This window comes from Copadichromis virginalis, linkage group LG2 (genome assembly GCF_057382275.1).
Source record: "Copadichromis virginalis isolate Kocher_CV1m ecotype Utaka linkage group LG2, C_Virginalis_male_GT1.1, whole genome shotgun sequence".
Lineage (NCBI taxonomy): Eukaryota > Metazoa > Chordata > Actinopteri > Cichliformes > Cichlidae > Copadichromis > Copadichromis virginalis.
In genome coordinates this window covers 17,988,178-18,059,945 of record NC_140619.1, presented here as the reverse complement: position 1 = coordinate 18,059,945, position 71,768 = coordinate 17,988,178, and the positions used below count along the sequence as shown (strand labels likewise).

The 71,768-nt window shown below is 43.2% G+C and overlaps 3 protein-coding genes across 4 annotated transcripts; 2 read left to right on the top strand and 1 right to left on the bottom strand.

Annotated features, from left to right (window-relative positions):
* The first annotated feature begins 4,293 nt into the window (after window positions 1–4,293).
* Window positions 4,294–12,779, top strand: igfbp7 (insulin-like growth factor binding protein 7). Its single transcript, XM_085472172.1, has 5 exons — window positions 4,294–4,763; window positions 5,161–5,270; window positions 8,121–8,225; window positions 8,300–8,426; window positions 12,468–12,779. The coding sequence occupies exons 1-5, from the start codon at window positions 4,343–4,345 to the stop codon at window positions 12,488–12,490; spliced, it is 786 nt and encodes a 261-aa protein (XP_085328298.1). The 5' UTR covers window positions 4,294–4,342; the 3' UTR covers window positions 12,491–12,779.
* A 3,753-nt stretch (window positions 12,780–16,532) lies between these two features.
* polr2b (RNA polymerase II subunit B) lies at window positions 16,533–47,649 on the bottom strand. 2 transcript variants are annotated; one of them, XM_085472159.1, is made up of 25 exons: window positions 47,523–47,649; window positions 45,614–45,686; window positions 37,408–37,558; window positions 36,894–37,006; window positions 36,591–36,810; window positions 36,235–36,393; window positions 35,891–36,055; window positions 35,616–35,812; window positions 35,409–35,528; window positions 35,055–35,241; window positions 34,811–34,954; window positions 34,586–34,725; window positions 34,394–34,505; window positions 33,049–33,203; window positions 32,754–32,952; window positions 32,493–32,661; window positions 32,321–32,417; window positions 32,154–32,248; window positions 30,183–30,433; window positions 30,020–30,109; window positions 29,730–29,837; window positions 27,137–27,250; window positions 26,898–27,058; window positions 26,597–26,792; window positions 16,533–16,753 (listed from the first exon to the last, which is right to left on the bottom strand). In XM_085472159.1, the coding sequence occupies exons 1-25, from the start codon at window positions 47,539–47,541 to the stop codon at window positions 16,664–16,666; spliced, it is 3,525 nt and encodes a 1,174-aa protein (XP_085328285.1). In that variant the 5' UTR covers window positions 47,542–47,649; the 3' UTR covers window positions 16,533–16,663. The 2 variants fall into 2 exon arrangements, with proteins under 2 accessions (XP_085328285.1, XP_085328288.1); XM_085472162.1 differs by having other exon boundaries at window positions 16,686–17,403.
* A 5,233-nt stretch (window positions 47,650–52,882) lies between these two features.
* Window positions 52,883–69,525, top strand: LOC146717142 (uncharacterized). Its single transcript, XM_085472152.1, has 4 exons — window positions 52,883–53,023; window positions 68,487–68,659; window positions 68,824–69,001; window positions 69,378–69,525. Exons 2-4 carry the CDS (start codon window positions 68,492–68,494, stop codon window positions 69,512–69,514), a joined length of 483 nt encoding a protein of 160 aa, XP_085328278.1. The 5' UTR covers window positions 52,883–53,023; window positions 68,487–68,491; the 3' UTR covers window positions 69,515–69,525.
* Window positions 69,526–71,768: the final 2,243 nt, after the last annotated feature.

Genomic DNA, 71,768 nt, shown 5'->3' with positions numbered 1-71,768 from the left:
AATATTTTTTGTGTTTACACTCACTCTTTCAAGTAAAACACAGCAGAAAATAAATAAAGTCAAAGACTCAGCGGTCCTGTTGCTCCATTTTCACCTGTAAAGCAGGACTGCGGTAGGCGGAGGTTTACCCTGGTGCAGGTGTGCCGCGGTCAGTTGAAGAATCCGTGAGTTTCTCTGTGAGGTTCAAGGTTCAAGGTTCTTTATTATTTGTCACATGCATAGTTATACAAGTATAACACACAGTGAAATGTAGCCTGACACGCTCCTCGACATGTGCAAAAAATTGGGGGGGGTGTAGAGGAAGAACATTATATATATATATATATATATATATATATATATATATATATATATATATATATATATATATATATATATATATATACATACACATATAGTATATACACTGGGTGAATGTGCAGTAGTAGCAGCAAGCAGGTGAATTCTGTACATTAATATGAATAGATATCTGACTATTTTACAGGATAGACAATATAAACATATTTAAAATTAAAGGAATTTGAAATGTACATTGTGCCTTGGTTTAGTGTCTGGAAGAGTCCTGTCTCAGTCAATTATAGATGATGTGAGAGGGCGGGTGTGTGTGTTTAGGGCACGGATGGCTTGGGGATAGAAGCTCCTCTTGAGTCTCTCTGTCCTTGCCCGGAAGATGCGGAACCTTCTACCAGATTGCAGAAGTTGGAACAGTTTGTTGCCAGGATGGGACGGGTCCTTCAGTATCTGCGCTGCTCTAGTCCGGCATCTCCTGGTGTAGGTGTCCTGAAGCAGCGTTCTGCTGTACGGATCACTCTCTGGAGAGCTTTTTGGTCCTTCACACAGCTGTTCCCGAACCACGATGTCATGTTCTGTGTGAGGATGCTCTCCACAGCGCCTGTATAGAAAATCCTGATGATCTTTGGAGAGACCCTGAACTTCCTCAGTTGTCGTAGGTGATACAGGCGCTGCCTAGCCTTTTTGGTCTGGACCTGAATTCCCCATTACGTCGTTGCGCACTCGGTGCTTGCTTGGAAGTTTAGGGGTTTTTTTCGCTGTAAAGTTTTCTTCCCACGCACAATGGACGCTAATGTTTTTGTCACTTTTCATGGAATCAAACTCAAAGTAAGGTCAGTACTTCCACGCTTTAAACGCTGCACGCTCATACTCTCTCCCATAATCAATATGTGATCCATTGTTGATCTGCACAAGGCTGTTGTCACTAACGGTGCACTCGCTTACGTCACTGTCGTGAGACATTCTCCCAAAAAAATCACGGTTTTAGTAACGCAGTAACGCAGCGTTCCTACGGGAAAGTAACGGTAATCTAATTACCGTTTTTGCAATAGTAATCCCTTACTTTACTCGTTACTTGAAAAAAGTAATCAGATGGTAAATGGTAAATGGCCTGCATTTGTATAGCGCTTTTCTAGTCCCTAAGGACCCCAAAGCGCTTCACACTACATTCAGTCATTCACCCATTCACACACTGGCGATGGCAAGCTACATTGTAGCCACAGCTGCCCTGGGGCGCACTGACAGAGGCGAGGCTGCCGGACACTGGCGCCACCGGGCCCTCTGACCACCACCACCATCAGATTACAGTAACGCGTTACTGCCCATCTCTGGTGGCGGAAAACTAACACTGCACATCACTCTAAACACACCATCCCCACTGTCAAATATGGTGTTGGCAGCACCATGCTCTGGGGGTGCTTCTCTTCAGCAGGGACGGGGAAGCTGGTCAGAGTTGATGGGAAGATGGATGGAGCCAAATACAGAGCAATCTTGGAAGAAAACCTCTTGGAGTCTGCAAAAGACTTGAGACTGGGGCGGAGGCTCACCTTCCAGCAGGACAACGACCCTAAACATAAAGCCAGGGCAACAATGGAATGGTTTAAAACAAAACATATCCATGTGTTAGAATGACCCAGTCAAAGTCCAGATCTAAATCCAATCAAGACTCTGTGGTAAGATCTGAAAACTGCTGTTCACAAACGCTGTCCGTCTAATCTGACTGAGCTGGAGCTGCTTTGCAAAGAAGAATGGGCAAAGATTTCAGTCTGTAGATGTGCAAAGCTGGTAGAGACGTACCCTAAAAGACTGGCAGCTGTAATTGCAGCAAAAGGTGGTTCTACAAAGACTCAGGGGGCTGAATAATTACGCACACCGACTTTGCAGTTATTTATTTGTAAAAAATGTTTGGAATCATGTATGATCTTCGTTCCACTTCTCACGTGTACACCACTTTGTGTTGGTCTTTCACGTGGAATTCCAATAAAATTGATTCATGTTTGTGGCTGTAATGTGACAAAATGTGGGAAAGTTCAAGGGGGCCGAATACTTTTGCGCTTTGTTGGATGGTGGAGGCTGTCATCTGGTGGTTAAATACTGGAGGTGATCAATCAATTATCTAATTATCAGAGACTCCACCCAACAACTCAGCAGACACACCCAGGTATCCACCCCCTAAGAAAGAAAAGGGGAAAAAAAACCCACAGCTATCCTCTGGTGGGAGGAGTCACACATAAAACAAACACTGACAACATTGGATCATAACACAGTTAAAAGTTGAAATGTAAATGGTTGTTTTTTTATTATATAATTGATTTGTTTACATTTTATGTGGAGTGAATAAATAAAAGCATATTTATATATAAACATATAAATAAAAACATGTTGTTGTTGTTTTACATTAGTAATTCATTTTGTGCATAATTTTATATTACTGTTGATAATAAATTAATTAAACCAACAACTTGAAGAGCTGGTTGGGAGCCGGAATTCCCATCACTAGAGAAGGCGAACTCCCGGCACACCGTTTTCAGACCCCCCGCGATCTTTGGCTACTCAGGTTAAACATGATATATAAGTCACTCAGATAACTTAAAAATGTTATTGTTTGTTTTTTTCACTGTTTTATTTGTTCCTGAGTAAATCGGTTTGGCTGAAATTAAAATTCTAGTTTTCGCACAGCTGAATAAACGTCAAACAGAAAACTGATTAAACAGAAGTGTGAGATGATCGAGAGTTTGCTCCAGTGTCCTGTTATATTTTAGATAGCGAGGAGCAGACGGCTGAGTGTATTAAACCCCACCGAGACAGCGGTGACGCAAATCTGACAGCCAATTTCACAGCCACTCACTTCAGGCCTACCCGGTCTTTGGAGGACACGGCCCACGTAGACTACGAAGGACAGGTCCTCCAAAGGATGCAGCCTAGGAATTGGGACACAGCTATAGTCAGTCTCTGCTTGATTAAGGTGAAGGAGGAGAGGTAAGCTGTGTTACCGATTCCATGTGCGTTTGTTAAGTTTCACAAATAATGGAGGTCACTGTAAGTAAATTGCCCGTCTCTGGGAACCCAAAATGTCTGCTTACCTTACCCCCTTCCTTGATACTCGAGTGAGACTGCTTCCCACAGTAATACTATAACACAGAGTACAGCACAGTTGTAATAATCAGAATACTTTAATGATCCCTGAGGAAAGTATGTGGTGTCAGTTGTACAAAGTCAATAAGAACAGTAACAGACCAAACTAAATAATAATACACTATAATGCAAAGTTTACAAAATAAGAACTAGCTCTAATATATAAAAATAACTCAATTATAAATATCTAGAATAATACGTGATATATACGATTCACATTTTACTTTAAAATGTAAAACTTTGTTATTTACTGCAGAGCGTGTGCAAAGAGTATAACTACTGCACTGTGTGCTGATGGAGCTGTACAGAGATGGCCTCCATTCCCACAACATTACTGGCCTTGTGACCAGTTTATTTACCCTCACCCTGCTGTCCCAGCATGCAACAGCACAGAGGATAGCACTGACCACAGCAGGCTGATAGAAAAATCCTGAACATTGTCTGACAGATGTTGAAGGACCTCAGAGACTCTGGCCGTTCCTGTAGAGTGCAGTGGCATTTTTAACCCAGTCCAGCCTATTATCAGTGTGTCCTCTGAGGTATTTATGCTCCTCCACAATGTCCACATTGACCACCTGGATTGAAACGGGGGTCACGAGTTTCCTGGTCTTCCTAAAGTCCACAATCAGTTCTTTGGTCTTTGTCACGTTGAGCTGCAGATGATTCTGCTCGCATCACGTGACAAAGGAGTCATCAGAAATTTTCTGAAGGTGGCAGGTCTCTGTGCATGTAATACTGTATGGAAATAGTGTAAAGTACAGTAGTACACAGTACAGTAATGCAGTATTACTTTACAGGGTCGTATTATCTTCTAGGCTGAGGGTGGGATCAGCTGTGGGTGGAGGCGGAGTCCCACCCTTGGAGCAGCTGTGTTTCAGCCCCTCAGTTTCAGACTGACTCAGAGCTGCTCGCAAACATGAAGTCTTTCTGCCTCCTCTCTCTGATCCTCCCGGTCCTCTCAGTCCAGGACTCTGCCCCTTTGGGATGTGGATCTTGTGATCTGGCTCAGTGTGCTCCTCTCCCAGCGGAGGGCTGTGCTGCTGGCTCTCTGGTGGACTCCTGTGGCTGCTGCTCTGTCTGCGCTGCCGCAGAGGGTGAGCTGTGCGGAGGTCGCCGGTCGGCAGCTCGCCGCTGTGGCTCCGGTCTGGAGTGCGTGAGAAGCGGCGAGAACAAGAAGAACAAGATGGGAGTCTGTGTCTGTAAGAGCAAATACGAGGTCTGCGGGACAAACGGAGTGACCTACACGAACACCTGTGCACTGAAAACTGCAGGCCTGCGAGCCCAGAGTGAGGGAAAAGAATCTGTCAACATGCAGAACAAAGGTCGCTGTGGTTCAGGTGAGGTCGCAGGTCATGGTATCAATCTATGTAGCCTACAGCCTGCAGAAGGGGGTCACTTATTCTGATATGTGGCTTGATACAGTTGGAGAAATAACCTGCAGCTGACGTACATATATACGTATGTATTTATACGTTGCTGTGATGTAAATGTAGAGCAGTTAAAAAAACCTAAACGTCTCTTTCCCCTTCTGTGGTCCAGCGGACTATGAGGCAGTCTGTCAGTTACAGACTGATGTCGCCTCTGATAATCCTCCTCCATCCCAAACATCACATTCCTTTCTACATGAAAACACCCACTGAGTGTGCTCAGAGCAAACTGAATTCCTGTGAGGTCACTGAGGACTTCCTGTCTGGACCTGTTTCACCCACATTCATCTTTTCTTTCTGTCTGCAGCTCCACTCATTGTTACTCCTCCAGGTGAGGTGTACAACGTGAGTGGCTCTCAGGTGTACCTGAGTTGTGAGGTGGTGGGCGTGCCCACACCAGTGCTAACCTGGAAGAAGGTGAGTTTGTGTGCCATCATTCAGCAGTTTGTCACACATTTAAGATGTATTTTGTTTTTCTCCATAAAAAGAAACACTCAAAGGTTCAGGCGTGACTCCACAGAAGTGTTTGCCTTCCTCTTTGCTGCTGACTTCCTGTTTCCTGCCGCTGCCAATAGAAACAATCAAAGTTCTCCACCTGGAAACATAAAACAGGAAATTATCCTGATTTAAACATTTCCCTAAACAGCAGCTTACATCACTACTTAACAACAATAGTCACCTTGAGGTACTTTAACATGCAAGGAACAGACCCCGCAGTATTAGAGGGACGCCAAGCAAAAATTAAATTATATCAACAGTCTTTGACTTGAAGAAATTGCTTAACACTTAAACCTATGTTCCGCATATTCCAGCATATAAAATAAAATCATATTTTGTGTTTACACTCTTTGAAATAGATGCAAGTAAAATGGCAGAAAATAAATAGAATCAAAGACTCAGCAGCTCTTAAATCTATTGTCAGCTGTTTATCAGGAGTGGGGCGGGTGGAGGTTTGCCCACAGCAGTCATGTCAGTGAGGGGATCTGGGGGTTTCTCTGTGAATGTCACATTCCCGTGGCAGCATGCTCGCTCAGAAGTTTAGGGTTTTTTTCAACTGTAGAAAGAAGTTTTCTTCCCACGCAGAGTGAACAGCAGACGCTAATGTTTTTGTCACTTTTTATGAAAAAATGTTTACGCTTTAAACGCTGCATGGTCGTACTCTCTCCGTACGCACTCCATATTATCCATTGTTGATCGCCACACGTCTGTTACCACACGCTTACATCATTGTCATGAGACACTCTCACAAACAAAATTACAGGTTAGTACCACAGCAATGCAGCATGCTTAGGGGAAAGCAACAGTAATCTAATTACTTTTTTGCAATAGTAATCCCTTGCTTTACTCGTTACTTGCGAAAAGTAATCAGATTGCAGTAATGCATTACTGAAAATCTCTGGTGAGGATGTAACAGTATTAAAAGACAACCAACCTCTGTGGGAGTGGATGATATGCTTCTTCAATAACATGAGAGAATAACACGGATGAATTCTATCCTTAAACTTTGTTACTGCACCTTCAGAAGGACATGTAATGCAGTGTATTACCCACTGCTGTGTAATCTGTTACTGTAAACTTAAATGTTATTAAAAATGATCACGAAAGACAGTTTTCAAGAAATACAGTTAAATGTTCACTTTCTGTGGGATATGTCAGAACAAGGGTGTGAACTCAATTGAGTCTAATAATAGATTAAATTCCATGTTGAGGCTGTTATTTTCAGTAAAAGAGAAATGGTAGAGAAAGTCTGAGTATGGGTCAGCTGCATGATAGATAACAACAATTCAGTTTTTTGGTTAGCGTGTTATGAGGCTCAGAGTCGGCCTTTCAAAACTTAAATTGTTTTTGGCTCTATTGTTGATTGATAAGCTAGAGATGAAGATCGTCTTGGCCTGTGTCTCCAACATATCATTATGATAATCGTTGTTATCGTTGGAATCCGGTCTTTAAGTTATGACATGATGCTTCCGGGCCCAAACTACCCTGCGTTTAATAAGGCTTTTTGTGTTTTTAACATGTTTTAATGCTTTGTATCTTGTTGTATTTAATCTCAAAAAACCCTAAAAACAGTCTGTGATCACTGTCGGCCTCTCTTGGTTTTTATTACCGCTGTTCATTTTAAAACTCAGTTTTTAAACCCTTACGATGTAACTACAGCCCAGCCCAAGCAGCAGTAGAATGACTAACCTCATATTGTGGATGGATTATCTCAGTTGTTCTCCTGACTGAAGTTTGGTCCGTTTATAGCATCCTGCCATGCAATTGTATTTGTCTCTAACCATTGGGAACCCTCACGTTAACTTTTATGGAGTGGAAAAAAGTTAGTATTCATCCTCCAGCTTCACTGTGTTTATGCTATGCTAACATAGCTGTGTCGCTAGCGATCACGTAGCACAACATTATATACCAGCTAGCCCAACTTCAGTAACCCTTCAAACGTCACTGCTGTTTAGTTTTCTGTCTTCATTTATGTTGGAAGTGACAGCAGAGCTGTACGTTTGAATTTTTCAGAAATCTCTGTCAGAACATGCTATATCATGTTTAGGTGGAAACTAGTGAGCTAACTCCCTGCTAACTTCTAACTCTGTTAAATATCATAAATCCTGTTTTCATGGATGCCTGGATGTTAAACTTCATAGTTACACCTGGTAAAGCAGCAACGCTGATCATTTTATTACAGATGAAAGAATTTAGACAGTTTAAACTCTCAGTGATGCTGCAGTGTTTGTTTGGGACCTGCAGCGGAATTTGGGCCCAGACATGGCTAATAACGTCAGACTTAAAGACCGGATTGGCTATGTGAGGAGTTCAATTTAACTTCACAACAGCTGCTGCCTCAAGGCAGTAATATAATAAATAGGTTAATTTACAGCATTCAGAGATATCAGCATGTTTCATGAACTTTCTTTTTTTTTTTTTAATCAGGGCTTAAAAACTGATTCTGACGGCTTGTACACTAAGGGCTCAGGTATGTTCAGGTGTGTCTATCAGGGTGGCAAGTAACGGCCTGTTTGAAGAGAATTTACAGACCTTAAGCCCTAAGACCTGCTCAGAGCTGTGGTGAAGCAGGATGTCCAATCATCAGTCTCAGCTTCAGGTGGGGATGTCAGGTGGTTCCTCCACCACAGTCAGAGTATGAGTGAGAAACCCGTTAGAAGACCACAGGGGTTAGACAACTCTGTGATGACATCACAGAGTCAATAAGGTATTTGAAGTTGGATCTCTAAGATTAGAGTGATGATGATAATGATGGGTTTCTTCTTTCAGATCCTCAGTGGGAAGAAGATGGAGCTTCTTCCTGGAGACCGTGACAATCTGGCGATCCAGACTCGAGGAGGACCGGAGAAGCATGAAGTGACCGGCTGGGTGCTGGTCAGTACAAACACTATGTTATGTCACTGCTGCAGTGGGACCAATCAAAATAGACCATGGTGTTTGTGTTTCAGATCTCGCCTCTGACCAAAGAAGAAGAAGGATCGTACGAGTGTCACGCCACAAACACCAAAGGAGAAGCTTCAGCAGTTGGAGCAATTCATGTGGTTGAGTCCATCGATGAGCTCACTGCCAGGAAAGGTAACATCTAAAATTACCTTATGAAACATCCCCCATGGTCATCACTGACCTTGGTCTCTGGAGGATTTACCTCAGCCTTTGTCAGCCTTTCAAAAACACCATCAGACTCAGCTCAGTTTTTCAGGCGTAGATTCTTCCACTTCTTCCATAACTATAAACTGTTAAATGAAGAAAAATGTTTCTAGTCCAAGAAGCAGACTTATCCATGTCAGTGAAACACGCTTTAGGGCGGCAGTGGAATCAGAGCTCCTGTTACTGAAACTTTTAAAATGATAAATAAAACATTTGCAGAGGCATTATCCAGCTTTTATTACCTGAGGCCTGTTCTCTTCTTATCCCATTACAAAGTAAGCAGAAAAATGATCCAGAGATGATTCTAAGCATGCCCAGATCATCCAGTTACAGACTGCTGGGCTCCTGCCAATTTATTCTGATAATCAGTCTTTTTTTCTTCACTAATCACAGATATATCATACAGGAATGTGGGGTCTAGATGGAGAGCACTGCAACCTTACTGACAAAATAAAGCATAGCCATCAGAATCCAGCATTGCCAAAAGTCTCTAACATAAACGAATAATGAAGCAGCCCAGGCTGCTTCATTATTCTTCTAAATTCTTCATTCCAGATTTAGAAGTGACTGGTGATGGTTAAGTTACATACAAGTAACATGTGTTGTACATGACACGTCAAACAAATGCAAACAGAGAACGTAACATCACATTCACAAGGAGATGATGAAATGAACTGAATATACAGGAAAATCAAAAGATTGGGACCCTTTTAAAAAACAGAAATGTTAATAAACACTGTATGTGGGATGACGTGTATATGTCTATGTATGAAAGTATTACATTTATACATACATACATGTATATATGCCACCCAAGTGTTTGTGATCATTGCTAATGAGTCTTTTACACACTGTGGAGGAATTTTGGTCCACTCATCATATGAGAATTGTTCTTATCAGCATCACCCGCATTTTTGAGGTCATGCCACAGCATCTCATTCAGATTCAGGTCAGGACTTTGGCTACGTTCACACTGCAGGTCTTAATGCTCAATTCCGATTTTTTGTTCAAATCCGATTTTTTTGTCTGCTTGTTCACACTACGAATAAAATGCGACAGTAAACGCGCTCTAGTGTGAACACTCAAAGCGGCCCGCATGCACAAAAGAAGACGTCACACACAACGCGCTCTGTTTAGACCCAGAGCAAACAGTATTGTTTGACTGATGGCCCTTAATATAGAGACTTCGGACTTTACGTTTCCCAATTTTTGCTTTAAGTTATTTTGTTATTCACAGAATAATGTAGATAACCTAATAATGATCCTTATAGCTGTTTTAGAGGAGCGGTGCTTCAAAGGATAGTTGCAGATTTGTCAGAATCTGCAGATTATACAGTACAAATAAAATGTTCACGTTTCTCCAACGTTGTCTTCCCAACAGTTTCACTGACATCTACACGGGATGGCCAGGAAGCGTTCGCGATGTCTTCTCGGGCGCTGATAATTGGCGTCTGTCTTGTGTCAGTGACGTAAAAGACGGATTTAATGCGACATGACCGTTCAAACAGCAGTCGCTTTCTAAAACATCGGATATGTATCGGATTCAGTACCACATACAAAAGTGACCCAGATCGGATTTGAAAATATCGGATTTGTGCCGTTCACACTGTCATACCATGATCGGATATGGGTCACATAGTGTCAAAAAAATCGGATTTGATGCGCTTTTGCCTGCAGTGTGAACGTAGCCTTTGACTAGGCCACTCCAAATTAAAGATGGACTTGCTGGTGTGCTTTGGATCATCATCCTGCTGCAGAACACAAGTGCACTTCAAGATGTTTTGGTAGAATTCACGACTCCATTAACAACAGCAAGACATACAGCTGCCAAAAAGTTTTGTCTTGCCAGAGCACAGAGTATGTTGGGGATCAAGATGTTTTCTTAGAAAACCGAGACAAGCCTTTCTGTTCCTTTTGCTAAGCAGTGGTTTTTGTCTTGGAACTCTGCCATGCAGGCCATTGTTGCCCAGTCTCTTTCTTATGGTGGAGTCATGAGCACTGGCCTTAACTAAGGCAAGTGAGGTGTGCAGTGTTTTGGATCTTGCTCTGGGGTCTTTTGTGACCTTTTGGATGTGCCGTTGCTCCACTCTTAGGGTAATTTATGTTATAAATTGGAGTGGGGCGATCACCTTTTTCACACATGGGTTTGGATTTTTTTCCCCAAAGATGAACAAACACCTTTATTTAGAATATGCATGATGTTTTTAATTTTTTACTTGTGTTATCTTTCATGATCTGACATGAGCAGACCCACGAGCAAACATGTTTTCACACCACTGTATATAAACAATATATCAAAAGATTGGGGGCCTGTTCTTCGTACCGCGCTAAGTGAGTTAGCTGGATGAGATTGTTGACGATTTCACGTGATCCTGGATCGTTCGGTTCCCTGAAGCCCATCCGGGACTTGCTGTCATAGCAACAGAGCCGTAAGCGTAAACCTGCTGGGGAGCAGGTTTACTTTATGTAAACAGGATTAGATCGCGGCCACGCAGGTATGTCCGCGTCATTCATACGAAAGCAACAGCGATATTCCACCACTGTTTCACCATAAATAAATAACATCAATGTAACTAAAGATAATGCAGCACTTGATCCTTTTATTGATTTCACACAGATACATACAGGTCATTCCCTAAAAAAGGGAAATGTACTATTAACATTCTATTACATGTATGTGATTATTACAGATGTAATTCATATTTCAGAGTAGTAATTGTAAATTACTTCGTGTAATCAAGATGAGGGACCACGGCTATAAAAGCGAAGGTGGATTTGGGAAGTCTGTCGCAGTCATATCCTGTCCGTTTACGCGAGCAACCCATTGCGGAAGGTGCAAGATTGATAAGGAGAGTCCTCAGAATTCAGCGTATATTGCGGGACAGACAGGATCCTTTAGCTCAGCGCGACAGTGTGCTCATAGAGAGATATCGATTTTCCCGTGAGGGTATTATTCACTTAACCAACTTGTTGACGAGGGGGTGCAGGACCACCACCTGTCTTTTTTTTTGCTCTGCCCTTTTCTTGGTTGCTGTTATGAACAAACAAACAGAGTATTCCAGGGTCTCTTTCCAAGAGACGACAAGCAATATAAGTGATAAATATTACCATTCTGTAGAATATTCTTATATTTCACTTTTACTTGTTCCCATGTTCTAGTGGGTCCTGTTGTGGCTCTAATGTGAAAGGGGATATAATATAACATATTATAATATAATATAATGTAATATAATATTGGATAATATGGTGTGATATGATAAATCTACCCTACCGCCTACTGGTGTTGGCCAGAGGGGCCGATGGCGCAATATGGCAGCCTGGCTTCTGTCAGTCTGCCCCAGGGCAGCTGTGGCTACAACCGTAGCTGCCTCCACCAGTGTGTGAATGTGAGAGTGAATGAATAGTGGCATTGTAAAGCGCTTTGGGTGCCTTGAAAAGCGCTATATAAATCCACTCCATTATTATTGTTATTATTGAATTACTTACGAGTTTGATTTGTCAGCAACTTTCTGCCAGCCCTCTCTCCTTGCTTTTGCAGCCTTTGCAGTGTTCCCTTGCGTTTTAATTAAACTCTGAAACTCCTGAAATCCCTCACTCAAGAGTTCTTGCTCTGCTGCCGAAAAATACCGAGCGCGCTCCTTCGACATTTTCGCCGACCAATCAAAGGGTTGCCGATCAATGTTTCTACTATCGATGCGTAGCCCCTGTTGGGCCACCCAGTGATCTCACATTACTTCATCCAGCTATACTAATCGTCAACAACAGGTGTGTTCGGGGAACCGGAATAGCGAGCTCAGAGTTAGCGCGATGATTTGGTCTTGGATGTTTCATTTGATCTTGGATGTAGTAAGCGACGTACGAAGCACAGGGCCTGGGACACCGCCTTTACATTATTGACATTTTAAAATGATAATTTGTTGAACAAGAAAAGAAACATATCTGAAAGTAAATATGTCGTGTTTCTTTCAGTGACAAAGGAAGTCAACCTGTGATCAGCTGATCGTCTCAGGAATCCCAGACTTTTAACTTCCACTAAAACCTGAATTTGTTTCCTTTCAGTCGTTTTTAGTTTTAATCCAGCCTTTTTCAAACTTCAGTCTTTTGTTCTACATGTTATATCTTTTGTTATATTTGTAACTTTTAAAGTATTTTTCCTCCTCTGGGCACCAGCGGAAGTTTGAAATGGTGAAACAGGTGTATTTGTTTGTTGCAGTCTACACATTAAATATGAACCTTAAACTGCATGTTTTTCTTCTCAATTTAATAAACCATAATAATGTTTGTGTGTTGTTTGAATCTAATCAATATTTCAACTCTTTCAGTTAAATAATCAATGTTTTTACTGTGAAGGTCCCAGAAAAACATTATATTTTCAAAAATAAAAAGAGAAAAATGGAAAGATCAACTAATTCCTTGTGATCAATGTGAACTTTCATTAAATACAAACATGCATTCATCCATTTGCTTTTGCTTATCTGCGGCTGGGTCGTGGTGGCCGCAGGCTAAGCAGAGAAGCCCAGACCTCCCTCTCCCCAGCTGATCCAGTGGAACATCAAGCTGTTCCTAGGTCAGCTGAGAGGAGGCCCTGGGGCAGATCCTTTCACCTAGTCAACGGCGTACAAAGATCCTGCGCGATGAACCGTAGATTTCAAAGTTTGATTCCTCAGTCCATAAAACCTTCCAGTCTTCAGTAGTGCAATGGTGGCGTTTCATGGTCCAGACAAGCCTCGTTGGCTGTGTCCCAATTCAGGGTCTGCACGCTTGAAGTACGCGCACTACGCATACTACGTACGGTGCGTACTATAAGTACGAGAAGTGCGGAAGTGAGAGGCTTGTGAAATGGGACGGTATACGCTTTGTCGCGCTGTTCAGGTTGCCTAGCAACCATGATACTAACCGCGAGACACGTTACATACAGCTTTGTTTGACAGAAACGAAGGAGAAAAATGTTTTGTCAGTCATTCATTTTTGTCATGACATCACTTTGATTAGTTGAGTATCTGAGGCTGAGACCACGGGACTGTAAAACATGATTGTTGGGCTTCATTTCTGTGCTGAGTCATTTAAGATTAGTTAGTAAATAACAATTAGTTAATGTTGTTCATGAGACTAAAGTCATCTCACTGTGGTAATGTAAATATAATATGGCCAATATTATAGTATTGTCAGATTATTATGATATTGATTATGATATATATATATATATATATATATATATATATATATATATATATATACACACACACATATACATATATCACTGACTTTCAGCTTGTTGTGTTTGTGGATATATGACTGACTTTAATTATTAAACATTCGCACATAAATAAGTGACGTCATATTCAGTACTTTTAACAGTTCACTCTTCGGCCGCTCCATCTTATTAGGGAAATTCCACATACATAAATGTAAATTTCAAAACTCAACCCCATCATTTAATTTGTTTTTGATTGAAATTGAATATTACTTAAACTCTCTTAAATTAACTTCCAATAAAAAAGGTTTATCATTGATTGAAATTCATTCAGAAATGTTTAACGAATGAGCTGTCACAACTTTCAAATACAAAGTTGTTATGAAGTCTGTCACATTCCCCCCCCCTTTTTTTTCTTTTGTTTTTTTCCTTTATTTATTTATCCTTCTTATTTCATTGTACTGTATATTGTTACTCTTATTTGCCTTGTATGTCTGCTGTACAAACTGAACTGGAATGACTGACTTTTCGCTTTATAATTTCAATAAAGTTTGGGGAAAAAAAACCCCTCTTCGGCCGCTCCGTTCTGCCGTATTTTGCGGCAAAATTCTCCACATCCACCGCCGCGCTATGACTTGTGGGATATATGGGACCACGAAGCGTGCACTGGACCACGCTTGATATTTGGGGAAATCGACGGCGCATTTGGAGTATGCATTTGAAGTACACTTCGAATTGGGACAGCCGTCGTCGCGTGGCGGTGATGTAACTGCACTTAAAATGCGTACTTCAAGCATGCAGACCCTGAATTGGGACACAGCCTTTGTCTTATTCTGACGTCTGGCTTTCTTGCTGCAGCTCGTCCTGTCAAACCTGCAGCTCAAAGCCTTCTCTTCACACCTGAAACTGAGACTTGCTCACTACAACCACTATTAAGCTGTGTGGACGTAGCCTGATTCAGTCGTGTCTTTGGGTCTGCAGACCTCTTCCTGTCAGTTTGTTTCTGAGCCTTTGGATGCTAAAGGAAACTGGACTCACTGACATCTTGACTTTGTTTGCAGTTTCTCTGTCGGACAGACCGACATTTATGTGTTATGATGGTCTGTCTCTTTTCCACTGTTATTCTCGCCATGTTTGTATCAACACACTACAGTACAGTACTGTTCAGCTGATGCCCACGAGGGTATGGTACCACAGTGTGCTCCAACACTGCTTCATGCAGACAGAGGGGGACGTAATCCAGAACAGTTAGAACACCTGTAGGAATTAGTAGCACCAACTTTCAAGGCTGATCAATCTCCAATACTGCAGAACAGCTTTAACCTCCTAGGACCTGGCGACATCACATTTTGGGTATTTAGACCAAAACACTCAATTTCGCTCTACAAGGGCCAAATATCCACTTAGGAGGATATTATACTTGTAACAAGTGTCACCTGGCAGTTTGTTGCTCTCTACCAGGTGATTGGCTGAAGAGCTGTGAAAAGGTAGTGGGTTTGTGGGGTGAAGTCAGCGCTCTTCTGTGGAAAAAAACAGAGGCAATTAATTCACTCGAGTGCGAGTGGGTATACTGTCGGTAAGAGACTTTTGCCATTTTTGTTTGGATCATTTGCTATTGTATGTGCCTATTTTTAATGTGTTGTTGGACTTTTTTAGTGTGACCACGAATTTTAATAGAAGAATTGATCAAGCCCTAGATCGACGGCGCGCAGGGAAACTGATCAATATTGTAGGTATATTGAGTGTTTGTTTTGAATGGTTTCATAAAACTGATATTTTATTGGGTAATATTTTAATCGATAATCTCGATAGTCTCTGCTGTCCTTTCTTTGTTCTTTTGATTGATTTGTAATTTTGTTTTGGTTAGTTGTCCAGCCGTAAAGGCGGGTATTGATTGAGAGTGAGTTGTGTAAGGGCGGACTAACCTCCCTTTTTGTTTTTTGTTTAATTGTTTGTGCCACTTCCCTTTATCTCCCAGATCGCAGGTCATGCATAGCACTGATTCCCAGCTGCGCTGAGACCCGAATTGTTTGCAGTGCGTGCCACGATTGCAGTGTCGCTAAGCAGGGTGTGACGGGTTGCAGTGTTATTTTCGCACCGTTGGTGTGGTAAGTCTCATGTGCAGCTGGGATATCAGCAGAATGTGTTGTAAGTCCTGTCTAATTGATGTAATAAATAAATGATCAATTTATTTCTTTGCCCCATTTACTCATACCTTGTCCTCGGTTACATACTGCTACTGTTCTATCGAAATTTTAAACGAATATCCTCATATGTGGATCTCATTTTTCTTAGAAACAAAAATCAGGTTAAAAATGGTTTTTACATTCATCAGGTCCCAATATGCCCAAATATCAAAGAGAAATTAAAAATGCGTGCCATGGAAGACTTTGGGTCTTAGGAGGTTAAATTGTTAACTCATGTTGTGTTCCCTGAAAAAGGTCTTTTTATATAATTCTGACATGTACGTGTTTTTCCAGTTTTGGGTAACCTTACCGTTTTTAACCTTTGGCAGTTCACCACTTACCTTTGTACCATTTCAAGCTGTTCACTGGACTTACACAATTTGAATTGCAACAAATAACTGGAAAAACTGGGTGTTCTAAAACTTAACTGGTAGTGTATATATTAATATTCTTATATGCAGGTAACATGACCCTTCAAATGCCTGTAACGTGAGCGTGCTCAGAGTGAGAGAGGATTCAGTTAACTTGATCATCTGAGTTTTTAAATCGATCACCTGACTCAAAAACATCTCTGATCAATACTGGAGACTCACCAGTTGTACCTTAAAGTCATAACCCGTCAGGATAGTCACATGAAGAACAAAACACAGATCATCACATGATCAGGAACTGATTTATTGACTTTTACAAAAAGCAAGACAAAAAAAACTAAAAAAAACAACAACTAAACTTCGACTTTCACTTTCTTGTGACGTCACAATGTTCTCTGCATCCGGTTGATTACTTTATGATGTCATCATACGAGGAGCAATGCTCATTGACATCAACTCCTGGAACAGAAGCTTACAGGCGTATGGCATCCGCACCAGAGAGATCTGACAACAACAAACAAAGTGAGGTAAACAACACATAAGAACAAAGACAACCAAAGCATCTCTTCAGCTGGTTTTCTGAAACATGCTTGGACCCTGACATAAAACTCTGGCTTTTCTGTTCTTGAAAAACAGTAAGCCTAGGGACTTCTGCTTCAGCCAATGGAGTAACCGGTCACGTTGAGGAGTTGCTCTCCCACCTTACCTTTAGTTATTCCTTCTAATCTCGTTATCTTGGATTGTTTTCTACTCACTCAACATCGAAAGGGTTATAACCCCTAAAATGCCTTAAGGGAGTGGGAGAATATGCCGAAACAACAAGATAGAAGCGCTTCGACCGCTAAAGCTAACTCTCAGCCGGACCAAGCTAATGCTAGCAGCAACGCAGCCGCTAGCAAAGACTCGGAGATACTCAAAGCTATAGTAAAGCCAAAAGCGGAGATTCGAGAGGACAGCAGACAAAATATGGGCAAACTGAGCCATGAAATTAATGCAAGCTGGATAACATTGCCTGGGACATACAGTGCCTATCAGAGCGGGTGGATGAGGCGGAGTCCAGGATCACCCAGCTGGAGAGCTGGGCTGAAGAGGTGACCATGGCCATGTGCACGAGTCTGGAGGAGCGGAAAAGTCTTCAGCAAAAGATTACTGATCTGGAATCAAGGTCACAGAGAAACAATATTCGTCTATTCGGTTTGTTGGAGGGGGGAGAAAAGAACCCGGTTCCATAATTCATGGACCCACCTGCAAATACCGGAGGATTTTGACATGAAAATTTAACGCGCACATCGCTCGCTGGCAAGTAAACCCCTACCAGGGGCACCTCCGGGACCTGTCATCAACTTTCAGGAATATTCAACAACATGGTCCTGAGAGCATGGAAAAAAAAAAAAAAAAAATCAAAGTAGGTGCCAGCTTCATCTATTTCGACCATGATTATCCATGTGAAATTGTCAAAAAAACGCAAAGAATACAGCCATAAAGAAGCTGCTCAAAGAGAAAAACATTTGGTTTCAGAGGAGGAAGATCAGCCGAATGCAGTGTCGCAACTTCGAGAGCTTCTGGGCTGGCAATCAGCAAAAGGCAACGGCCTAGCCACGGCAATGAGAGCAAAGGATAAGCTACAGGGTTTCCAAAGAGATCCAGTGGTTTAGTTTTAATGAGGAAGCTCCTTTCCGCTCCCTTTTGGCCTCACTTCATTCACCAGCCAGGTGGGAGAGTTGGTTCTCCGTTTACGTTCTTATACGTTGGGACTTTTAGGATGGTGGTGTTTATGTCTATAGACAGTTACTTTCCTTTCCAGGCCCTCTCACTTTGAGAGGCTTCCCCCCGACCCACCAACGGGGTCTTAGTTGGGGAGCAAGAGTCTCCTCTAGAAGTCAGTTCTTCATTGTTTCCCCTATATCTGTTTTGCTATGGTTTCGGGGGCCACTGTTCCAGTTTCACTTATTTTTACTGTCTTGTTCAATGTTGGATAGTTTTAAAATAGCCTCCCTGAATGTTAATGGTTTGGGCAATCCACTTAAAAGGAAAAAAAGGGTTCTGGAGAAATTGAAGAAAGGATGGCTCACACGTGGCTTTTCTAAAAGAGACACATTTGTCAAAAAAAGGAACACGCTAAATTTTAATTTCCCAGATATTCCACTTTTTTATAGCACCTGTAGCAATAGCAGACAAAGAGGAGTAACAACTCTTATTTCTAATCTATTAAACTTTGATTTCCTTGATGAGGTTGGTGACAAGGTGGGCAGATATCTATCAAAGGGAGAGTTAATAATATTGTTATCACACTAGCTAATGTGTATATTCCTCTCGAATGTGATAGAAAATTATTTAAGTCATTTTTTTTTATGCTTTAATTAGAGTGGGCGAAGGGATTTTATTCTGTGGTGGAGACTGGAATACAATTCTTAACGTCTCCCTGGATATGACAAGTTGTAAGAGACAAAAAACATAGTTCAAAGGATCTTAATATCTTGATGAAAGAAACTGGTCTGTTCGATGTTTGAAGAGCCCTCCATCCTAAAAACAGGGATTACACCCACTGCTCATTCTCGCACCAAATTCATTCCAGACTTGATTTCTTCCTAATGAACGTTGTTGACTGACATAGAGGAAAGGAGTGGTCGATCGGTACTTCAGATTTATCAGATCATAATATGATTTATTTATCTGTTCAATTATCAAGTTTTGCCAAATCTACAATATGGAACTTAGGTATCCTCAATAAAGAGTCTGCTATAAAGGAGTTAAAGGGGGAAATAACCAGTTGCACAGGAGATAATAACGATGGTCAGGTTAAGGCGATTGTGGTGTGGGACACGGTTAAGGCAGTGAGAGGGGTAGACTGATTTCAAGGGTGGCTCATCTAAAAAAAAAAAAAAAAAAAAAAAAAAAGGTAAAAGGGCAGCATATGATGATCTCGAAAAAGATCTGAGAAACGTAGAAATCAAACTACAACAAAACGGCAAAGATCAAAGCTTGGTCAACCAAATTAGAGTAACTAAAAACAAGATAAAAGTGTTAGTGCAAGACGAATTGGAAAAGAGATTAAGATTCTGCAAGCAATCCCTTTACGAATCATCCCCGAAAGCAACAAATTCTAGCTAGGCGGCTCCGGAAGCAGGAACAAAAGCATGCTGTCCTTCGGATCAGGGACCCCTCTAACGCTAACTTGATTTATGATCTGGTAGAAATTCACACAATTTTTAATGACTACTACCAATCGTTATATTCGTGTCTAGCTCCAATAGCAGAAATATTTATCCTCTTTAGCTCTTCCTTCTCTTGGATTATTACAGAATGAAGCTTTATGCACACATAACTAGAGAACAATTAGATACTGCAATCAGTAACTTTAAAGCAAATAAGTGCCCTGGTAGTGATGGATTTCCAAATGAGTGGTACAAAATATTTAAAGAGGAACTTGCCCCTACTTTACTCGAATCCTTTAACTTGACCCTCGACAATGCTAAAATATCTCCATCCTGGCGTGAGGCAGTAATATCTGTCCTACCTAAAGAGGGTAAAGATAAAGAATACTGTGAATCTTACCGCCCCATTTCTATTTTGAATGTAGACTATAAATTATTTACGTCAATAATTTCTAGACTAGAAGTCCATTTGCTGGATTTAATACACGAAGATCAGATAGGCTTCATAAAAGGGCGTCAAACACATGACAGTATCAGAAGAACGCTTCATATTATAGAAGAAGCAAAGAATCAGAAACTGAATATGGCACTAGTAAGCCTAGACGCAGAAAAAGCTTTTGACCTGGTCAGCTGGCCCTTTCTTTATAAGGTACTAGAGTGTCTAGGATTCAACAAGATCATTAAATGTATACAATCATTATACAGTAGCCCAGTGGCCAGGTTAAAGATCAATGGACATCTATCCTCTAGTTTTCAATTGAATAGAGACACCCGGCAAGGATGCTCAGCCCCTCGCTCTTCGCTTTGTTTATTGAGCCTGAATCCTGATATGTCACCCCCTGAGCTCATGTCAACTCTGAAAGAGTTTGGGGCCCTGTCTGGTTATAAATTAAATATTACTAAAACACAAGTCCTGAACTTTGATAATCTGCTGAACTCAATTCAGGAGGACACAACTCGCTGGTCTTCACTGACTCCGGACTTTAGTACAAGAATAGAGATTGTGAAGATGAATCTGTTGTCCAGATTCTTATATCTCTTTATGGCTCTTCCCATTAAAATCCCAGATGTTCAATTCAAATCCTGAGACAAGTTAATATCACACTTTATATGCGCAGGAGCTGGACCAAGGATACAATTTAAAACCCTTCAAATTGATAGAGATCATGGCGGACTGGCCCTCCCCAACTTATTACTTGGCAGCAACATTGTTTGTTGATGTTCCCCGGCAGTGGGGACCCAATGGAAACAAATTGAGTTTAGCATGTCTCCTCCCCAAACACGGTTGGTAGAAAAATCAAGGATAAGTAACTTAGATAACCATATAGTGGAAAACACTCTTTTAATTTGGCATGAAGTTATTAACAAATACAATCTGGGGAGCAATATTAACATTTTGTCATGGCCTTCCTACTTACAGAAGTTCCCACCTGGAAGGTTAGATCCAACATTCTTGGGTTGTATTGGAAAACGTTTAACTGCTCTGTGTCTGTTTGTAGAAGCAGGCACCTTTAAATCATTTAAAAAAAAATTGAAAACAGAATTCAATCTGGAAAATACGGATCTGTTGCGATATCTGCAGGTTCGTCATTTTTTTCCAATACAGAAATAAAGGGCCCCTCCTCCCCAGAAATTGATCTTGTCAAAGTCTTTACAAATGCCTACAAATGTCTGCCCACCAAAACAGTGTCTAAACACTAGAAAGGGCTACAAAAACAATATGGCAACAACACACTATATGTGAAGTCAAAATGGGAAGCAGAGTTGAAAATTGGATTGTCAGAGGGTGATTGGCTCTAAATGTGTACCACACAACAAACATCAACTAGCTCCTAAAGGTGGAGGGAATTCAGGTGGAAAACTTTTAGATTCTTTATTTCTCCACATATTACTAACAACTTTCAAGGGCACCGGCAACAATGTTGGAGACAGTGTGGCCACCCGAACGCCAATCACTCTCATATTTTTTGGACATGTACACAATTGACTTCCTTTTGGGACAGTATATCCAAGTTAACAGATAACATCATGTCCTATGCCATCCCTAAGGATCCCAGAATCTTATTACTGGGCTTGCTACCCAGAGATTTGATTCTAAAAAATGACAGATATATTTTTAAAATCCAGTTGATCGCATCTAAAAAGGCCATAACAAGGAATTGGCTTAAGACAGATCCTCCCTGAGTTAGTGCTAGAGATTATAGAGGAAATGCATCTTATGGAGAGACTGACTTTCCTTCTACGACTAAAAGGTCATCTCTTTCAACAACGTTGGACTAAATGGCATAAATATAAGCAAAGGCTTGAAAATTCTGTCACTTAATTTTGCTTATCTCTCTTTTTGTGTGATGATTGGAACATTTTGTTCCTCTTTTAATTTTGCTGTTTTTTTGTTTATTTGTTTTTTGTCATACTCCTGTCAGAATGAAAATTCTAAATAAAAAGTTAAAAAAACAAAACAGTAAGCGCTTACTGTTTTGTAAGCCTACTACTGTGTTATATATAAAATGTATTCAGTGCTCAGACTGAATACATTTGCAGATGTTTCTATTGGTGGATTTATCGTGAGCTCAGGATTGAAATCTCTGTCACAGTGTGTGGGGAGATCGTGGCTCAAGAGTTGGCAGTTCGTCTTGTAATTGGAAGGTTTCCGGTTTGAGCCCCAGCTCCGACAGTAGGACTGGGCAATATATGGAATTTTTAAATATATCGATATATTTTTATATGAGATATGAGATGTGACAATATTGTTTATATCGATATAGTCTATGTTACGTTTGAACTATACTTGTGGAGCCGCAAGTTTGCCTCTCTTTCGTCCACTTTTGTCTCTACGCAACGTTAATCGGCCTCGCCTCTCCTTCACTGAACACAACTCCCCCTCCCCCATCGCTTCACCTGCAGGCAATGACAAGATGGACACGGCAGCTATCAAAGAAGAGCTGGTCGGTAAACGACATAACTGCATTAACAGGGCAAATCTCTTAACGAGTTACCGCGGATCGCCCCATGCATGGGGCTGGACGGTGTCAACGCATTAATGAGCTGACCGGGCTAAAATCCTTTCATTTTCTCAAAAATCGACAGTGCGCCTTATGTATGAATTCTGGTTGTGCTTACTGACCGCAAACCGATTGTATGTGGCACACGGCGCTCAGAAACCTTTCAAAAATGTTTTGGTACGACTTTGGTAAGCTACGAAACTGCTTGATGGATTGTTGGAGCATTACAGAGGAGCCTCGCAGAGTTATACGTACTCTGCTTCAACGTAATATTACCGTAATGTGTGTGTATAAGGACCAGTGTTGGTCAAGTTACTTGAAAAAAGTAATCAGTAACTAATTACTGATTACTTCCCCGAAAGTAATCCCGTTACTTTACTGATTACTTATTTTCAAAAGTAATTAATTACTTAGTTACTTTTTAAAAACACGATTGATAGAAGTGATAGATCTTTCAGCCCAATTCTACTTTTCTGCATAACCCATCATACAAAATGTAACCAAATGGAAGTCTCTTTTTAAAACTTTTAAAAAACGTTTTATCAGTTTTAATCTTTTAACTTTATGCACCAAGCAAAAATTTTATTATATGCACCATTCTCTGACTGGAAGAAATTTGTTGAACATTTAAACCCATTTTCTGCACATTCCAGCACATAAAATAAAATATTTGTGTTTACACTCAGTCTTTCAAATAGATGCAAGTAAAACACAGCTGAAAATAAATAAAATCAAAGACTCAGCGGTCCTGTTGCTCTATTTTCTCCTGTATAGCAGGAGTGGGTTAGGCGGAGGTTTACCCTGGTGCAGGTCTGCCGCATTGGTCAGTGGAAGAATCCGCGAGTTTCTCTGAATTTCCCATTATGTCGTAGCGCACTCGGTGCTTGCTCGGAAGTTTAGGGGTTTTTTTTCGCTGTAAAAAGAAGTTTTCTTCCCACACAGTGAACAGCAGACGCTAATGTTTTTGTCACTTTTTATGGAATCAAACTCAAAGTAAGGTCAGTACTTCCACGCTTTAAACGCTACATGCTCATACTCTCTCCGCACTCAATATATTATCCATTGTTGATCTGCACACAGCTGTTGTCACGAACGTCACACTCGCAAAAAAGAAATCATGGTTTTAGTAACGCAGTGTGCTTACGGGAAAGTAACAGTAATCTAATTACCGTTTTTGCAACAGTAATCCCTTACTTTACTTGTTACTTGAAAAAAGTAATTGTAATCCAGTAAATGCTCATAATTTATTTCTGAGTAATTTTTTCTTGTACATCTACGCTGTATGTTAATAAAAGTGCCTGTGTGAAAGCTGGGACACAGCTTTGACTAAGAACTCTTTTTGTTCTCACTTTATGGCTTTAAAAAAAAAATATTGACACATATCTTATATTGCCATCCAGCTAAAGAATATCGAGATAGGAATTTTGGGTCATATCGCCCAGGCCTATCCGACAGTCTCGGTCATTGTGTCTTTGGGCAAGACACTTCACCCGTTGCCTACTGGTGGTGGTCAGAGGGCCCGGTGGCGCCAGTGTCCGACAGCCTCGCTTCTGTCAGTGCGCCCCAGGGTGGCTGTGGCTACAATGTAGCTTGCCATCACCAGTGTTTGTGTGAATGACTGGATGTAGTGTAAAGCGCTTTGGGGTTCATAGGGACTAAGGCTACGTTCACACTGCAGGCGAAAGCGCATCAAATCAGATTTTATTTATTTATTTATTTATTTTTAACCCTATGCGACCCATATCCGATCATGGTATGACAGTGTGAACGGCACAAATCCGATATTTTCAAATTTGACCTGGGTCACTTTCGTATGTGGTACTGAATCCAATACATATCCGATGTTTTAGAAAGCGACTGCTGTTTGAACGGTCATGTCGCATTAAATCAGTCTTTTACGTCACTGACACAAGACAGACGCCAATTATCAGCGCCCGAGAAGACATCGCGAACGCTTCCTGGCCATCCCGTGTAGATGTCAGTGAAACTGTTGGGAAGACAACGTTGGAGAAACGTGAACATTTTATTTGTACTGTATAATCTGCAGATTCTGACAAATCTGCAACTATCCTTTAAAGCACCGCTCCTCTAAAACAGCTATAAGGATCATTATTAGGTTATCTTAGAGCTGGGCGATAGAACGATAACGATATGTATCGCGATATAACTTTTACTCGATAGAGAAATTAAGCTATCGCGATAGACCTCGCCGCTCTTGTCCTCTTAAAAAAAAAAAAAAAAAAAAAAAAGGTCAGCCAATCCAAATTAAGTAGCGCAGAGCCGAACCAATCACAGCCGCAGCGTCACGTCGCGTGACTTGTTACGCTTTGAGCGTTCACACTAGAGAGCGTTTGCTGTCGCATTTTATTTGTAGTGTGAACAAGCAGACAAAAAATAGGATTTGATCAAAAAATCGGTATTGAGCATTTTGACCTGCAGTGTGAACGTAGCCTTAGTAAAGCGCTATACAAATACAGGCCATTTAAAGTAAAGCAAAGGTTAAAGGTCTGGCAACACTTTCAGTATGAACAACTTAATTAACTGAAGAACGTATTTAACTATAAACTACTCAACCCTGTAGCTGTGGTCTCATCAGGGTCATTGCAGATCTATCTAAAAAGCAGCCAATCAATAAATCCAACATACAGGGAGTGCAGAATTATTAGGCAAGTTGTATTTTTGAGGAATAATTTTATTATTGAACAACAACCATGTTCTCAATGAACCCAAAAAACTCATTAATATCAAAGCTGAATGTTTTTGGAAGTAGTTTTTAGTTTGTTTTTAGTTTTAGCTATTTTAGGGGGATATCTGTGTGTGCAGGTGACTATTACTGTGCATAATTATTAGGAAACTTAACAAAAAACAAATATATACCCATTTCAATTATTTATTTTTACCAGTGAAACCAATATAACATCTCCACATTCACAAATATACATTTCTGACATTCAAAAACAAAACAAAACCAAATCAGCGACCAATATAGCCACCTTTCTTTGCTCCTTTCATCCTCAACCCGAAAAGGCCCCACAAGCTCATCTTTGATGATACCAGCCCAAACCAGTACTCCACCTCCACCTTGCTGACGTCTGAGTCGGACTGGAGCTCTCTGCCCTTTACCAATCCAGCCACGGGCCCATCCATCTGGCCCATCAAGACTCACTCTCATGTCATCAGTCCATAAAACCTTAGAAAAATCAGTCTTGAGATATTTCTTGGCCCAGTCTTGACGATTCAGCTTGTGTGTCTTGTTCAGTGGTGGTCGTCTTTCAGCCTTTCTTACCTTGGCCATGTCTCTGAGTATTGCACACCTTGTGCTCTTGGGCACTCCAGTGATGTTGCAGCTCTGAAATATGGCCAAACTGGTGGCAAGTGGCATCTTGGCAGCTGCACGCCTGACTTTTCTCAGTTCATGGGCAGTTATTTTGCGCCTTGGTTTTTCCACACGCTTCTTGCGACCCTGTTGACTATTTTGAATGAAACGCTTGATTGTTCGATGATCACGCTTTCAGAAGCTTTGCAATTTTGAGACTGCTGCATCCCTCTGCAAGATATCTCACTATTTTTGACTTTTCTGAGCCTGTCAAGTCCTTCTTTTGACCCATTTTGCCAAAGGAAAGGAAGTTGCCTAATAATTATGCACACCTGATATAGGGTGTTGATGTCATTAGACCACACCCCTTCTCATTACAGAGATGCACATCACCTAATATGCTTAATAGGTTTTCGAGCCTATACAGCTTGGAGTAAGACAACATGCATGAAGAGGATGATGTGGACAAAATACTCATTTGCCTAATAATTCTGCACTCCCTGTATATATCCACCAATGAGGTACCGGCTGCGCATCTAGACACATGGTAAGAACCGATCGTTATGTCTAAATCAAGCACTTAAACAGCATTTCTATGGTACCATGGCTGCTCTGTTGTGTCACACAAAGCACAACTCAGGGCAAACACGCATGCTGATGACCTCTACCCGCAGCAAAGTGTCACATGAATTTACACGACCGGTAGAAATGCAGAAACACAGTACACGTGGAGACACAAGCAGCCATTTAAGAAAAAAAAAAAAAAAAAAAAGTATAGGCAGAGCGCCGTGGACAGGTCAACACAAGTCTGAGACAGGTTGCTCAACACAGCTGTGCCAGAAACCTTGATGGACTTAATATTGATCATGCTTACCTGGGTTTTGTTGCGGCAACCACGACATTCGTACGTGTGTGTCCGTGTGTTGGCGATGGCCATCAGTCCGCACAGGTTACAAACGTGCACCTGGTAGGGATCAGATGCCTCGAACAGACGTTCCCTCAGGAACTGAGCTGCTCCGTGAGCAATCTGACAGTCACGCTCCATCTCGCCAAACCGCAAACCACCATCACTGAGGATGGACGGACGAGATCAGACATTAATCTCTTTTTACTGAGCACAGGCAGGCTGATGCCGGGCGCAGACATGCGCAGCCACGGACAGGTGCGTTACTCACCGTGAGCGCCCCTCCATGGGTTGTCGGTTGAGAATCTGGACCGGGCCGCGGGCTCTCGAGTGGATCTTATCGTCCACCATGTGCTTCAGGCGCTGGTAATAAGTTGGGCCGATGAAGATCTGAGACGTCAGCTTCCTCCCAGTGAAGCCGTTATACAGAACCTGATCACAAACCAGTACTCAATATAAATATTCAAAAGCATCAGACTCCGCCAATAGGAAGTGTGACCTTGCGCTGACCTCATTCCCTCTGAGATGGTATCCATATTCAGACAGCAAGTTTGACACCTTCTGCACGTTGACGGCATCGTTAAATGGCGTGGCGTCACCGATCTCACCTTTGTTGGCAGACACCTGAAACAAGACAGAGTCACCCGTCAGCCTGCAAGTCAAAAGCTCGGGTACATGTTTATCTTTGTTTGCACAACATAAGCAACAACGATGAGGCTCCATCACACCTACAGTCGTGGCCTAAAGTTTTGAGAATGACACAAATACTGGTTTTCACAAAGTTTGCTGCTTCAGTTTTTATGATAGCAATTTCATTGTACTCTAGAATGTTATGGAGAGTGATCAGATGAATTGCTAAATCCTTCTTTGCCATGAAAATGAACTTAATCTCAAAAATTCAATTTCCACTGCATTTCATCATTCAGCATTTCATGCCATAAAGGGACCTGCTGAGATAATTTCAATAATGTTCTCATCAACTCAGGTGAGAATGTTGACAAGCACAAGGCTGGAGATCATTATGTGCTGACTGAGTTAGAATAGAAGACTGGATGCATTAAAAGGAGGGTGATGCTTGAAATTGTTGTTCTTCCTATTAAACATGGTTACCTGCAAGGAAACACATCATTGTGTAGCATAAAAATGGCTTCACAGGCAAGGATGTTGTTGCTACTAAGACTGCACCTAAATCAACCATTTATCTGATCATCAAGAACTTCAAGGAAAGAGGTTCAATTATTGTGAAGACGGCTTCAGGGCGCTCAAGAAAGTCCAGCAAGCACCAGGACCGCCTCCTAAAGATGATTCAGCTGCAGTATCAGAGTGCCACCAGTGCAGAGCTTGCTCAGGAATGGTAGCAGGTAGGTGTGAGCGCATCTGTACGCACAGGCGAAGACTTTTGGCAGATGGCCTGGTGTCAAGAAGGGAAGCAAAGAAGCCACTTCTCTCCAAAAAAAACACGAGGGACGAACTGATATTCTGCAAAAAGTACAGCGAGTGGACTGCTGAGGAGTGGGATAAAGTCATTTTCTCTGATGAAGCCCCTCTCAGATTGTTTGGGGCATCTGGAAAAAGGCTTGTCCGGAGAAGAAAAGGTGAGCGCTACCATCAGTCCTGTCTCATGCCAACAGTAAAGCATCCTGAGACCATTTATGTGTGGGGCTGCTTCTCATCCAAGGGAGTAGGCTCACTCACAATTTTGCCAAAAACAGCCATGAATAAAGAATGGAACCAAAACATCCTCTGAAAGCAACTTCTTCCAACCATCCAAGAACAGTCTGATGAAGAACAATGCATTTTCCAGCACGATGGATCACCATGCCATAAGGCCAAAGTGATACCTAAGTAGCTCGGGGAACAAATCATTTTGGGTCCATGGCCAGGGAACTCCCCAGACCTCAGTCCAATTGAGAACTTGCGGTCAATCCTCAAGAGGCAGGTGGACAAACAAAACCCCACTAATTCTGACAAATTCCAAGCATTGATTATGACAGAATGGGTTGACATCAGTTAGGATTTGGCCCAGAAGTTGATTGGCAACATGCAGAGGTCTTGAAAAAGAAGGGCCAACACTGCAAATATTCACTCTTTGCATAAACGTGATGTAATTCTCAATAAAAGCATTTGATACTTATGAAGTGCTTGTAATTATACTTCAATACATCATAGAAACAACTGACACAAAGATCCAAAAACACTGAAGCGGCAAACTTTGTGAAAACTAATATTCGTGTCATTCTCAAAACTTTTGGCCACGACTGTATGTGTGCACTTCACTTCATTTTCTGCCCAACATCAAGAGATTTTACTTAAACACAGAGCTGCTAACATAATTAGCAAACACTTTATTCACGCTTTCATCGCATCGTTTCATACGTTCTTTTCAATCGTTCTTGCAGAGATTTCTAATTATGAGGCCCACGAATGCACAGGTGTTTATTTTAACTGCACACCATCTTCAGTCCTCCACATCCAAATGAGCAGCGTTAGCTTCAAAACTCCACACCTGGTGCTCAGATGAGTCTTTACGGTGAAGTAAAAGTGTACTTGGGTACCTGAGCCTCTGATAGTGCAGAAGGCTTCATCAGCTAGCAGCTGATCCCCACAGTGTCAAAATGAAAGGTGTGAAATAACCCAAACTCTTCGCCTCTGTCAGTGCACCCCAGGGTGGCTGTGGCTACAATGTAGCTTGCCATCACCAGTGTGTGAATGTGTGTATGAATGGGTGGATGACTGGATGTGTAAAGCGCTTTGGGGTCCTTAGGGACTAGTAAAGCGCTATACAAATACAGGCCATTTTTTTTCTCTTCATTTACCTGTCATCAGGTAAGAGAAGCAAGAGATCTGAAATTGGGCTTTAAAGCTAGCACAGGGTTGCAGAGTAGCCTGAGCTAACAGCTTTCAGAAATCTTTTCAGGAAGACACACGCTAGCACAACTGTCAAAATAAAAGCCTTATTATGACAAAAACCTTGTACTTTGTCACAGAGTTAGACTTCTTTACCTTAAAGATCAGTTGTTATAAATTAATTAAAGATCTGCTACAATTTGACTGTTGTTGTGACTGGCACTATGTGAATAAACTGATGTGTAATTATCGTTACCTTCCCCTGCAGACACTCAATCAAATGGCCGACTGTCATTCTGGACGGAATGGCGTGAGGGTTGATGATGATGTCAGGAGTGATCCCCTCACAGGTGAATGGCATGTCCTTCAAAATAAAGCAAATCAATGAGAGCCTTCAAAAATAAAATCTCAGTTTTGATTGTTTTTGTACTTTGAGCATCTTTGCTGTTTCCTTTCCTGTTGTGTTAAAAAATATAACTTTAATGAATCCTTCGTGTGTATGGGGAGCGGTGCCCTGATGATAGGTACGTGACCTGCTGGGATTACCTCCTGTCTGTACTGGATCCCACAGGTTCCCTTCTGTCCGTGTCGGCTGGCAAATTTGTCGCCGATCTGAGGAATTCGGACAGAGCGTACCTGCCGGAAACACGAAGCTGTTAAACTGTGGCCGTGTCATCTGACCTCTCAGGTGTCTCAGGTGTGCGCTCACCCTGATTTTGCAGAACTTGTAGCCCTCCTGATTCAGGGTCACCATGACCTGGTCCACGATGCCCGTCTCACTGGTCCTCAGAAACGTGCTGCAGTCTCTCTTCGTGTAGCGGCGGTTCGTGCTATCCAGCTCGTCGTCATTCTCTGGCAGTGTCACCGTCTTCCCAATGATCACGTCCTCGCCAGAAACACGGACGCCAGGTGCAATGAGTCCATCGTCATCCAGTTTGTCATAGATGGCATGTCGCATCCCTGGGCGTGATAAGAATATGATTAGCCCCGCCTCCTAAAACCTGACCGGTTGTCAGACCCGAGGTATTTTTCTGTAAATGGCACACTGGGTGTGGCTCTCTCTGCAGTAGAGTATCACTTCCTGTTCCAGTACACAGCTTGTATAGGTTATCTATGTAACCAATTTAATTAAAGCTTATAGAAAACTTCTTATTTCATACTGCATCTTCACATGATTTATCCAAAGCGCACTCTGTTGATTACATTCACAATGATACTTGTAGTGTTGTGTTTGCAGCTCTGTACCAAGGTAGCGAAGGCTCTGTTAGTTCTCCTCCAGCAGACAGTACCAAGCAGCTGGGAAAACATGATGGCTGGGTGACCGTGAGGAGGAAGCGTAGTGTTAAACAGAAGCCCTGGGTACACCACCAACCTATTTATGTGTCTAAATGTTTTTCCCCACACTGTGACACACACCCTGGGGAATAAACACTAGAGTAAGTGTTGATTTTGTTTTGAGACATGTCAAACTAGAAACCTGCAATCATAATCGATTGTCTTCCAGGGCCCATCACAGTAGATTTCTTTCTGAAAGCGCTGTACTAACACAGAGCAGAGCAGCTATATGAACGCTACTCCAACAGAGGTCGATCATCTTGTTAATAATTTCACCTCCTCACTAATAGTGCTGCAATAAACTATTATTTTGATAGTCGAATAGTCACCAATGGTTTTTTTTGGGATTAGTCGACTAATCAGATCATGCATCCATTGGACGTGAAACGTACAGCTTATTGCACCAGCAGCATCTGCTCTTATATAACTATCATTAGCTTACAGCTTTAAATGTTTAAGGTATGCGCTAGCTAAAAATAAAGACAAGATGATAATTTATTAAACTTTTAAGGAAATTTGCAGATTGTTTCGGTGGAGATTAATAAACTCAGCCGTCTGCTCCTTGCTATCTAAAATATAACAGGACACCGGGGTAAACTCTCGACCATCTCACACTTCTGTTTAATCAGCTGTGTAAAAACTATAACGTTAATCTCAGCCAAACCGATTTACTAAGGAACAATAACAGTTTTAAGTTATCTGAGTGACTTATATATCATGTTTAACCTGAGTAGAGAAAGACAGCGGGGGTTTGAAAATGATGTGCCCGGAGTTCGCTGTTCTTGCCGGCTCTAGTGAGCCTTGAACCCCGGCTAGCTATCCCACAGATGTAATATTATCTACAGCTACTTTTAGTACTGTTGATGTTACGTTAGACTCTTTTTCTCCAATTGATCTTTCTGAGTTAACTTCCATAATTACTTCCTCCAAACCATCAACGTGTCTTTTAGACCCCATTCCTACAAAACTGCTCAAAGAAGTCCTGCCATTAATTAATGTCCCTGACCATCTCTGATTGATTTAGACCACAATATGGGCATAATGTGTGTCTGTTGTTGACGCTGAACACGCTGAATAAAGTAAAATAAAAAAAATTCTCTGCAACTCTGAAAGTGTCCAAGAGACTTTTTTTTTTTTTTGAACAGTTGGTTGCACCGGTGCGACCTAAGACCAAATGGGTCGCACTCTAGAGCCCTGTAGGGGGTCATATGATTGTTGTTTTTTTCTGTATGTATTATTGTAGGGTCTACCTTATAATATAAAGCACCTTGAGGCAACTGTTGTTGTGATTTGGTGCTGTATAAATAAAACTGAATTGAACCAAGATGAATTAATGAGTTCTCACCTTGACAGGTTTCACGCGTCGGCTTCTCAAAGATCTCCTCCTGATCAAAGCCTTTCTTAGACTCCTGCTCTTTGTATGACCGATAGAACACAGACCTGCCAGGTGAAATCACACTTTTAACACTCCTGTCACACATGTGGTCACAGGTGCATCAGCCAACAACTTACCTGAAGAAGCCTCGATCCACGGCTGACCTGTTCATGATCACAGAGTCTTCCTGGTTGTAGCCAGTGTATGAGGCGATCGCCACAATCGAGTTAATACCTGAAAGGTGTGAGAACTTTTATACGTGAGCATCTCAGTGGACAGTTGAGCATCTCAGTGGGCAGTTGAGCATACCTGCGGGGAGCTCCCTGAAGCGCAGGTACTCCATGGAGCGGGTGGTGACGAGTGGTTTCTGAGGGTAGTACAGCACGTGAGCGAGCGTGTCCATTCGAACATGGAAGTTGGTGATGTAAACACCCATGGCCTGCTTCCCCATGGCGGACTGATATGTGTTCCTGGGAGACTGAAAACATGCGTGTTCAGGCCCAAGCTTCCTGTTTGCTTGCTTATCTATTTATCTGTTTGCTTGTTTATTAGTTTGTTTTGTCTGAGTACCTGGTTGTGATCAGGGAATGGGATGATGGACGCACACACTCCAAGGATCATAGATGGATGGATCTCACAGTGGGTGTAGGTGGAACAATAGGCCACGCCTTTCTCCTGGAGGTCATCTGGGGTCATAGCGAGCATGACGGTCTCCTCTTCTAGGGTGTCTATGTACTCCACCACACCGCTGGCCACTAAGTCCTGCCAGCTAAGTGCCAAAGAACATTTATGTCAACACCACCTGAAGCATCTGCAGCAATTGCCAACCTTCAGCACCATCTCAACTGTCTGTATTCTGCCTCACCTGTAGTTGTTATACTCGCGCTCCTTCAGCTGGTCGATGTGGCGTCTCTTCAGCAGCAGTTTCTGTTTCTCGACAATCAGCAGCGGTCGGCAGATTCGTCCAGCGTCCGTGTAAATTCTGATCTCACGCTCTCTAATGTCTCTGATCATCGACACCTGAAACGGTCAGGCGAGTTCTCAGTGATTGATCAACAGCCTGGTGGGCCTAACAAGGATTTCAATTAAATACCATCAAATATTTGATCAGGTAAACCGTTTGAATGACCAAGCGCTGCCCCGCCAATCAATAACTCAAATTCTGAAGGTTTGTGTTAACATCCTGTCTGCCACAGACGATTATTTTGATAGTCGACTAATCAGATCATGCATCCATTGGACGTGAAACGTACAGCTTATTGCACCAGCAGCATCTGCTCTTATACAACTATCATTAGCTTACAGCTTATAGTGTTTCAGGTATGTGCTAACTAAAAATAAAGACAAGAAGATAATTTATTAAACTTTCAATGAAGTTTGCAGATTGTTTTGGTGGAGTTTAATAAACTCAGCCGTCTGCTCCTTGCTATCTAAAATATAACAGGACACTGGAGTAAACTCTCGACCATTTCACACTTCTGTATAATCAGTTTTCTGTCTGACATTTATTCAGCTGTGTAAAAACTATAACTTTAATCGCAGCCAAACTGATTTACTCAGGAACAAATAAAACTGAAAAAAACAAACAATAACATGTTTAAGTTATCTAAGTGACTCATATATCATGTTTAACCTGAGTAAATGCAGCCTCTTAAGGATGCGGTCCCCGAATTTGGACACAGCTTCTTCTTCAGGGTTTAACGGCAGCTGGCATCCTTGTACATGCAGTGCTGCCATCTTCTGTTTCAGTCCATTATTACACGCTTAAATCCTACTACTTATTCCTGCGTCTTTCGGGATCTTACAAAGCTTCAAACGACGCGGCGACTATTAAATTAGTCGTCAACGATTTTGATAGTCAACTAATCGTGGCAGCCCTACTGTCTACTTTTGATGTGTGATGGAAATCGGTGAAGTGTACTGTTCGGTATACACAACACACCGCTAAATCAATTGCATCCAGGCTGCATGAACAGGAAACAGTTATTGATTACTACAAGTCTCAGAGAGAATGACCAATGAGAGCAGAGAGCAGGGGGAGACAACCAGCTTACCTGTTCTATCAGGTAAAGCAGAGGCGGCAGCCGTAATCAAAGTGTTTGTGACGTCTCACAAGCAGAAAACAGATTTATGCCTTCTGTCACCATCCACCGTGTGAACATTCCAGTATTGATTACTGGTCGCGTGTGGATGTGTGCAACGGTGGTTACCTCAGAGACGATGATATCCATCTGTCTGCGGAGTTTCCTCAGTGTATTCATCAGCTGTTCTGGATCTTTGTGGATTCCCACCCAGCAGCCATTCACAAAGATTTTAGTGGCACTAAAATGTTAAAGCAGGACACACATTACACACCTGCAGGGTAATTAATAACCTCGTCTGACTATGAAATGGTCACGGACTCTGCAATGGCCGCAGGTGAGATCTCCTCCAGGTTCTCCATGCTCCACTCCTCCAGAAACTCCAGGATGGGCGATGGCTGCGAGCCCACAGAGATGTAGGCCATCAGGGCCAAGTTCTTCACCAGCCCCACAGCGTGACCCTGCAAACCATCAACTCCACAATCAATACGCTGGATCGCTGTGTTAAAGGTGAACCAATCTTACAACTTGCCAGGTGAGCGTTACCTCGGGCGTCTCGGCCGGACACACCATCCCCCATAGCGTGTTGTGCAGCTGTCGAGGTTTCGCCAGTTTTCCATCTCGACCGATAGGAGAGTTGACCCGGCGCAGGTGAGACAGTGTGGATGCGAAGGTGAGACGGTTCAACACCTGTGAACACAAAAATGATGAGCATCAGTGGAGGTAGAGCGGCAGGTGTCAGGCTCTCATTTGTATTTCAGAGTGAGCATCAGTTTACAGGTAGGCTTACCTGTGACACGCCGGCTCGGGCCTGGTGAGCCTTCTTCACGTCACCCCAGTTACCTGTGGCAAGAGAGTACTTGAGCCCGTCAGAGATGATACGCGTCTTAATGGCGAGCTCTAGGTTGAAATCCTTCCCGCGGTCGATGAACTTCTGAGCATAGATCCTGATTTCCTTCAGCAGGTTTTTAAACATGCTGATGAGGAGGAGAAGAAGAATGATGTCATTCCTTCATCCAATCAGATTGCGAGTTCCAAACAGAAAGCTGATTAACAATAACAGTGTCACACTGGAAAGCCTTCTTTGAGTAACAGAACCTGCGTGTACACAAAATCTGCATGGTCAACAACAGAGAGTCCTCACCCTCGGAACAGGAAGGCCAGTAATGGCCCGGCGAGGTCCAGCCTCTTGTTGCCATAGTGATCTCTGTCATCCAGTTCCCGCCTGCCGAGAGCGGCGAGCAGCAACCTGTGCACCATGTACCTGAAAACACAAACACAGAAGGATTCCTGTCAAGTGCGTGACTCAGGTCAGCCTCAGGTGCGACAGTCAGCCTCAGGTGTGACTCACCCTAAGAAGTAGGCCTTCTTGGTCTCGCAGAAATCGCTTACGCCGACATGTGGCAGCATCTCCTTTTGCAGGACTTCCTTTGCGTATTTAATCCGTCGCTCCTTCGTCACACCGGGTTTTGCGCCTCGTGAGCCAATGAAGTTCAACGCCACGTTCTGCTCCTGGATCACAAAAGCTTCGTCCAGAGAGGGCTTCACCTGAAGTAGGCGGGGTTAAAAGTTACTACCTGCAGACTGAGACAATCAAAAAAAATCATTAATGCGTCGCAGACTGACCATCTCCATCATCTCAGGGTCATCAAAGTCATAAATGATATGTTCCAGGATGTCTCTGTCCGATACGAAGCCCAGTGCCCGGAACACGATGATGATGGGAACTTCCTGTCGGATGTAGGGAAGCGTGGAGACGATCCTCTGACCTATGGCGCTCTTCTTCACTCCCTGAGAGATTAACAGCAATCAACAATCAGTGGTCTGGGTCAATTGGCAGACAACGTTCTGTTTCCAACAACAGAAATAAGAGCATCGCTCATCTCTCTAACTCAATGTTATGAGCTCTTCTCAGTTAATCGCAGCCCGGCTTGGGTGCTCACTTCACTTCCTGCTTCCAGGTAACTCACCTGCCCTCCTCGAGCCATCATGCTGACCCAGATCGTGCTGGTTGGGCGGGATGAATTCTCCAGGCAGGATCGGCACTCTGCGGTGTACGCATACTTCGAGTCCTTCTTGGCAAACACGTACACCGTGTTGGTGGCCATCTTTTCCTGAGCGATCAGCACCTGGAAACAGTGACACATCTGTTTACACGGCTGCCTGATGCCACTGATGCGGTATCAGTGTATGACGCTCCATGTAAAACAATGCAAAGACATGAATGTGCGCCTGTTAGCTTGTAAGCAGGACACGGCGTGCGGGCGTAGCAGAATCATCGTTCTCTCGAGTAAGCAGCTCGCCACGCAATGATGTCAAAGCACACCTTTTCTGACCCATTGATGATGAAGTAACCTCCAGGGTCCAATGGGCACTCGTTGAGTTCGCACAGGTCTCGGTCAGTCAGGCCACTTAGCAGGCAGTACGTGGAGCGAAGCATGATGGGAATTTTCCCAATGAAGGTCTTCTGGTGCTGCGTCTGCAGCTGATCCTCTCCCTCCTTGATGATTGTCTTTGTGATGTCCACATACAGTGGCGCAGAGTACCTGAGGGGCAGGTGAAATGGGACAGGATATGAGAAGGGGTGAACAGGAAATGACAGCAAAGACAGGCGAGAGGTAAAACTCACGTCAGGTTCCTCAGCCGTGCCTCGTTGGGCATCATGGGAGATGGTGCTCCATCTCTCTCCCAGTGGGTGGGCTTAGACAGGTAGATCTGCTCAAACTTCAGGAGATACCGAGGCTACACCAAAAACACAGTGATGTCGGTGATGTAAATGGTAAATGGCCTGTATTTGTAAAGCGCTTAACTTAGTCCCTATGGACCCCAAAGTGCTTTACACATCCAGTCGTCCACCCATTCACACACTGGTGATGGCAGCTACATTGTAGCCACAGCCACCCTGGGGCGCACTGACAGAGGCGAGGCTGCCGGACACTGGCGCCACCGGGCCCTCTGACCACCACCAGTAGGCAGTAGTGTCTTGCCCGAGGACACAACAACCAAGACTGTCCAAGTTGGGGCTCGAACCGGCAACCTTCCGATTACAAGACGAACTGCCAACTCTTGAGCCACGTCGCCCCATGTGACAGAGCGACCCCCCCCCCCCCCCCCCATTCTCAGTCACACCTGGTGGTACTCACCGGCTCCTCCACCTCCCCTGAGGTGTGCTGAGCTTCAGCCTGCAGGTCGATGGGCGGAGCATCCTCCACGATCCTCTGAACAGACATCTGAATGAACTCATCGAAGGAATCTAGTTGCTGCCGCACCAGCCCTTTCTCGTCAAAATAAGAGCTGAGAAAGAAAGAAAGAGAGAGAGAGAGAGAGAGAGAGAGAGAGAGAGAGAGAGAGAGAGAGAGAGAGAGAGAGAGAGAGAGAGAGAGAGAGAGAGAGAGATCAAAATAAGAGCTGTGCTGGCCCCGTCAGAACCTCACAGGCTCATGCCAGATTCTGCACTCAGTAAAAAAAATTAAAAAAAATACCCTGTCAGGCCATCGCATGACCCAAGCTTAACATCTACCTGTCCAGTCTCTGATCGATACTTCAATGTTGATCAGTGGACTGATCACTAGACCAGCGCTGGTCTGGTGTTGGTACAACTTTGATTCCTTACCTGCAGCTGAGTTCAAAATGGCAGACATGAACTGTTCTACAGAGCAGATGATCATTTAATTCAGTTTCAGATTTGTGGCAACAGATCTTCTTATAGCCTCTGACTTATCTCTGTGCTTGTCCTCAGTGCAGCGTTCGATACGCCCAACTATCTATCCATGAAGCCAGATAACACACGCTTATCCCTTTCAGGGTTCACAATGGCGGCGCCTATCCCAGCTGTCTTAGGGCGAGAGGCAGAGTACACCCTGGACAGGTTGCCAGTCTGTCGCAGGGCTGACAGATAGACACAGACAACCATTCACGCATACGGACAATTTAGAACTTCCAGTTAACCTATCCCCACTAGCTGGAGTACCCGGAGAGAACCCACGCAAACATGGGGAGAACATGCAGTCGTAGATATATAGGATCTAACCAGACTCTTATTCTGGATTAGGGCTGCAGCTATGAATTATTTTACTAATCCGGTAAGATAAGAAATAACTTTGTCTTATAAATGAGCAATAATAAATATTCAAAAGAGGGAAAAACAAGAATTTTCAATTTGAGCTGCTCATTGGTTTCCATTTCAGTAACTGCAGGGTTTTTAAATAGTTTACTGCATATAACAGCTGACAAAAAAATTAACTCTTTGATTGTAATTATGCAATATTAAAATTTAAAAAGGTCACACTAATAATATATTAATATATATATATTAATATTATTAGTGTGACCTTTTTAAATTTTAATATTGCACAATTACAATCAAAGATATACACACACACACACACACACACACACACACACACACACACACACACGTGTCTCAGTCAATTATAGATGATGTGAGAGGGCGGGTGTGTGTGTTTAGGGCCCGGATGGCTTGGGTATAGAAGCTCCTCTTGAGTCTCTCTGTCCTTGTCTCTGTGCTGACTCCTTCTGAAGTCCACCACCAGCTCCTTGGTCTTGCCGACGTTCAGCTGGAGGTGATTGTCCTGGCACCATGATGCCAGAATCTTCACTTCATCCATGTAGGCCGCCTCATCGTTGTGGGAGATGGCACCCAACACCACTGTGTCGTCAGCAAACTTCACAATGGTGTTGGAGCCATGGGTGGCCACACAGTCTGAAGTGTAGAGGGAGTGGAGCAGTGGCGAGAGGACACATCCCTGAGGTGCTCCTGTGTTGATGGTGATGCTGTTAGAGACGCATCTACCCACCCTCACCACCTGAGTTCTGCCAGTGAGGAAGTCCAACACCCATGCACACAGACGGCTGTTAAGTCCCAGATCCCTGAGCTTTGTGAACAGTCTGCAGGGCACTATTGTGTTAAACGCTGAACTGTAATCAACAAACAGCATTCGCACATAGTTACCCTGTTTCTTGTCCACGTGGCTGAGAGTGGTGTGTAGTAGTGATGTGCGGATCGATCCTGAAATATAGATTCCTCCGATACCAGTCATTTATGTTCTAGAATCGATTCTCACATTAAAATATCGATATTTTTAGTAATTTAGGGTTAATTTGTAGTTTATCATTAACAGCAACACAGTGGAAGGAAACTATAACATTCGGATTGTCTACATTCAAAGGAACTACTTCCTCTTCTGCCTTTCATAGTCATGTGCGAAATACGGCTGTATAAATGACTCGCAGTCCCTTGGCGCGCGCACTCACAACAATGGCTGAGCCTAATTGTGCAGACGTATTTTACCTCCACAAACAGCTGAGACATGGTTTGCGATACATGTGGCAAAAAAGTGCTCCAAGAGTGAGGTGTTGTGGCTATACTTTCCCCAACCTTGAGACCTCAGAATTAGGGAGACAATCAAAAGGACACATTTTACAGGGTTTATTTATCAGATAAAATACGTTAAATGTCACCGAAACAGCGGGGGTGTCCAAATTCAGAGGCTGCTTCCACCTGAGGACCCGCCCTTCCCGGTCTAAAGAAAGCCGGGTAGTACGTCTTGAGTTCCCTCGGTGGAGTGAAACTCAGCCGTCTGCTCCTTGCTATCTAAAATATAACCGGGCGCTGGCGTCTCACACTTTCTTTAATTAGTTTTCTGTTTGATGTTTATTCAGCAGTGTGAAAACCCCGGAGGAACACACCTGAGGGATTAATAAAGTTAAATTTAATTTAATCTAATAACTTTAATCTCAGCCAAACTGATTTACTCACGAACAAACAAAACACTGAAAAAGCCAAACAATAACATTTTTAAGTTATCAAAGTGACTTATATATCATGTTTAACCCAAGTAGTGAAAGCCTGCGGGGGTTTGAAGACGATGTGTTGATCGGCTCAGATATTTGAAGTTTACACAGCTACATTCTCACCTGAAAACATGTTAAAAGTTGGGGTTTTTTGCGACCCAGAAAGAGAAAGAAGAGTAATATTAAAACTAAGTAGCTGCCACCATTGTTGGAAACTGGAATTAGCTCGGCTGCGCTATGAATTCTGCAATATGGTTTTTCAATTTTGTTGTCCAGGTGGAAATTCGGGAGAATGGTGGCTCCGGGATTCTCCCGGAAAAATCGGGAGGGTTGGCATGTTTGGTTGTGGCAACATCACTAACCTTGTCAAACACCTCAGAGTAAATCATATCACAGAATATGAGGCGCGTATGTTGAGACGAACTGAAGAGGAGGAGAGGGACAGGTGCTGCTAGGGCGAGACACACGTCTCTCACAGAGTCCTTTAGTGCTGCAGGCAGGCAACGTGTTCAAATAGCGCATAACTTCAGTTTTTTTTTTATTTCTATATGATGAACTCTGCATTATTAAGTGATAAGAACAAGTAATCTGATGTCCTGTAATCATTATGACGCTATAATTTGAGATACAATAAATAAAATAAGTTTTTTTGTATAAAGTATCGGTATCTGATCAGTATCGTCGATACCACCCTGAAAAGTACTTGGTATCGGATCGGAAAGGAAATCAGTGGTATCGCACATCACTAGTGTGTAGGACGTGGGCAATGGCATCCTCTGTGGATCTGTTGGATCTGTAGATGAACTGCAGCAGATCTGTGGTGTCTGGGATGGAGGAGGAGATGATGTTCTTCAGCAGCCTCTCAAATACCTTCATTACTACAGAGGTCAGTGCAACTGGCCGGTAATCGTTCAGGGATGATGGTTTGCTGTTCTTGGGCACAGGGATGATGGTGGATCTTTTGAAGCATGTGGGGACCACAGACTTCGCCAGGGACTCGTTGAAGATGTAAGCGAACACACCTGCTAGCTGGTCAGCACAGCAGCGCAGCAGACGGCCGGTGATGCCGTCTGGCCCCGCCGCTTTCCTTGTGTTCACTCTCCTCAATGCCACTCGAACGTCATGCTCCGCGATGCTGGTCACCGGTCTCTCGCTGATGACGTCACTGTCCTCGGTAGTTAGGCGGTAGATAGCATTAGCCGCCTGGCTAACCTCGAAACGGGCGTAGAACTGATTCAGCTCGTTGGTGAATGCAGAGTCGACGTTGATATTCTGTTTTCTTGGAAGGCTTTCTGACATTATTAAGGGAGGTTCTCACAGTATTTTATCTCCAGGATCAGGTATATTTGGTGTGACAAATAAGTGCTACAGAGTTTAGATGAAGCACCAAAGCACAAAATTGGGGTGTAAATAGTTAAGGTGCCAATATATCCCCCCTGCAGTGGTGGCTTCACTCACCCCTGGGTCAGATGCAACCTTTTCTACCTGCTGTTAAGGCGCAGGAAGGTGCTGCAGTATTCTCCAAAACTATAGGTGTCGCCACTCAGACAATATTGCATCATACACCCTGATGAGGAGGAGAAGAAGTCAAAACTGGAAGCAGAGACTTTGTCAAATGTGTCTTTGCAAAGTTCTTTCCACAAACTCAAATCTTCAAACAGTTGCAACATCTCCATGTGTGTGTGAGTCTGTCTCTGAGCTTCTGTGCAGGATTATCATTAAAATAGCGGGGGGAAATGGCACGTTCGCATACTTGTGTCTACAAACCAGCTGCGACTGCTGCAGCGCAATCTGCCAGGTTAGCAAAAGACAGTGCCTTTGTTTTCATACGCAAATGGTGGAAAAAGCATGGCGGCGACGGAGAATGAGAAGGGGGAAAGCGGATCGTTAAATGAAACAGATGAACCAGAATTGGTTTGTAAAAATGCTGCAACTTCAGTGGTGTGTTACTGGTTTGGCTTTCATTCATCAGATACACAACAGAGCACAATTTTTGATAGAACATCCAAGCAGGCCAAAAACCTGAGGTTGCATGGCGTTAAAACGGCTGCTTGCAAAAAACCCCCAAAAAAAACAAAAAACCTAACACAGCAGCCGCCAGCGCTGTAAAAAACGGTAGACTGGTGAGCAATGTTCCCTCTAATTTTTCATGTGTCTAAGCGAACACACAAACTCCCTGAGTAGTCCCTTGGACCACTGTGAGCAACAGCAGACGTGTGCACTGTGGTCACGCCAGCATCGAATCCATCCAAGTTACATGGTGTTACGAACTTGCATGTCCATGTGTTTGTTTTGTGCAGGTGTTGTGTCTTTTTATGTTAATTTAGCTGTGCCAGGGCCCTGCTCCGATTGGTGCGTGGATACACTGCCCCGACGTGACTGGTTCCAGCAGGAGGACCCGCCCATTAAAAGGAGGCTGGAGTGCTACAGTGGGAGAGGTCCTCGCGTTTCTCCTCATGACCCAGCAGTATTCCTGTGGCAGCCGCTGGCTGCAGTGCGCTTAAAAGTTGTGGAAGTGGAGTGGGTAGGGGTGAGCTGCCGTTTCTTTTGATCACCCGTTTTCTCCTGTTTTGAGTTAGTTAAGGAGGTCAGACTGTCTTTATTTTTGACTTTGTTTTGGTAAGGTCAGGGGTGCGGGATTTGTGTAGATTTGTTTTGTTTATTGCTTTGGCCCTGGCTCACCCTGAAGTGTTGACACTCCCGTTTTGGTTCCTTTATTTCACATTGTAAATAAACCACATTGTAACTAACGGATTTGTTTCTTGTGGCTGCTTGGGTCTTGGGGGGGGGAAGCGAGTGCCTCACTCATGTTATTGCCTGGCCCTAGACGGGTCATAACAATGGTTTATTAAAATAATCAAATTACAGCATGTACATTTATGTTAGACTACTTTTAATTAACTGCTTTAGCCCACTTACAATGAAAATTAAAAAATTTATTTCATGACCTGTGTAGCATGTTAACACTATTGGAAGTAAAAATAACTTGAACTCCAATTTTGAAAACAAAACTTTCTTCTTTTTTACAAAGTTCTGACTTGTATTATGAGTCTGTGTCTGTGGTCTGGGAGAGAGTCCTGTAACTCTGTCTGCAAAATACAGTAAATAATGACCAATGTTGGGCTATTAATTATATAGTTACTTCTTTTAAAAAGTAACTGAGTTTTGCAAACAACAAAGATTTTTGCAGCTGTTTACCTAAAAATGCAGCCAAGGCGTTTTTTAAATAAACAAACTATTTACAGAACAATCAGCTGTTCTACATCAAATCTAATGCCACACAAATCATTTGTGCCACTCCAAAAATAATTTCTGTCCACTATGAGATAAAGGAGAACAACAGCCTGATACCTGCAGGCCTGACAGCAGCAGATGTATCACTGCTGTAACACCTGTAACATTCAGTAGTCGCCTCATTGTTCTGACACACACAACAAAACTATTGACTACACTACACGCTAACTACACAAGATTTGAGCTAAACGTCGCAAATCTCTCACATCTCAAAACACCGCCGTCACTCCTAAAACTTCCCCCTTCCTAAACAACTAAATGCCATGTTGCCATATCATTTTTTGATTGGTCGACATGGTACTTTTTTCGACCAATAGGAAAGGGTGGGGGTTTTTTTGGTGTTGTCTTTGCTCACAGGCGGAAAGTGCTTTCGAGCGTTTTCCTTATAAAACGCCGTTTTTACCATTTCTTCCCGCAGTAAATATAAACAACGACAGTATTCAGGAAGAAAACCAAACATTGCAGATATTTTCATCATAATTCTGGTTTTACGTGGCCTATCAACACAAAATTAAAACTGGTATAAAGTCCACACACCGTCAATTGTTCCGTCTGTCCTGCTCACATCTCCAATGGTTGTACACTTTGTCATTAACGTGGCTTCACTCCACATCAGCCACGCCGCTTTGCTAGCTAAAACACCGGTGTCGGCCCATAAGGACGCTGTCATAGCCTGTCAACGATGTTGATTAGCTACGTATATATGAATGTGAATCACATCATTGGTTGGACTATGGGATAAGGTGGCATCGTTCAGTCACTCACTGACTAACACTGCAAAACAGAATTGTTAACGTATTTATTTTAATTTCAATTCAGGTTAGATTGTTTTCTGTGCACAGAGACCGTGCCAGCAGTGCGCAATTGCGCATGCGCTAGAGCTGGGTGATATAAGATTTTTTCATATCACGATAGGTTTTTTCCATTTCAGGCGATAACGATATATATCACGATATAAGCCAAATAACTATATTTGTAAGATTTAAATGTGCCGTTGCTCACAAGTAAAATGTGAAATAATCAGCAGCTTGTTTTTATTTTATATATTTATTTCCCATAATAAGTTCAACAGGGTAGATGTACTTAAGGAACATGAGACTTTTTCAGATAAATAAAGGCAAATATTGCAAACTACACAAAAGGCAGCCGCTGAAGCGTTTAAGTTTCAAAATAGAACAAACAAAACAGGCTACTAAATTGTCAATTCCACTTAGAAACAAAATATTAATTCTAAAAATAAATCTTAGTTTTACAGAAGAACAGACAAAATTGACTAACTTTTGTCAATATCAAATAAACTGAGAACTAAAAGGAAATTCTCAATCTCTCCTTGTTGTATAGCTGAGCTTTTCAACCAGTTTTAACAGTTACTTTAGTCTGACAAAAGCCGAATGACGAATTAGCGCTTCCAGTCAGAGATTGAGCATGCACCGCTTTATTGTATTTCCAGACTTGCTTTCGGCACAGTTTACAGTGAACGCTACTCTGTTTTTTGTCAGACTTGAAATAGCCGAAATACCTTCACACTACGGAACTTCTATGGCTCTTCCGTTCGACAATCTCTCCGGCATTGGAACCATCATCTGTTGTCTCTTCGGTAACCTTCGGTCATGCTCGGTTGATTTTTCTCTAGTCGGCACACTCATTTCCTCCATTACCCAGCGGCACGGTGGCTGGCTGCTTCCCAAACAAATACACATGTGCGGCTTGGCACTTGTGCTGTACGTAACAAGTCACGTGACGTGACGCTGCGGCTGTGATTGGTTCGGCTCTGCTACTACTTAATTTGGATTGGCTGTTCTTTTTTTTCTTTTTCTTTTTAAAGAGGACAAGCGCGGCGAGGTCTATCGCAATAGTTTAATTTTTCTATCGAGAAAAAGTTATTTCGCAATACATATCGTTATATCGCCCAGCTCTAACATGCGCGCAGTTTAAAGGGAACATTGCTGTTGGGTGAATAATGCAAAAAACAGAGATCTGAGATGGAAAACTAGCCAAAGTCAGAGGGAATTAATAATGATGTTTATCAAACGAGAAACATAGTTTGATCTTCTTTTTCTGCTGGTTCAGAGAGAGACAACACCTGCAGCATCAGAGACCTTTGAGCTGTCAGCTTTGAACACCGATGGCGGGTCCGTGTACGTGCCGTTCGGTCCGCGCTTTGTGTGGACTCACCATAATATTTTTCCTGTAAGAACAGATGATCACTACATCTCCACAGGGACACACAGGTGAGTTTACCTGATGACGATCCAGCACGCTTCCTGCCACAGGTCAGGAGTGATCTCATCATCATCTTCATCATACTGATTATCTGACAGAGACAGCAGGGATAAATATACGTGAGCAATACACATACTGAGACGTTGAAGCTTCACTGATCAATCAATGACAGATTGTCGGTTCAGGTTACTTCCTTTTCACAGATAACTGCACATAGAGTTCAATGATCAGTTTAAACAACTGGTGAATTGATCAGATACATCAATAAAAACAGATAACAATCTCACAGGAAAGTTATTGATCGTTCTGTTTTTAACTCACTGGTTCTGATCAGGCAAACTGATCAATCAGAAGCAACACATCTGATCTGTTAAGTCAACTTCCTGTTTGTGTGAGTCGAGTGTAATGACATCACTTCCTGTCTGAGTGCAGGCAAATGCAGCACATAGCCTGAAGCTGGTGATATCAGGAGAACTCTGTTGATATGAACTGTGAGAGGTCCTGAAGACTGAGCCTCAGGGTTCATCAGAGAGCTGATTCCAAACTGCTGACCGCACGACGGTAATGATTTACTGTCAGATCACAAGTGATGGAGGTGACACATGGCTAAATCCAACGTTCCGTGTTTTCCAGCCCACACAGAATCTAATTAACAGCTGCAGTCTGACAGACTTTCATTTGTCACACTACAGATGACACTCCCTGTGAGCTCAAACACAAGCTTGGCTTTTGAAACACTTAAGTGATGAGTCTTGGCCCTACTCTCACAGCTTTGAGCTGATTACAATTCTCTCGTCCCCCTCATTCCAATGAATCATAAATGATCAAATCAGCTATTACACTCTGCTTAACACACTATTTACTAAGAGTTAAAGTTTGTGGAACAAATCCAGTTATTGTGGCTCATTTAAATATTCTGCTCTTGAAAGTAATCTCTTACAAATACTTGTGTTGTTAGTCTACTGCAAAAACACTTTGTCCCTGTCTTTGAGTCCTAAACCTGAGCCTCTTCAGTTATTCCAGGAAATTTATAAAGACAGCTGAGTGTTTTGAGCTGCTGCAGACATCCTGTCCTGTCTTTGAAGGGACATTTTCATTATCACAACCTGTAAAACACCTGTGATGAAGGAAGACATTTTGTAGTCCATCTTCTGCACTTTGTAGTTTTAACACCGCAGCCCTTCAGCCTTACGTAATTAAGGAGACTAGTGTGTCTCAGCACACCACACGTCTATTTTTCTCATCATCTCTTTCATTTCATGACCTTTACAGGTTAAAAGGAGGAGAAGACAGGATGAACTGACCTGCTGCCTGTAGCTTTGCCTCCCTGAGAAACTGGGTAATGACCTCTCACCTTTAACTTAAAGATAGATCGGTCAATTATCTTGTGGTCAACATTTACTTCCATTGCTGATCAATCTCTGATCACGGTCCAGCTTTCTTTATGCAGTGTTTATACTGTGTAAATATGGCGGATTGTACACAGTTTTTATACCGCAGAATTTACACATAATATAAGTGTTCGCTTTTATACTGTGGTACTGTTTATATATTGTAGTATTTGTGGGTGTAGTGTCACAGTAACGCTGAGTGTAAACGTCTGCAGCGATAATCAAGTTAAATAAAGGGTCCTCGTGCATTAGCAGCATTTAGCCTGTTAGCTCACACAAAGCCCCGCTGCTTTTAGCTGATGTTAGCACACGAATCAGGTGAGGCTCGTGATCTGCGTGAGGCTGACGCGTACCTGTGTGACAGGTGTTTGTTTGGATGAGTGATACTAGCTTTTGTTCTCTCAGAAATTACTAAAATGGTTAGCTGTAGCACGGGTTAGCTCCTCTGTCACGTCCTGTTAATAAAATTACCAAATAAATGCAAATAAAATTATCCACCATATGACGTAATGACGTTTTACAGCTGTGCAGCTCACCTTCATCCTGGTCATACATGTTTATCTCCTGAAAACTTAAAACCACAACAACCACAAAACGTTGCGATCACCGCGCGCCCCGGAAACGTAGGTCACTTCTGCTTTGTTCTTCTTTGTTAGTAATAGGCAGAGGTGAAACACTACTGCCCCTCACAGGCTGGATGCTACAACTGCACAAATCCTCAGGCTTGCTCTCAAGTCAATGTCGTGTGTGTTTTTATTTGTTTGGTTTTCCAAAAAACGTTCTTTATTTATCTTCAAATATTTTATTGTGAAGCACAAGTAACAACTAGAAAAATTTGCATTTCCTGCGAAAATGCTGTGTGGATGCTTTAAAGCTGAAGCTGTATGCAAAAACTAGCTGAAAAAGCTGAAAAGTTGCAGAAATTGTAAAAACTTTGCAGAAGCAAAGGAACTTTGCTAAAATGTAATAACTTAGCAGAACTGCAGTATCTTAGAGGAAACATAATACTTGGCAGAAATACAATAGCATAGCAGAACTTAGCAGAAATATTGTAACTTACCAGAAACATGATAACTTCTCAAAAATACAAGACTTTAGGAGAAATAGTATAAGATAACAGAAAGAATATATTTAGCCAAAAATACTTGAACATTACAGAAACACTATGATTTAGAAAAATAGTACAACATAGTAGAAATACTGTGATTTACCAGAGACACTGTGATGAAGTATGAATATTGTAATTTTAAATTAATACTATGTTTTAGCACAAATACTATCATTTGGCAGAAATACTATATTAAGCACAAATCCTATAAAAAGCACAAATAGTATGATTAAGCATAAATACTACATTTAGTAGAAATACTATGTTTTAGCACAAATATTATAAAAAGAAGAAATACTATATTAAGCACAAATCCTATAAAAAGCACAAATACTATATTAAGCACAAATCTTATAAAAAGCACAAATACTATATTAAGCAATATAAATATCCCATAAAAATCCTTTAAAAAGCAAAAATACTGTACTATGATTTGGTAGAAAAACTATAATTAATCAGAAATACTATATTTGGCAGAAATACTATATTTAGCACAAATCTTATAAAATAGCAGAACTAGTAATAACTTAAACAGAAAAATTGGAAAAGCAAAATGGACAGCTGATTTTTGCAGTCTATTTCTCGTAGTGCGGACTCCCCTCAAACAAATGGCCGTAATTTCCTAACCGTAGAGGCTAGAACGGTCATTCTTAGACCATTTTGTTCAGAAGAGATGGGGGAATCTTCCAGTGTTGACAATTTATCATTAAAATCTGAATTATTAAAGATATTTGACTTGTAATGCACCATAACTGAGTAGAGGCGAAGCAAAAACTGCCTTGACTTGCCCTCAAACAACGCTTTCTAACTCTAAATCTATTTGGAGTATCAATATCATTCTTTCACCGTAAGAGACAGCAGGCTTTGGTGAACAGTCATGGAAATTTTCAGGTCTCTGTGGAAATCCAACAAAAAGTTATGACAAGAGAAAAAAGTGGTTCATTTCCAGAGTTTGAAATCTGAGCGAAGGACAAATTTCCTACCCTCAAACAAGTCTAACTCATTTCAGAACGGTAATAGGTGAGAAAGAAATTCTTGAATTGTGAGCGTCAGGAGTGTCTGAAGATATACTGGGACAAGCCTCATGTCTTAAGTTTGTTTCGTTAAGGAGATATGATGATTCGAATATGCCTCTCATTACAGAAATCAAGCGGTGATTTTGAACAAACTCTCCATTGACTTTCTATGGAGAGTTTTCCGACTTTGTGTTGGTCTGAGGAGATTTGCAAAGATCCTATAAGTCCCACAACAATGATAGTGACATTTCCTGAAAGCCAGCAAAAATACCTACATTTTGATGTATAATTTGTGGAAGTTGAGTGAAAATTGAGCAAGTAGCAAGAAGTTGTTCGGACATGAAGAGAAAACTGCACACTGGAAGCCAAGAGTATAGCAACCATAACAACGCATGTATTTTGTGAAAAATCACAATTTGGCAACTCAAAACTTTAAGAGGAATAAAAGTAAAACGGTAAAAGCTTTGAAAAAGCTGATTTATACCTGAATAGCCCAATAATTTGAGAACATTTTAAAGTTTGAATGGTTGTTCTACGTGAAAATATGAGGAAGTAGTTAAGTTTCAAAAACAAGCAAATTTTAGCAGAATTGCAGAAGTTTCCCATTCATTTCAAATTAAAGGAAAAAAGCTTAATATTTTAAAAAGTATAATAGTGAAAAATACCAAAAGATATAGCCATCATTAACAGAAATAGCAGAATAGTTAAAAATTTGAACGGTGAAAATAGCACAAAAATTGTGGAAGTAGATCCACGGCGAAAAGTGTACGGAAACACCAAGAAGGAACTCAATAGTGTGGAGCATCCACACAATTACAAATTGCCCCATAGGCTGACATTGCTTCCTTTTTATATTTTTATCATCAAGAAAGGGGGAAAACAAACAAAAAACAAAACACACAACCAAGAAAGTGGAAAGTAACAAAAAGGGTAGCCAAAAAACAAGGGGGAAAAACACCCCTCCCACACAATTACCTTATCCCAGAGTGCTATCAGCTTATTGTAACCTATGGTGAAGTCCACACAGTAGCTCTCACTTGTTCATAATTTCCAGATGCTCAATAAGTGGCCCCCAAATCTGATCCAAGTCCTCCAGTTTGTCCTTTATAACGAAGCGGTTCCTTTCCAGGTGAAGAGTATCTGTCAGCACGGAAATCCAGGCTTTCAAGGAGGGCACTTCTTTTCCCTTTCATAGCTTAACCTACCCATTCATTCACTTCCGCTTATTCCTTTTCAGGTTTGCTGGAGCCTATCCCAGCTGTCTTAGGGCGAAAAGGAGGGTACACCCAGGACAGGTCTCCAGTCGGTTGCAGGGCTGACACATAGACAGGGGACAACCAATCGCACTCACATTCACTCCCACATGTTGTGGGCCTGATCTCTGAGAACATCGAGAAGGCCTGCCCGGAGGAGATTAAGAACCTGGAGAACTGGTGCCAGGAGAACAACCTCCTCCTAAACGTCAGCAAGACTAAGGAGCTGATCATAGACTTCACTACAAAGCAGGCAAGGAATTATGAGCCCCTGATCATCAGTTTCCGGTACCTGTGTATCTACATCACTCTGTCATGGTCCTGTGACATCAATAGGGATGGGTATTGTTTAGGTTTTATCCGATACCAGTACCAAACCGGTACATTTGAAACGGTGCTGGTGCTTAAACGGTGCTTGAACTGGTGCTTAAAGAATGGAGAACACACACTTTGTCCAAAAACCTCTCATGTTCAGCTGTTTTTTTTTTTGTTTTGTTTTTTGTAAAAAGATAACAATGTTAGCCTTTTCTGCAGCTATAGGGGATTTATGGTATCACTCTTGGCTGGAAGCAGTGCTTAATCAATGGGGGAAAAAAACACCAACTTTGTCCAAAAACCTCTCATGTTTAGCTGTTTTCCACTTTTTCTTTGGTCATTTTAGCCTTTTTGGCCAGAGTGAAGGGAGCATCTGCCATCAAAAAAGAAGACAGGCGCATGTAACTACGACGGTGTTTGCTAGTTCACCTTACATGCATTAATGTAATAACGTGGTTAGCCTACTCAACGTAAATTACACACGAACAACATTAAGCTACTCACGCAGAGAAGAACGGCTGCTGCTGCCATCATCATCCGTCATCATTTCTGCTACACTGGCAGCGCTAGGGGTCAGGACTCTCCTCTTCGGGTTCTTGGGGGATGTTGCTAACTTCACATCTGATAACAGGCACCACACCCGCAGTAGATGTGCTCAGTGTGAGGTCTCGCAGCAAGCTATCAAATACGGTGCATTTCTCGGCTTTTAACAAAATGCTATACGTTGCCAGGTGTTTCATCAGATTCGAGGTGTTACCTCCTTTGCACAGTATCACCATAAAGCACTTGTTGCAGGCTGCTGAGTTTGCATCTTTTGCTGTGAAGTACAGACAGACTCTTAACTGCTTCGCCTTGGGCGTTTTTAATCTGTAGCTCTGCTCTAAAAGAACGTACGTACCTGGGCCCGCCTACTATCCTCGGAAAGGTAAAATGATTGGCTAGAATCTAAAGTGGATGACATCTCAGAAAAAAAAAAAAAGCACCAAAATAAAGCACTGAAATGTGTGTGCTTTTGGGTCTGGTTACTACAGTTTATGTCAGAAAATTTTTGAAGCTTAACTGCTTCCACATACTTTCTCCTAGAACCACCATTCCACCTTTAAACTGTTCTCCTGTTCTTCTTTTACTACTGTCTAATTCAGCTTTTCTATAAGTTCTACCGTTTCCCTTAAATTAATTTTTAACTTTCGCATGAATTATGAGGTTCTCTAGCATATCGAGACCACACTGTTACATATTCCATATGTACGGGGTACGACCCCCCTTGGTCGTGGCGTGTGGATATTTCTTTAAGACACCCCGGCACGCCCGGCTACGTCCCACAGCTTACGTATAAAACAGCTGTGCAGACGTGACACCGGTGATCGTTGATCTCCACTTGTTGGCTGTCTCCCAGCCTTAAAGTACGCAGCCTCAACGATCCTCAAGGGCCGCGTACTCAAAGACCGCTAAGGCCGGAAGTGCGAGGCTTGTGAAATGGGACAGTCTAGCCTCCGTTGCGCTGATACTGTTGTTTGTCAATAAAGTTTAAAAAAAAAAAAGCCTCCGTTGCGCTGCGCAGGTTGCCTAGCAACCATGATACTAATCACTGGAAACGTGTCATACAGCTTTGTTTGACAGAAATGAAGGAGAAAATTGTTTGTTTGTTTCTACATGAGCTTTGATCATTGTCAGAGTATTTTTGTTTTTAAAGGTTTTATTATTCATATAATAATCAGCTAAGAGTGTTTATATTTCTGTTCTGTACTCAACCAGCTGCATATTTTAATTGCTGGCTCCCTACTCTATAACGGAAACTGTTTGCCTTCACATTATCAGTCTTTGCCTTCACATTGTCACTGTTTGCCTTCACACTAGCAGGAAACCGCCACCCACGAGTAAGAAACAACCTTGTAGAGAACACGAAGTTTTTTGATCAACCACACCTGTTTTCTTGACAAGATAAGGATGATATTTCCTTTTTTGTATGCTTCATGATGTGTATAAATAAAGCCAGACTGCACCAAGGAGGTGTGTGAGTCTCTCCCTGAGTCTCTCACCCGTGCACGTTTAAAACTGCTCTAAGTGTCTGAGTGATATTTCATTGCATCTGAGTACTTGATAAAAGAATATCTCTAACATTTAATTGGTCCTTCGAGCCGGAGGGACATTGATATTTTTTCAATGCTCCAATAGGAAACCTTCATCAAGTCCTGACGTTGTGAGAAGCCCACGCTGTCAACTCCTCTCCAGGCAGAGGATAAAGTCCAGAAACGTGACGTTCGGGTTCTGGCCAGCGTTCTTATAAGAGGTCCACGACTTCAGGGGTTGATGAAGGAAACCAAAGCAACCACACAATAACTCAGGTGAATATTTAGCACTCACTCACATCTTGCGAAAAACGACTGAGGCAACCTGTGGTCTGTACATAAAATAGTTTCCCGTCAAAATATGACAGCTTAGTAACAGTCTCGTCTGAAAAAGGACTGGTAGAAAAGTTACGCAGCTCGCCTGAAAGAGGGCTTGGAGCAAGCTTTATGTCAAAATACGACAGGATAGTAACATTCTCGTCTGAAAAAGGACTGGTAGAAAAGTTACACACAGCTCGCCTGAAAGAGGGCTTGGAGCAATGTAGAAAGACACAGTGTTGCCCAGAATAATACTCATTACGCGTATGATCTGTTGTTTTACTGTTTTGTTGGTGGAGTAAGTTGATTTTACAGCACATTAAGGAGGCTGAACTACTCCACCGAATTGTTTATCGTTGGTTGCTCGAGTTCTGGTGGAACGGGAAAAGGTTGCGTTTCATCACATAAAATTGACACCGCTTTCAAGGCTAGCTTGAAAGTAGAAGGCCGTGTCAATAGCCTCTCCCATTCCTCGTGCCAGAGAAAGCACCACGGGTGTGTATGTGTGTGTGTGTAAACGTAAATATATCTATGAGCTAATAAAAAATAATAAGAAAGAAAAATGGGTGGCTAGAGAAAAAATGTCCAGGCGCCGGACAAACTGCAGTGACTGATAAAACCCTTATTAAGTGTCTGAGTGATATTTCATTGCATCTGAGTACTTGATAAAAGAATATCTCTAACAATCATTCTCTGTAAGATTAAGCTCAGCTATTGAACGGTGTGTGGAGGTATGTAATAACGACAGGAGAGGTCTCAGTGTCTCACTCCAACTTTATTAACTGACTCTCAGAACTTCACATATAGTGAGCGCCAAAATCTCAACCCCAATACTTCCCTTCAACTTGGGTGTGAGTGGAGCCACCTGGTGGTCTGCCACACATACCCCCCCCCCCCCCCCCCTGAACACACAGTTAGGTCTCTATTCAGTCCAGGACCCTGGGTCTAAGCAAACGACCCGAACGACTGAACCTGGGAGGGAGAGAACAGGCAGAGGAAGGTCCATCCTGTGAATGAGGCTGGTGAAGGTGAGCAGGAAAGGCAGATGGAGGCTCAAACGCCGGTGGTCCGGGGGTAGTCCTGGGGGGAAAACCAGAGTCTGTCAACCCCATCGAAGGAGGGCGGCCACGGCGAGGGGCCTGGGCCGGCACTACATTACTGTCCGGAAGAACATGTGCAGGTTTAAGTCTGTCAACACACACAGTCTCCCTTCGACCTCCAAAATTCAAAACAAAATGTTTCTGGCCCGGTTCAATAACCCTGAATGGGCCGTCATACAGCGGCCGCAGCGGTGTCCTGTGGGCATCGTGCCTGACAAAAACAAACTTAGCAGTCTCTAAAGTCTTTGGAACAAAGGTGTCAGGCACGGTGTCAGGAAAAGGATTTTCGGGCAAGAATTCTCCAGGCACGCGGAGGGGCTGACCAAACACTAGCTCAGCTGGGGAAGCACCGAGGTCCTCCTTAACCGCAGAGCGCAGCCCAAGCAAAACCCACGGGAGGCGGTCAACCCAATTGCCATCCTTTAAGGAGGCGCGAAAAGCAGCCTTAAGCGACCGGTGGAACCGTTCACACATCCCATTAGCTTGCGGGTTGTATGCGGTTGTGCGGTGGACTTTAGCCCCCAGTCCATCAGCCATGGCCGACCAAAGCACGGAAATGAACTGGGGGCCTCTGTCTGACGTAATGTCCGCAGGTGGGCCGAAACGCGAGACCCAGCTTGACAAAAACGCCTTGGCCACCACTGCTGCAGTAGTGGACGCCAGGGGGACCGCCTCCGGCCACCTGGTGGTCCGGTCAACAACAGTCAAAAGGTGCGTAAAACCTTGTGACTGCGGCAGAGGACCCACCAGATCGACATGCACATGATCGAAACGTTTGCCGGGTATGAAGAACGGCTCCAGGGGCGCCTTGGTGTGTTTATGAACCTTCGCACGCTGGCAGGGAATGCACGCCGACGCCCATTCCTTAACAGATTTGCGAAGGCCTGGCCAAACAAATTTAGAGCTGACCAGTTTAACAGAGGCCCGGACCCCTGGATGAGAGAGAGCATGTACCGAGTCAAAAACTTGACGACGCCAGGAAGCGGGAACCACTGGGCGAGGGCGGCCGGTGGAAACGTCACAGACGAGGAGGGGACCACCGTCCTGCACAGGTCTGTCCTCTAGTATGAGGCCTGTCTGGGTGGATTTAAGCGCGAGGATGTCCGGGTCACTGCTGTGATCGGCAGCCATGGCGGAGTAGTCTATGCCGAGAAAGACGGGAGAAACCAGCGCACGGGACAAACAGTCAACCACATGATTGGATTTACCAGCCACGTGCCGAATGTCCGTGGTAAACTCAGAAATGGCGTGCACTCCATGGATCAGAAACCTTGGACATGGCAAACGTCAAGGGTTTGTGGTCCACGTATGCGGTAAAGTGACGACCCTCGAGAAAAAAACAGAAATGACGAGTCGCCAGGTGGAGCGCCAGTAGCTCCCTGTCAAAAACGCTGTAATTGCGTTCGCTGTCACGTAGCGTACGGCTGAAAAAGGCGAGCGGTTGCCAGACACCCGAGATTCGCTGTTCCAGCACTGCACCCACCACTATGTCCGACGCATCGGTGGTCAACGCAATCGGCGCTGAGGGGGATGGGTGGGCCAGAAGGGCAGCATTAGCATTAGAAAACGCTTGGATGCTTTCCGGAAACCAGTCAACGGAGTCATTAGCTTTCTTACCTTTTAACGCCCCATAAAGGGGCTTCAGCAGATGTGCCGCTTTGGGGAGAAAACGGTTGTAAAAATTCACCATCCCCAAAAATTCCTGCAGTGCCTTAACATTCGTGGGACGCGGAAATTCCGAAACAGCTCGGACTTTGTCAGGCAACGGAACCGCGCCCTCGGCGGAAATACGCTGCCCAAGAAAATCGAGAACGGGCAACCCAAACTGGCATTTAGACGGATTAATAATCAGTCCATGCTCCGCCAAACGCTGAAAAACCTGACGCAGATGGAACATGTGCTGCTCCTTCGAGCTGCTGGCCACCAGTATATCATCAAGATATACAAAAACAAAGGGCAGCCCGCGCAAGACCGAGTCCATCAACCGCTGGAAGGTTTGGGCGGCATCTTTCAGGCCAAACGGCATGTGCAGAAACTCGAAAAGGCCGAAAGGTGTAATTATGGCGGTTTTGGGGACATCCTCCGCGCGCACGGGAACCTGGTGATATCCCCGTACCAAATCGATCTTCGAAAATACCGAGGTCCCCGCAAGATGGGCGGAAAAATCTTGGATGTGGGGAATGGGATAACGATCGTTCTCTGTGACATTATTAAGACGACGGAAATCCCCACAAGTTCGCCACCGATCATCAGATTTAGGCACCATGTGTAACGGAGAAGCCCAGGCACTGTTCGAATGCTGCACGATGCCCAGACGCTCCATGGTGGCAAATTCTTCCCGAGCGACAGCCAGTTTGGCAGGGTCGAGGCGGCGCGCGCGTGCAAACACCGGGGGCCCTACTGTAGTTATGTAATGCTCCACCCCATGCTTCGTCACCGTGCTCGAGAAAGTGAGGACAGAGAGTGAGGGAAACTCAGAAAGCAAACACTGAAAAACGTCACCCGAATCTACTGAGTTAGCATGCACGACGGGCTGAGCACCCCGAGTCAAACAGGGTAATGAGGAAAATGACACAGCATCGATTAAACGTCTGTTAGCAACATCAACCAGCAGTCCGTGAGCACAAAGAAAATCAGCGCCTATTATAGGCACAGAGCTAGCAGCAACAACAAAGTTCCACTGAAAGTCACGGTCGTGAAAGCAAACAGTCGCCAACCTTTCACTGAAGGTTTTGATGGAAGAGCCATTAGCCGCTGTTAGCAATGGCCCGCAGCCCTCAGCTAGCCTGTCCGAGCCAGCCGGGGGAAGAAGGCTCTTCTGTGAGCCGGAGTCCACCAGGAAACGCCTCCCCGAGCGTGAGTCCTCTAAGGAAAGCAGCCTTTCCTTGTTGCCAGCAGTCGCGGCTGCTACAGAGTGCTGACATGCCCGTTTCCCTGGGTCTGGAAACTGCAAGGCGGGAGACAGCGCCGTGCCTTCGCTCCAAAACGCTGGTGATAAAAACAAAGCCCCTTTCCGCGGTGCCGCCGTGCAGCGATTCCGGCCACCGTGGACGAGTCGGAGGGCCCCTGGAGCATGGGTGAGGGGGCGGGGGAAAACGCTGGTGAGTCCTGAACAATCGCCTGGACGCCGAAAGTCCTGGTAGCCAGGAGGATGCGATCCGCCTCTTCTGCAAGGGAGCAGTAATCCTTCGTGGCCAATAGCGGGGAGTTGGCAAGGCCAGCGCGGACTGGAGCCGGCAGCTGTCGGAGAAAGAGGTGGGTGAAGAGAAATCCTCCGTCATCCGCGCCCAGCTCGAGAGCGGTGCCATCGCCCAAGCCCGCGAGGGAAAGGAGTTTCTCGGCCCGCTCAGCATCAGAGAGGGAGTAACGCCGCAGCAGCAGCGCCTTGAGGGCGGCGTACTTGCCTTGGGCTGGGGGGTCCCGGAGGAGAGTCATCATGCGGCGGGTTGACAGCGGGTCAAGTGAGGCCACCACATGGTGGTATTTAGTATCATCAGCTGACTCCACGAAGAGCAAACTGAGCTTCTACGTGCACGAACCATGAAGGAGGATCGTGAAGCCAAAAATCCGGCAATTTAAGCGCCACAGCAAATGCAGCCATCGGCGGAGGTGAAAGTCCGGCGGCAGCCGATGCTTCCAGGCTTCGTCGTCGAGCCTTAGCATGTTCGCTACAGGGGTCACCAATGTGGAGGTATGTAATAACGACAGGAGAGGTCTCAGTGTCTCACTCCAACTTTATTAACTGACTCTCAGAACTTCACATATAGTGAGCGCCAAAATCTCCACCCCAACACTTCCCTTCAACTTGGGTGTGAGTGGAGCCACCTGGTGGTCCTCCACAGGTGTATATTTTAAAGTAAAGGCTTTAAAACCAAGTTAGTACAAACGTCACTAATGTCACATAACTTTGCCGACATGTGGCCAACAATATTGTTTAATTTTCTTCGTTATTAAACATTTGCACATAAATAAGTGACATAATATTCAGTACTTACTTTTCACAGTTTACTCTTCGGCCGCTCCGCTTCTGCCGTCTGCGGCAGAATTCTCCACACCGACTGCCGCGCTATGAATTGTGGGATATACGGGACCACGAAGTCTACACTGCCACAGCCTTAAAATTCAGGGAAATGAAGGACGCATTTCAGGGCTGCATTTTGAATTGGGACAGCCTTGGGCGCGCCGCTGTGACGTAATCGGCCTTGAAATGCGTACTTTAAGGCTGCAGACCCTGAATTGGGAGACAGCCGTTGTATGTGTGTGCGAAAGAGTGCTTACCTTAAGAGTACTGTGTGTGTGTGCGTCTATTGGAGCGTGCTTCGGCATCCTCCGTGGGCGATGTATTTCTCTCTTCTAGGTCCCCTGGTAGCCCGCAAATGACTGTATAAAAGATGGACGACGTGACACCGCCTCTTCCCATTGTGCAAAAATGAAGCCAAAATATCCCGCCTGTGGAGGCTGCCTTCTTTCAAATTTGGAGCCAGAGTCTGCGCAGTAGTGACTTGAGGTGGAGCGACTGTGTAACGCTCCCGCCCACACACCCGCTGGATGTGACCGCAAACCCGCCCCTCTACACTTTTTACTTAGCCCAGCAACTCGAGTTTTTTGCTGGTTTATCGCGACTGACGACTTGTTTAATTAAGGTAAATACAACCATGTCACTCTTATAAAAAAGACACACAGCGTATAGTTCTAAAATCACTCTGTTGTTAATTCGTTCGCTAGATTAGCCGCTAGCATACGCACTGTGTTGGAGGCTTGTTGCTAGCTAGTTAGCGATGCTACACACCTGTTACTCTAATAGTCTGTGTTATTGAAGGATTCAGCACTTCTTAGGTTTTTTTTTTATCCATTTTTAGACAGCGATGAGATCAGCTGCACACTTTACAGAGGCCCAGCGTTGCTGTTAATATCAAAAATATAATGCTGTCCTTTGAGATTTTAACATAAGACTGTGAGTGTAATGGATCTAAAACTGTTTAAATCTTCAGAGCCCTCTACAGCCTGGTAACATGGAAACTTTAAAAACATCAGCAGAATGTTTCAGTAGTGTAGTGTAATTTGTTCTTTTCATTTCATAATAGAATCCATATTTTATCAACAGCTACATTCACCCTGGGGAGAAACTAGTGAGGGAGACCATCAGGACCAAGCTGGGTTTCCTGGGTCCAGAGGTTTGGAGAAACTTTTCTTTCATCACAGCTGTCCTGTGCCAGATGTTCTGTTGACCCACTGAGAGAGGCATCGTTTAAGAAACAACAGGAATACTGAAGCTAATTGCATTGATCAAGCAGGACTCATGATCTTCACCAGCAGCTCCCTCACAGGGAAATCTTCTGCATTCCTCCGTAGGCCCACCCCAGAAGATGGATAAACCCAGCATTTCATGAACACTGTGGTGGAGACTTTTGGTTTGTGTAATGTTATAAATACTCGGACACTCCCCAGAGGCTCTGGACTTTTACATAAAGATATTACATTCAGTCCTGTAGAAAGTTATATAATTATGTAGCCTGGGAAATGGTTAGCCACGCAGGACACAATTACTGGGGTTCTTAATGTGCAGTTTTATTGTCAATGACGACTGAATAAACAAAAAAAAAAAGTCCTTTGACCTTTACTTTTGTCAAACAGCGGCCATATGGACTTGTACTGAACATCTACAGCACGAGAGGTAACGTGGCAAAGTAACAGAATAACCTATTAAACAAAGATGCGCCACTACAATACAAGGAATAAAAGAAATGAAATGAAATACAAAATACAAAAATACGGCAGTGGCCTCTGTCTGTGCAGAACAAAATACAAAGAACTAAATCACACAAGGCTCCTTTAAAAAAATGTGGAAGGGTTACATACATGTTTATAAACACTTACATTCCACAGAAATCTCAGCTCACTTGCAATACTGGAGCACACAGATGATCTCGCAGCTTATCCCTTGCATGGAGAAAATGGCCGCTCCACGCTGCACATACAGGTCCTTTGCACCATACATTTAAGAAATACATCATCTTGTTAAAATACTGACGTTTTGCCACTGCACTACAATTATAACAATATGTTTCAATGAGTTATGTGCATATTTAACAATTCCTTACCAACAATTTAACTCCTTCACAACATTCCCGTTCCACATCCACAACAAAAAGAAAAGTAAACAGGAAGTCCCAAGATGCATTTCTTGTTAAGTTTTTTTTGGAAAACTGCAGTTAACCCTTAAGCACTGGCCCCCCCCAGTGACCACAATATGCAACTACACAAACCTATAAAATTAACAGCTTCAAGTGCACACAACATGCAGATAACCAAAGAAATAGCACAAGCAATAACATTAAATTACCCAATAACATTCTTGCCTTACCATACATGGAAACAAAGAAACAACATTTTAAGACCCCTTTTTGAACCTTAAATGGATATTTGTTTAACTGAAATCGAAAATATTATTATTAATTTACCACTCGGCTACATTCTCCCCTGCAATCAGTCAACGCCCTCGGTGACTACTAAACCTCGACTGAATGGAAAATCCCCCCGCAGTGTTGTGTTTTGTTTTGTTTTGTTTTTTTTTCCAAACAGAGCTGCCCCTAGACTTGTTCAAATCTGAGATGCCACGTCAGTGCTAATTGCTACAGCATTGCAGGCAGATTTGGGCAAATGAAACAGGTTTGAATGTGACCCTGCAGTACTCCGCTCACTTTTCCTGACAGCGGAAACAGGCTTAGAGCCTTTGCTACCCTCCACCTCAATCCTGGGCCTGAACTCTGGCCCAATGCAGTCGGAATCAGGGAAGTCACTGCCTCCGCCATCGGAACAAGTCCCCAAGTCTCTCTCTCTCTTAGTCATATCAGTAAAACTTGTTTCAGGTCCCTCTGGCCCGAGACCATCTGCCTGTGCTGACACTGGAAAAATGTCCCTCTCTGACCATAAGGACACTTGTGGCACATCTAACCGAGGTAGACGATCAACTTCCTCAACAATGACAAAATCTGGTTCAAATACCACTGGTTCCTCTCCAACCACTGGGTGAGCATTGGTTTGTAGTTTGGTTTGAGTTCTGGGCTTCTGACCCGGGGCTGCACATGGTCGCAGCTCTGACCTATGAACATTTTTCGTTGGCCCTCCTTCAAAAGGTTCCACAGTGTGTGTGGTGCCTTGGACATCCACTACTTTGTAAATAGTGGGCCCCCAAGCATCCTGGATTTTATGCCTCCCCAAGGGCCGATGGCGAAGAAAAACAAACTGCCCAATGTAAACGGGGGGGCAATGGACTTTCTTGTTTTGAAATGAAATCCGTTCTGCTGCTTTTTGTTCAGAATACTCTCTGGCTCGCGTGTGGGCCTGCTTAAGTCTCTCTTGGTGAACAGAGAGCCAGTTCTGACCGTTGTCTGATACACACTCACGGCCTAACAGTGCATCAACTGGAAGGCGAGGCTCAAAACCAAAAAGAAGATAGTAGGGTGAGTACCCTGTTGTTGAATGAGGAGTAGCATTATAAGCATACACAAGCTCAGGTAGATATTCTGGCCACCTTCTTTTCTTTTCAGGTGGAAGCGTTCTCAGTAAATCATGAAGAGTCCTGTTATATCTTTCACACTGAGCATTTCCTTGTGGTCTGTATGGAGTCATCCTGGTCTTTTTAACACCATACAACTTGCAAAGTTCTGCTATAATCTCGCTCTCAAAATTTCGTCCTTGATCTGAGTGGAGTCTTTCTGGCACTCCATACTTCATAAACCATTCCCTGAGCAAAACCTTAGCTGTAGTGTCGGCTTTCTGATCTTTAGTCGGAAATGCCTGTGTGAACTTTGTGAACACGTCAGTCACAACCAGCACACTTTCCCGACCATCTGATGCTGGTTCAAGGACAGTAAAGTCCACAGCTACTACCTCCAATGGCCTGGATGCCAGAAAGGCCTGCATGGGGCATTAATCTTTGGCTGCGGCATCTTAGACAAGACACACCTTTCACAGTTCTTAACCCAGTTCTCCACATCCTCATAGTAACCTACCCAAAAACACCTCCCCCTTAGCAGGTTCACTGTGCGCTCAATCCCCTGGTGCCCCATCTTGTTGTGGACACTCTCTAGGACCTGACCTTTGAGGCAAACAGGCAAAAGCAACTGCCATACTGGCCCATGGAGGGACTCTGGAACAACCCTGTACAACAAACCTTCCCTTTCCTGAATAAGGTTCCACTGTTTTAAAAGTCGTCTCACCAGGTTGGATAAGGCTGCCCTTTCCTTGTAACTAGGTTTCTTTCCACGATCCCAAAAGGTTCTGAACCCTGTGATGGTAGGATCACTGCCCTGAAATGCTAATAATTCCTCTCTGGTATAGCCTGGGAGCGTAGGAGTATTCCCTTGCTCTGTCACCACTCCTGAGCCTGACTCCCAAGCACGTATCTGTCTCACCTCATAGCATTCAAGACCTTTAGCTACAAGATCTGGTTCCAGAGCAGTCCCTCGCCTTACCAGGCTGCAGACAGGGACACAGTCATCAAATTCTGAATCTGGATCAACCTCCGGCTCCCCTGCAAACTTCTGCCTTGAGAGGGCATCTGCAGCAGCATTCGAACTCCCAGGTCGATACTTCACTTCAAAATCGAAAACTGACAACTGGGCGACCCATCTCTGCTCTACTGCGCCCAACTTAGCCGTTTTAAGATGGCAAAGGGGATTGTTGTTAGTGAGCACAACAAACTTCGAACCGAGTAAGTATCCCCTAAATTTCTCAGCAACAGCCCACTTCAAAGCTAGTAAGTCTAGCTTCATGCTGCTGTAATTACGGTCATTCCTCTCAGCCTGGCGTAGCCGACGACTGGCATAGGCTATGACTCGCTTTGTGTCACCCTGTTGCTGATACAATACCGCCCCTAAACCATTTTGACTGGCATCTGTTTCCAGTACGAAAGGCTGTGTGAAATCAGCAAAACCAAGAATAGGGGCAGAGGTAAGTTTTTCCTTCAACCCCTCAAAAGCTGAACTACACGTGGGAGTCCACATTGCATCAAAATGGCGGCCTGCCCATCCAGATTTCTTTGCACTTAAGCATTTGTTCACCAGGTCATGTAGTGGCCCTGCAGTCTGTGAGAAGCCTCTGATAAACCTCCGGTAATAGCTACAAAACCCTAAAAAAGACTGGAGCTCTTTGGCAGTGGTTGGAACCTTCCAGTCTTTAACAGCAGACACTTTGGATGGGTCCGTCCCCACCCCCTCAGCTGACACTTGGTGTCCCAGGAACTTCACTGTGTCCTGAAGAAAGGCACATTTTTTGAGCTTCACCTTAAGACCAGTTTCAGCCAAGCGTCTGAGTACAGTTTCAAGTCTTTGGAGATGTTCATCAAATGTTTCAGAAAAAACTAAAATGTCATCAAGATACACAAGTAGCATCTGGAAAATGAGGTCACTCATTGTTGCCTGCATGAGTCGCTGAAATGTTGCGGGCCCGTTACACACACCGAAGGGCATCCTTACGTACTCATAAAGGCCAAAAGGGGTTGTGAATGCTGTCTTGGGCCTATCACGTTCGTGCATGGCTACCTGGTGATACCCACTTGCTAAATCTATTGTGGAGAAGAACTTAGCACCCCTCAGCGCATCAAAGCTTTCATCGATTCTTGGGAGGGGAAAAGCATCCCGCCTGGTTTTTGAGTTGAGCTTCCTGTAGTCGACACACAGCCTCAGACTACCATCAACCTTTCTGACTAGCACTATTGGGGAAGCATATGGGCTAGAACTCGCTTTGATTACTCCCTTCCGTAACAACTTGCCAATGTGTTCTCTCACTTCATTGTATTGTGTGGGGGGAATCCGTCTGTAGGGCTGTGTCACAGGTATGTCATCTGTGAGGTGTATTTCATGTTGCACTTTGTCTGTGTACCCTAGGTCTTCATCTTCTGTTGCAAATACAAATGAATATTTTCCTAATAGCAAAGCTAGTTGTGCCTGCTCGTCTGTAGTACCACCAATCTTAAGTTTATGTAGAATGGATTGAACATCTGTGGGTGGTTCAGGCCGCGTGCTTACACTCACTTCATCTGTATCTGCTGAAATTCTCTGAAACTGAACTTTACACAACTGGTCATTGTCTACAGTGTCAACCTCAGTCAAAAGTCCAAGTCTAGTCCTGGGTTGCAACCAGATGTCTTCATCAGACAAGTTCATGACCTGAACAGGAAAAATATGCCTCTCTGATGTTATCAAGGTTGGCACAACTACCAAACCTCCAGGTAAAGGGGCATTGCCAGGTTCAAGAAGCATTAAAGGATCTTTTTCACTGACAGTTTTTAGCCCTTTGGCCATGATGGTAGCCGCAGATGAGGCTGGGACATGGACAGCATCTTTCCCAGCGAGCCTGGCACATGAAAGTCTGTTTGCTACACTAACCGTTTGTACTCGCTGAAAAGCCTGCCTCCAGTTACTGTCAAGGTTACCCTTCATTGTGGTTTCAAACTCTCCATGTACTAGTTCTTGGCACTTTTTAATTACATTCATTCCAAGGAGACAAGGCACAGAGCAAGACTGTGCTGAATCTCTGACTATAAGAAACCCCCTTTCTGGGATTGTCAGCCCCATCGCCTCTACTTCCAGCTCCACATAGCCTACATAAGGTATCTCCAGTCCATTAGCTGCCGTGATCTTCAGCCATTCAAAGGTAGAATGGATATTGGTGTCTTCTGCTGACCAGTGTTCGTTGAAAAACCCCTCTGAGATGGTACTCACTTGACTGCCAGTGTCGAGGAGACATGATACCTCCACTCCCTGTAGTTTGATTTCTACAGTCCTACATTCCCCAACGGCCCTCTCTAAAACTACATCTTTGTTCAGTGTTTTAGTTTGTGAGCCAGTTGCCTCCCCTCAAATTGTTTGGCTCATGACAACCGAGGGCTCCAGTTTTCCTGCCCTATTGGAGACACAGGAGCAGCATCACTAGACCCGAGTTTGATTTGTGGACATATCCTGGCAATATGCCCAACCCCTCTGCACTTAAAACAAATTGGCTGACCATCAGGTGTAAATGCAGGCTGTGGTTTAACTCTTGGCTTGGGGTCTGGGGGAGTCTGTGGGGCACGTCTACACAGTTCCGCTACAGCAGTTGATAGTGCAGTCAGTGCTTTTCCTAATTCTGCTAACTGCTCTCCCTGGTGGGCAACAGCCCGTTGCACTTCCTCTAACACTGAAGGGGGATCGTTGTTCGGAGCTGTTTTAGTTACCGAGCATTGGGCCTCTAAGGCTTCTGATTGAACCATGTGGCTTCTCAACCCTTTCGTGGAATGAGATCAGTAATCCTCCATTTCCCAAAGGAGAGCCTCATCCCTCACCTCTAGCAAACTAGAGTGTGGTTTCTCCCTGACCATTTTCCTTAGTTCACGCCTCAGAGTGGCATTCTTTAACCCTTCAATAAACTGATCCCTTAGGACAGTGTTCTCATCAGATATTGCATTTGTGGACTGTTTTACTACAGAGCTCAGTATCTGAGAAAGTGCATGGGAATAATCACGGAGATCTTCTCCATCTGCCTGCTTACGGTTGTAAAAAGACTGCAGAAGCTGTGTGACACTACGCCTCTCACCAAACGCATTTCTTAGATAGGCGAATAAATCACTTGGCCCAACTGATTGACCCCTCATACATAACCTCACTTCCTCAAGTGCTGGCCCACGCAACAATGAAAGTATAAAATCACACTGTTCCTCGGTGCTCTGTTCTCTGGACCTTGTCACTCTTTCAACCTCTTCAATAAATTCTTCAACAGACCTCCCGTCCTTTCCCAATTCCCCTGTAAAGACTTGGACCTGGCGTTCACGTGGAACACAAATGTATGAACGGTTAAGGGCACGACCAGCACTGTCCCTTTGAGCCCTTGTTTCATCAGTTAATCTGATAAGGTCATCCCTCAACCTCGTCAGCTCCTGAAGCTGGTTTTGTATCTCATCATCTGGAGCCCTACTTGGTCCTGCCGGCTCTAATGGGCCCTGACTGGATAAATCCCCACCACTGGCATTATCCCCAGCATCTGGAGCACTTGACATGGCGCTTCTAATTCAGTCCACAGTCCAAGCTTAAGCATAGATTAGCTATAATAAGGATGCTATGGGAAAAGTCCAGTTCAAGGAACAAGACTAATCTTGTTTGCTGCTATCCGATTGCCAGGTCCAGATGGGTTCTGTCCCAAGCGCCGCACCAGCAACTCTGCAGAATCACCACCTCCGCACGTCCTCCCGCAGTGATGGTTAATCCCTGTAGTCTTCACCACTGCCGTATTTTTTGTATTTTTAATAAAAAGGAAATAACATGCCACTGTGCCGCCAGTTAAAAGTTAGTGAACTAAAACTCTCCTTCTGCTGCACACCCCACTCCTGGTACCAAAATTATGTAGCCTGGGAAATGGTTAGCCACGCAGGACACAATTACTGGGGTTCTTAATGTGCAGTTTTATTGTCAATGACGACTGAATAAACTAAAAAAAATGTCCTTTGACCTTTACTTTTGTCAAACAGCGGCCATATGGACTTGTACTGAACATCTACAGCACGAGAGGTAACGTGGCAAAGTAACAGAATAACCTATTAAACAAAGATGCGCCACTACAATACAAGGAATAAAAGAAATGAAATGAAATACAAAATACAAAAATACGGCAGTGGCCTCTGTCTGTGCAGAACAAAATACAAAGAACTAAATCACACAAGGCTCCTTTAAAAAAATGTGGAAGGGTTACATACATGTTTATAAACACTTACATTCCACAGAAATCTCAGCTCACTTGCAATACTGGAGCACACAGATGATCTCGCAGCTTATCCCTTGCATGGAGAAAATGGCCGCTCCACGCTGCACATACAGGTCCTTTGCACCATACATTTAAGAAATACATCATCTTGTTAAAATACTGACGTTTTGCCACTGCACTACAATTATAACAATATGTTTCAATGAGTTATGTGCATATTTAACAATTCCTTACCAACAATTTAACTCCTTCACAACATTCCCGTTCCACATCCACAACAAAAAGAAAAGTAAACAGGAAGTCCCAAGATGCATTTCTTGTTAAGTTTTTTTTGGAAAACTGCAGTTAACCCTTAAGCACTGGCCCCCCCCAGTGACCACAATATGCAACTACACAAACCTATAAAATTAACAGCTTCAAGTGCACACAACATGCAGATAACCAAAGAAATAGCACAAGCAATAACATTAAATTACCCAATAACATTCTTGCCTTACCATACATGGAAACAAAGAAACAACATTTTAAGACCCCTTTTTGAACCTTAAATGGATATTTGGTTAACTGAAATGGAAAATATTATTATTAATTTACCACTCGGCTACATATTTAAAAATATCTGATCCTCTCTGGTTACTCTGGTATGAATAACTCTGAATTACTTTATGGTAAATAACACACTATCTGCAAAAAACTGTGAAAGAATTCCAGATCACAAGTTTGTAGTTCAACACACAAGTGACGACCTTTGACCTTCATCAGGTTTTATTTAATTGTGTCAGAAAACTCAAACCTGCCCTTCATGCAGCTGAGTACATCAAGTGTTTAAAACGGAAGCTATGCAGGTCTGAGATCAGCAGCTCTGTGAAACACCAAACTGAGGTCCTGTTAATGCTGATATATAGTGACACAGTTACAGGGGTGATTAATCCTTTTGTTTTTTTGTCTTTAACTTTATTAATAAAACAGCTGCAGCTTTCACTATAGCACGTGTGGTACTTTAACCTTTGTATTGTTTTCATCAGTTCGTTTTGCAGTTAACATGTGAACATGTTGGATGATCTGTCTGCTGTCACTGGGTGGTGCTGAGGTCTGAATCTGAGGGCAGCTCCTGTAATCACAAAGAGAACAGAACCATCAAACTCAAATGTAAATTTTATCCCTCAAAATTGAAATAAAGCTGATTCTTCTGTCCTCACACACTCAGGATCTGAAGTTCTTCTCTTACAATTTTTTCAGTATTACAGTACACTACAGTACTTTAATCCATAGTTCCTGATTAATGAGGAGTTACTGAAGCACAAGCTTTTAAAAAAAACGTTACTGTCTTTACAGATGTGGCAAGAGACTGAAAACATGCTGTTGTTTGCACATATTTAATACTCAGCTCTGCACAGGAGCTGCAGCAGGGTGCGTCCTGTTGCTTTTACAGTATAATACTTGTAATAAAAGTACAGTAACAGTAATTAGTGACTGAGTAGTCCGGGGCGTTTCTCTTGATTTCTTTAGACAGGGTAAATTCATTCACCTGCACGGATCAGCTAAATTTAGCTTACTTAAAAAAAATTATCTTTTTCTGTCAGACCTGATGAGAGCTGTTAACGAACTCCGTGAGGAGGTCAGAGCCATCCGCAATACTGGCTGCAATGAATCGGTAGATGCTGGGGTACTGCCTCTGGATTTGCCCTTGCACAACATTGAGGAGCTAAACAATGCAGAGGCATCTCTTCAATCACAAGAGGCAAATAAGGCAATGGTAAGTATATAAAGGTTATGTACACTTTGTAACTATAAAGTATAATAGCTGTCAGATGTGATTTAAATACATAAAGACGGCCTGTTGATTAAAACACACAAGCACTTGTGTACACATTTAAGACATGAGACACGCTAATTCCATCTCTTAAAATGTGTCTATAGGTGAGACGCTTTGCCTTGATTGGAGGGACCACATTGGAGGTGCGAGTCCGCCGTGTAATGGCTTATGCCATTACAAACCAGCTGGCCTCGGTACTAAACTGGGCAGGGAAAAAAACCAAGGACCAGACAAAGCAAAAAATGGCATTTAAAGATACAGTGCTCTGCAGATGCATATTTGGTAAGCTTTACCGTTTTTTTGCTATATTACTTTGTCTTTCTCAATAACAAGACTTTCATGTCCGGTTAATCTGGAGATGGAGTCTTTGGTCTTTGGCTTGTTTAGTCCTCGGGTTGTAGTTTGTACAGCCCGAGGACCCCATGTTTATTTTGTTTTAAAGGATACACGGCACACCATGCTAAGACTTATCACTTTTTCCGCTCATAGCTCTTTGGGAATCAAATGCAGCAGTTTGTAGATTTACGCCTGGTGACTTTCATGTTTATCAGCCTAGGAGTTTACATACTTTCTCCCCGCTGAAGACAGTTAAAAAGAGCTTACTCATGTGCTCTAATTCACTTTTGTGTGTGTGTGTGTGTGTGTATTTTTGTCCTAGATGGCCTGACGCAGCAGTTAGGGGCAAACTCTATGTCCGAGTTTGTCTTTGCACAAGCAGTGCAGAAATGGCTCCGATACGCTTCAGATCGTTTGGGTGGCGCAGGACGCACATCATGCATCCCCATCCCAGAGTAAAAATTACAAACTTCTGTGAAACATATAAATGTAAATAGGAAACTGTCTTTTAATAAAGTATTCAGCAAATGAAACATGCCTATTGTCCTTTTTTTGTTTAGTTTGTTTCTCTGTTACATCACATGCAATGCTTTCTTATTTTAGGATATTAATATTGACATGATACATTGTGAGACATTTGGGTTTTTTTTTATTTATAAAGGGTGTCCAATTTGAGGAATAAGTACAATTATGTGTTTAGGTGGTTTAACTATTGATGGAAACATGCAGTAGTTTAGTATTGGTTAAAATACCTATAAAGAGAGGTAGATTTCCAGTCATGATTTAACTTTTGCTAGACGACTCAGACACACATGTTTATGGCTTCATCTTATAGAATTCAATATCCCCGTGCTGGGCAAACAGGTTTTGCAGCTGTTTGAGCTAAGATTTTCAAGTTATTCACATAATGAAAACTTATACTTTGTTTCGGGCGAGTTTCCCATTCAAATGCATGTAATCGTCAGAAACGCACTGTCTTGACGAAATAAAGCGTTTTTGTACAACTTCATATAAATAGCTGTAACTTTTGATAGAAGATTCAGATATACGTATTCATAGCTTCATCTTATAGAATTCAATATCCCCGTGCTGGGCAAACAGGTTTTGCAGCTGTTTGAGCTAAGATTTTCAAGTTATTCACATAATGAAAACCTATACTTTCTGTCGGACGAGTTCCCCATTCAAATGTATGTAATAGCGAGAAACCCCCTGCTTCAGGACACCTACACCAGGAGATGCCGGACTAGAGCAGCGCAGATACTGAAGGACCCGTCCCATCCAGGCAACAAACTGTTCCAACTTCTGCAATCTGGTAGAAGGTTCCGCATCTTCCGGGCAAGGACAGAGAGACTCAAGAGGAGCTTCTATCCCCAAGCCATCCGTGCCCTAAACACACACACCCGCCCTCTCACATCATCTATAATTGACTGAGACAGGACTCTTCCAGACACTAAACCAAGGCACAATGTACACTTCAATTCCTTTAATTTTAAATATGTTTATATTGTCTATCCTGTAAAATAGTCAGATGTCTATTCATATTAATGTACAGAATTCAGAGTTCCCCATTCAAATGTATGTAATAGCGAGAAACCCACTGTCTTGGTGAAAGAAAGCGTTCTTGTACAACTTCATATAAATAGCTGTAACTTTTGATAGAAGATTCAGATATACGTATTCATGGCTTCATCTTATAGAATTCAATATACCCGTGCTGGGCAAACAGGTTGATAGGTTTGTAGCTTGAACCTATCCGCTGGAACGTTGAGGACAATATAATTACACAGCAAAGCAAGACACGAGTAGGCAAAGTTCTTCATGTTTCTCGTGCACGGGAGAGAACCGGACAAACGCCATTCCTTCGCTTGACCCCAGTTGCTCTCGTCCGTTCTCCCGTAACACTGCTCTTTTATTGAGGTTACATGATATGAATATGCATAGGTTCATTAACATATGACGTCTACATACACACAAAGAGTACTTTGCCTGTGTGTGTGTGTGTGTGTGTGTGTGTGTGTGGTCAAGATGTGACCCTGTGAAGACTCCCCAAAGCTGGTGCCAGGAGTCTAGGGCTCCATCTGAACAAAAGGCTCTTATACTTAAAGAAATACACGTGTGCTTGCTAAACCATATATCAGCAAGAGAAGATACGACCTCTCCTAGGAGGTGTGTGATCTATGCCAGAACACTCTGTAGAGGAGTGAACGCACTCCCCTCTTCATGCTACACAGAGTTGTTACAGACCTCCTAGGATGAGACATTCTTTCAATCTACAAATGATTATACACCTCTAAGCATATATGGTTAAATATTTCTAAGCATAAATGACAATCAACAATACAAAACCTAACATTCCCCCCTTTATTGACCTTTATGCTAGAAAAGTTCCCAGGTATGAATACCTCATGTCTGATAGTTTCAATGCAAACATTTTTATACTCAGCCTATGTCAAATCACCCTAAATTACTGAAAAAGTACACAGTTTAACAAATGTATTAGCAGTTATCCCATTCCTCATTGATCTCATCCAATGGCAAACTGCATCCTACAAGCAAACAAAGAAATTGTTAATTTAACAGTTAAAATAAGAAAGTAACATTTTCAAAAACATCTCAGCTTGGTGGTGCTTCCTCCGGGTGTGCAAATCACATGTCTCTCTGCAGAGTGGTTTGAGTTCTGCAGGGCATCATGAATGTCTCTTCCAGTTGTTTC

Coding starts and splice junctions, on each gene's coding strand:
- igfbp7 (XM_085472172.1), top strand. CDS start 4,343: ATGAAGTCTTTCTGCCTCCTCTCTCTGATCCTCCCGGTCCTCTCAGTC. Junction 5,271..8,120: donor CAGTGCTAACCTGGAAGAAG/GTGAGTTTGTGT, acceptor TTCTTCTTTCAG/ATCCTCAGTGGGAAGAAGAT. Junction 8,226..8,299: donor AAGTGACCGGCTGGGTGCTG/GTCAGTACAAAC, acceptor TTTGTGTTTCAG/ATCTCGCCTCTGACCAAAGA.
- polr2b (XM_085472162.1), bottom strand. Junction 36,394..36,590: donor TCATCAATGGGTCAGAAAAG/GTGTGCTTTGAC, acceptor CACTGTTTCCAG/GTGCTGATCGCTCAGGAAAA. Junction 35,529..35,615: donor AAGAAGGCCTACTTCTTAGG/GTGAGTCACACC, acceptor TTGTGTTTTCAG/GTACATGGTGCACAGGTTGC.
- LOC146717142 (XM_085472152.1), top strand. CDS start 68,492: ATGAGAGCTGTTAACGAACTCCGTGAGGAGGTCAGAGCCATCCGCAAT. Junction 68,660..68,823: donor AAGAGGCAAATAAGGCAATG/GTAAGTATATAA, acceptor ATGTGTCTATAG/GTGAGACGCTTTGCCTTGAT. Junction 69,002..69,377: donor GCTCTGCAGATGCATATTTG/GTAAGCTTTACC, acceptor TTTTTGTCCTAG/ATGGCCTGACGCAGCAGTTA.